Here is a 72089-nt window from a genome sequence, read left to right on the forward strand (position 1 = left end):
CCACACCCAGCCTCCAACTGTGAGATATCCACACCCAGCCTTCACCTGTGAGACCTCCACACCCCAGCCTTCACCTGTGAGATCACCACACCCAGCCTTCACCTGTGAGACCTCCACACCCAGCCTCCAACTGTGAGATATCCATACCCAGCCTCCAACTGTGAGACCACCACTCCCAGCCTTCATTTGTGAGACCACCACACCCAGCCTTCACCTGCGAGACCACCACACTCAGCCTTCACCTGTGAGACCAGCACCCCCAGCCTTCATCTGTGAGACCACCACACCCAGCTTCCAACTGTGAGATAACCACACCCAGCCTTCACCTGTGAGACCACCACACCCAGCCCTCACTTGTGAGACCACCACACCCAGCCTGCAACTGTGAGACCACCACACCCAGCCTTCACCTGTGAGACCTCCACACCCAGCCTTCATTTGTGAAACCACCACACCCAGCCTGCAACTGTGAGATAACCACACCCAGCCTTCACCTCTCAGACCTCCACACCCAGCCTTCACCTGTGAGACCACCACATCCAGCCTTCATTTGTGAGACCACCACACCCAGCCTGCAACTGTGAGATAACCACACCCAGCCTTCACCTGTGAGACCACCACACCCAGCCTTCATTTGTGAGACCACCACACCCAGCCTTCACCTTTGAGACCACCACACCCAGCCTTCATTTGTGAGACCACCACACCCAGCCTTCACCTGTGAGACCTCCACACCCAGCCTTCATTTGTGAGACCACCACACCCAGCCTTCACCTTTGAGACCACCACACCCAGCCTTCATTTGTGAGACCACCACACCCAGCCTTCACCTGTGAGACCACCACACCCAGCCTTCATTTGTGAGACCACCACACCCAGCCTTCACCTGTGAGACCACCACACCCAGCCTTCACCTATGAGACCATCACACTCAGCCTTCACCAGAAAGACCATCACACCCAGCCTTCACCTGTGAAACCACCACGCCTAGCCTTCAACTGTGAGACCACCACACCCAGCTTTCATCTATGAGACCATCACACTCGCTTTCACCTGTGAGACCAAGATACCGAGCCTTCACCTGTGAGACAACCACACCCAGCCTTCACCTGTGAGACCACCACACCCAGCCTTCACCTCTGAGACCACAACACCCAGCTTTCACTTGGGAGACCACCATACCCAGCCTTCGCCTTTGAGACCACAACACCCAGCCTTCAACTATGAGACCACCACACATAGCCTTCACTTCTTAGACCACCACACCCAGCCTTCACCCGTGAGACCACCACACCCAGCCTTCACCTGTGAGACCACAACACCCAGCCTTCATCTATGAGATCACAACACCCAGCCTTCACCTCTGAGACCACCACGCCCAGACTCCACCTGTGAGACCACCTCACCCAGCCTTCACCTTTGACATCACAACACCCAGCCTTCACCTCTGAGACCACCACACCCAGACTCCACCTGTGAGACCACCACATCCAGCCTTCACCTGTGACACTATCACACCTAGCCTTCAACTTTGCGATCATCACACCCAGCCTTCACCTATGAGACCCACATTCTCAGTTTTCTCCTGTGAAACCCCCACACCCAGTCTTCACATACGAGACCCCCACACCCAGCCTTCACCTGTGAGTCCAACACATCCTGCCTTCACCCGTGAGGCGACCAAACCCAGCCTTTACCTGTGAGTCCATCATTCTCAGCCTTCTTCTGTGAGACCACCACTCCCGGCCTTCACCTGTGAGACCACCACACCCAGCCTTCACATGTGATACCATAACACCCAGCCTTCATCTGTGAGTTCACCACACCCAGTCTTCTCCTCTGAGACCACCTCAGTCACCCTTTACATCTTTGGACCATCCCACCTACTCTTCACGTTTGAGGCCTCTATTCCTAGCTTTCAACTATAAGACCTCCACACCCAGCCTTCACCTGTGAGACCACTACTCATGGCCTTCACCAGTGAGACCACCACTCCCTACCTCCACCTGTGAGACCACCACACCCAGCCTTCACCTGCGAGACCACCACACCCAGCCTTCACTTGTGAGACCACCACACCCAGCCTTCACCTGTGAGACCACCACAACCAGCCTTCACCCGTGAGACCACAACACTCAGCCTTCACTTGTGAGACCACCACACCAAGCCTCTACCTGAGAGATAACCACACCCAGCCTTCACCTAGGAGACCTCCACACCCAGCCTTCACTTGTGTGATCAGCACACCAAGCCTTCACCTAGGAGACCACCACTCTAAGCCTTCACCTACGTTACCATCATACCCAAGCTTCACCTGTGAGACCACTACACCCAGCCTTCAACTAAGAGACCATCACTATCAGCCTTCACCAGAAAGACCACCACACCTAGCCTTCAACTGTGAGACCACAACACCCAGCTTTCTCCTATGAGACCACCACACCCAGCCTTCACCTGTTAGAATTACACCCAGCCTTCACCTGTAAAACCAACACACTCATCCTTCACTTATGAGAGCACAACACCTAGCCTTCACCTGTGAGACCACCACACCTTGCCCTCCCCTAGGAGACCACCACTCTCATCCTTCACGATACCATCATACCCAGCCTTCACCAGAAAGACCACCACACCTAGCATTCAACAATGAGACCACCACACCTAGCCTTCACCTGTTAGAATTACACCCAGCCTTCGCCTGTGAGACCACAACTCCCAGTCTTCACATGTGACACCATCATACTCAGCCTTCACCTTTGAGACCACCACACCCAGCCTTCACCTTTGAGACCACCACACCCAGCCTTCACCTTTGAGACCACCACACCCAGTCTTCTCCTCTGAGACCACCTAAGTCACCCTTCACTTGTAGAACCATCCCACCCACTCTTCACTTTTGAGGCCTCTATTCCTAGCTTTCACCTCTAAAACCTCCACACCCAGCCTTCAGCTGTGAGACCACTACTCACGGTCTTCACCTGTGAGATCACCACTCCCGGCCTCCACCTGTGAGACCACCACACCCAGCCTTCATCTGTGAGACCACCACACCCAGCCTCCAACTGTGAGATAACCACACCCAGCCTTCACCTGTGAGACCACCACACCCAGCCTTCACCTGTGAGACCACCACACCCAGCCTTCATCTGTGAGACCACCACACCCAGCCTCCAACTGTGAGATAACCACACCCAGCCTTCACCTGTGAGACCACCACACCCAGCCTTCACCTGTGAGACCACCACACCCAGCCTTCACCTGTGAGACCACCACACCCAGCCTTCACCTGTGAGACCACCACACCCAGCCTGCAACTGTGAGATAACCACACCCAGCCTTCACCTGTGAGACCACCACACCCAGCTTTCACCTGTGAGACCACCACACCCAGTCTTCATTTGTGAGACCACCACACCCAGCCTGCAACTGTGAGATAACCACACCCAGCCTTCACTTATTAGACCACAACACCAAGCCTTCACCTGTGAGACCACCACACCCAGCCTTCACCTGTGAGACCACCACTCTCAGCCTTCACCTACGATACCATCACACTCAGCCTTCACCAGGAAAGACCACCACACACAGCCTTCACCTGTGAGACCACCACACCCAGCCTTCACTTGTGAAACCTCCACACCCAGCCTCCATCTGTGAGATATCCACACCCAGCCTTCACCTGTGAGACCTCCACACCCCAGCCTTCACCTGTGAGATCACCACACCCAGCCTTCACCTGTGAGACCTCCACACCCAGCCTCCAACTGTGAGATATCCATACCCAGCCTCCAACTGTGAGACCACCACTCCCAGCCTTCATTTGTGAGACCACCACACCCAGCCTTCACCTGCGAGACCACCACACTCAGCCTTCACCTGTGAGACCAGCACCCCCAGCCTTCATCTGTGAGACCACCACACCCAGCTTCCAACTGTGAGATAACCACACCCAGCCTTCACCTGTGAGACCACCACACCCAGCCCTCACTTGTGAGACCACCACACCCAGCCTGCAACTGTGAGACCACCACACCCAGCCTTCACCTGTGAGACCTCCACACCCAGCCTTCATTTGTGAAACCACCACACCCAGCCTGCAACTGTGAGATAACCACACCCAGCCTTCACCTCTCAGACCTCCACACCCAGCCTTCACCTGTGAGACCACCACATCCAGCCTTCATTTGTGAGACCACCACACCCAGCCTGCAACTGTGAGATAACCACACCCAGCCTTCACCTGTGAGACCACCACACCCAGCCTTCATTTGTGAGACCACCACACCCAGCCTTCACCTTTGAGACCACCACACCCAGCCTTCATTTGTGAGACCACCACACCCAGCCTTCACCTGTGAGACCTCCACACCCAGCCTTCATTTGTGAGACCACCACACCCAGCCTTCACCTTTGAGACCACCACACCCAGCCTTCATTTGTGAGACCACCACACCCAGCCTTCACCTGTGAGACCACCACACCCAGCCTTCATTTGTGAGACCACCACACCCAGCCTTCACCTGTGAGACCACCACACCCAGCCTTCACCTATGAGACCATCACACTCAGCCTTCACCAGAAAGACCATCACACCCAGCCTTCACCTATGAGACCACAACACCCAGCCTTCATTTATGAGACCACAACACCAAGCCTTCACCTGTGAGACCACCACACCCAGCCTACACCTGTGAGACCTCGACACCCAGCCTTCATTTGTGACACCACCACACCCAGCCTTCATTTGTGAGACCACCACACCCAGCCTTCACCTGTGAGACCACCACACCCAGCCTTCACCTATGAGACCACCACACCCAGCCTCCAACTGTGAGATAACCACACCCAGCCTTCATTTGTGAGACTACCACACCCACCTTTCACTTGTGAGACCGCCAGACCCAGCCTTCACCTACGAGACCATCATACTCAGCCTTCACCTGTGAGACCACCACACCCAGCCTTCACCTAGGAGACCACCACTCTCAGTCTTCACCTACGAGACCATCATACTCAGCCTTCACCTGTGAGACCACCACACCCAGCCTTTACCTATGAGACCATCACACTCAGCCTTAACCAGAAAGACCACCACACCTAGCCTTCAACTGTGAGACCACAACACCCAGCTTTCACCTGTTAGAATTACACCCAGCCTTTACCTGTAAAACCAACACACTCATCCTTCACTTATGAGACCACCACACTCAGCCTTCACCTTTGAGACCCTTACATCCAGCCTTCACCTGTGAGATAACCACACCCAGCCTTCACTTGTGTGACCACAACACCCAGCCTTCACCTGTGAGACCACCACACCCAGCTTTCACCTGCGAGAATACCACACCCACCCTTCACTTGCGTGACTATCACAACCAGCCTTCACCTGTGAGACCACAACACCTATCCTCCACCTGTGAGACTATCATACTCGGCCTTTACCTGTGAAGGCCGAGTTGTTGAGCCCCTGGTGTTGTTGAGACAGTGTGTGTGGGTGTCAGCCCGTCACCTGCACTATGTGTAGTGCTGGATATTCCAGTGGAGGTCTATGTCCCGCCCCTGCCTGCGGATGTGTATTATAGTGTAGGTTGGTGGTGTTGTCGTGTTGTTGATCCTTCTTTACGGACATCCCAACACACAACTCGGTGGAGTGCTTATACTTTACTAGGAGATCACCCTGGGCGCTTCTGGCTCTTGGAGAGGGGCTCAACGTCACACGTTTCGGGTATGCGGCTCCAATACTTAGCCTCGTTTTCACGTGCACACACCCACTCGAGCCGCTGTGACTCCCCACTCTCTCCTTATGTGATATGATCTCCTCAATCCTCTTTAACTTACTAGTTTTCCGTCCTACCCTGTCCACAGCGGTGGTTCTTGGTTCTTTCTCTCTCTCTCTCCTTCTGTACTATTTCATGGGAAGCCTCACTAGGACAAGGTCAAACACCAGCAAATTTGAATACATTTACTGGACAGAGCACATACACAATACATATACACATATAATAATAATGAATCCTACACTCTATACTATTTCAGTCAGGTTGCACTCCAACACCATCAGAACTCTATTATCAGCTTATCAAGTGGTATCCTATCTTCTGATTCATCACCTGATATTACCAACCTCCTCAAGTAGGTCAAGTCTTACAATACAATGTTGCACTATCAGCAAGGGAATATATATCTATAAACATGTACAAGGAAAATCAGCGTATGAATGCAATAACATATATATATATCAGTAAAAATGTTCATTGATACACAACAATGATCAATCGATCACTCTATCAGTCCTAGAACACATACATCTGTAGGTAATCCAGCCTACGACTGTAACTCTACACTTCAGTATGAACACTCCTCGGCACAAGAATGGCAATCACTCACCTTTCACTGCATCTTGCACGCTAATGACAACCAAACACTCTATCATCTCCCTACAAGTAATCAACCAGAACTTCCCTTCCACACGTTCGGAAGCTCACTACCCTGATCTCTTCAGGTTCTTCCGGGTTTAACTACCAGGATCCTCTGCAGCTCCTCCAGGCAGCTACCATGAAGTTTTCCTTGAGCAACTACGGTGCTTCACTACTTCTGCTAGGGTCCTCCACAGCTCTCCTGGCTGCTACACCATGAAGTTTCCTCGAACAACTATGGTGCTTCACCACCTCTACAGAAGCACGTGACACTCCTCTTCACTGCTTCTCCTCACAGCTCGAGGTCCTCTGCTCCACTACCTTGAAGTCTCATCAACTACTCCCTCTGTGCTGGCTTCGAAGTTCTCAACAACTTCTTCCCCAAAGATAAACCTGCAACCCATTGGCACTTCAATAAAAATGTTTCCTTATAAACACATAGACGAAATAATCCACCCAATATGTTTGCCTCCAACATCTATCTGCTCTCTAAATACTGTGAGAGTGGACTCCCCCATTTTGGGCTGGTCCATGCTCCACCTCGCTCGGCGGGCGGTTCCTCAACCCTGGGAGGGTCCTCCGCCAGTCCAGGGATGCCAGATTGGGCTATAAGTAGCGAATTGAGCTACTTTTCAGAGCCCCGCGTTCTGAAAAAATCAAAATCAAAAATTAAAAAATCAAAATTAAAAATCAAATTTTTAATTTCGCTATTTGCGACTTTTTGGGCTACTTTAAAAACAAGTTGGGCTACTTTGGGCTATTAATGTTCAGAAACTCAATGATGATAATTTTTATGCTTTTTATAATGTCATGTGTACAAATCACAGCCGCGTCCAACAGCTTGATTGAATAGAACACTTACCGCAGGAGGCCAGGTCAGAGACCGACCCCCTGGGGACGTTGATCCTAGGAACTTCCCAAAGAAAAAGTAACCACAAGGCAAGATAATCCTCCTCAGGGGCTATAGATTTCCCAACCTTAATTGCCATTAATACTTCATCCCGGGTACTGTCTATGTTAAGTGACCTCCCACTGTTGCCTACTGTAAATATTAGGTTTCTCTTTAGGTGTTTCCAAGAATCAAATGACTGTCGTTAGAGCGGATTAGCATACAGTGAACTTGGCAGCTTCATCTGAGCTTTCATTGTTAGTGTGGCTTTGACCTCCAGAAGGATAGTTCGACACAAGTTACCGCATATAGAAACGAAGTTACCGCTGTTACTTTTAGAATTTGCTTAAGTGTTAAGATAAAGAAGTGTAAAATGGGGAAGTGGTCTAAATACCAGGAAGCGTGTCAGATGTCCTGGCTTAAGGATCCCGTGTTTGAAAAGTGGTTGGCTGAAGTGAAAGAAGATGGAAATAAGGCATATTGTAAAGTTTGTAGAACTGAGATAAGAGCTCATAGAAGTGGTTTAAAGAAACACAGTGAAACATTAAAACACAGACAAAATATATCGGAGGTAAGTCATCAGCAGATGAACATCAAGTCTGTTCTATCAAAGAAGGAACATAAACTTACTAAATTTGAATGTCGTCTGTCTGTATGTACTGTCGCTATCTAGAAATCAAACATTATTTAAATTTTTAAATTTTGCCCCGAGGGGCGAGTTTATTGGGCAGCGCCACTCATCTTGTGAGTGAACATACCGCCATAGCAGAATGTACAACACTCCCTAATAGGAAGAAACCCCGCTGGGTTGTTCATCCTGTCACTTGTACCCAGACACAGCTGGGACTTGCTTAACTGTCTCAAGTGAACAGCTCCTCAAACAAGAAGATTAACATTTATCAACCCTTAAAAGCTTACGTTATCTTGCGGGTGCAAAATGGGGAAATCTTTTAAGAACAGTATCAATATTTGACAAATAGTGTTTTCCTAACTCAAACAATGTGGGGTTCATTATTCTACAGTTATTCCTAATGTCTCTCAGGTGTTCACATTCACGTAGATAGTAGGTCAAGGCGGTGTCCATCACTCTCACCACAGATTCTGCAACTTCGCTGATCAACTGTTGTTTCCATTCCAAATCTCCATGGATATTTGTATCCAAGACGGATTCTCGCTATTACTGATTCTCTCCCTCGTCGTCCTCCTCTTCGGCCATAATGATTGGGATTGCCAGCTGCAACCATGTTGTACCATCGTACAGATTCACTGGTTTGTGCTTCTATCCTCCTTTCGTCAGTTACCTTGTCACGGTGATGTTGCCTGATAATACCTCTAATTTGTAGTTGAGTCTTGGGTATGAAGTATTCAATATGGTCTCCTTCAGTGCCTTCAGCAGCCAGCACATCTGCTCGTTCATTTCCACATATTCCAACATGGGAGGGGATCCACAGAAACTTGATGACTCTTCCCTGATTGGTAAGTACTCTCACAGCTCTCTTGATTTCAGCGACTATTGCAAGATTTTCTGCCTGATTTTTACTTAGGCTTTGCAGTGCTGCTTTTGAATCGGTGCAAATCACTGCACCATTAGTGTTCCGTTCAAGAAACCTTAACGCCATAACAATGGCAGTTAGCTCTGCTTGCGTTGAAGAGGCATAGTTCTCAATACGTACTTTTTCATCATTTCTGCGTTGGAAGGTATTATCCTTGATTACCGTGTATGCTGCACCAGCCCTGCCATTGATAGGATTAGATGACCCGTCAGTGTAGATTTGATCTAGTTCATCTCCGGCTTCTTTATAATTTCCTCGAGATACTTGTGCCTCATTTCTTGTGGTATCATGTTGGATTTTTTCATTGCCATTTCATTGATGATGATCTTGCATGAGTCATCCTCCCAGGGAGGTAACCTCTCTACAGGCAGGAGCTCACGGGCTTGCTCAAGCAGGTGAAGCTCTTCAAGGTAGCAGACTGCTCTGTGATGCCATTTTTTGCTTCTCCTGTTTCCCCCTGAAAGTAGCACAGAGCTCAGTTTTTTCTTGGACAATATCATTGTAATGGGGATCTCTGGCTATCCTAATTGCAAGCTTAGCATTCAGCTCCTGAATTCTGCTTTACACACTGGGAAGGGACAACTCCTCTCGTAGATTAGACGTTTTGGCAGTTCTTGGAACTCCAAGAATGATTGTCATGGCTTCATTTTGAATGCTTTCAAGCCTTTTCATATCGCTTTGGGAGTAGGTGCACAGTACCGGTGCGGCATAGTCTATGACGGAGCGCACAAAGGCTGTGTACATCATTTTAAGCACGGCAATAGAGGCTCCATGTCCATTCCAGGTCATAGCTTTCAGTACCCTGAGTCGACTTTTGCATGTTCCTATGAGTTGATTGAGCTCAAACATTATGTTTGTAACTCATCTTGTATGTATGTACTTCTACCTGAATAAACATTTGATTTGATTCGATTTGACTAAACAAAAAATTGGGATACTCTACTTGCAAATTCGCTACTTTTTGACCGTCAGCTCGCTACTTTTAGCAATTTGGATCTGGCAACCCTGCACCAGTCAGTTGGCTTCAGGCGGTCGACGGTAGAGGACGTGCTGCTCGTCCCTCCAGCTGTCTCTCTCATCTCCTGTCCTCTCATTTAGGCTTCCTGCCTTACCAAAACATTTCTAACTTATCAATAAACATTCGCTACTGTTGCTGGGCACACGACCAACTACAAGTAATCACTATAAACTGGCTTATATCGGGCTTACCACAAATTGTCTAGTAGAGGGCGCTATCCCTCTGACAGTGTCTGGTCAGGGCGCTCCCACAGCCCACGAAAATGTCTCTGGGTGGCTTAATACTCTCTCCTCGCCGTTCAGGACTTGAGACCACAACGTTCCCAGCTCGATTCTACAGCTGGCACATCTGCACACTTTTCCTCTCTTGGAGATATATCACTAGGGGTTCCTTTCTGACGGGAGCTCAGACGGAGCACGGCTTCCCCTGGCGGTGTCTGGCACTCAAGTGATGTCAAAGCCCTCCAGAAACGAGCCTCACACCTCCAGCAAAATATCTACATCTCCTAACCAGTCATTTATCTATTTTCTTATTCACTGCCCATAATCTCAAATTGCTCATTAAATCCAACAAACTATTTTACATCTGTGTTATCGCCTCTATATTTACTAGACCTTCTGGTCAGGTCAGGCTTGATAGAATAATTCTCAAAGGGAGACTCGTTTTTCGGTTACCTAGGGATCATAACACTCAATCCCCCTTGTTTTTGAGAATTATTCTAGTGGCTAGGCTCGAGATAACGCATCAGCCACTACGTTGTCTTGCCCTCTTATGTGCGTTATCACCAGGTCATACTCTTGGAGCAATAAAAACCATCTGGTCAACCTCTGGTTTGCATGCTTCATTGTCTTCAGGAAAACTAAGGGATTATGGTCTGTATACACCGTCACTGGGTGTCCTCCCCCACTCACATACACTTCAAAATGTTTCAATGACATCACCAGGGCCAAAGTCTCTTTCTCGACCGTACTGTACGACCTTAACGTACAGTACGGTCAGTACTGTACAGGTACAGTAACGTGGTGCTTAACGAACTTCTTTCGAGAAGAAGGACACGGGGCGGTAAATTCCATCATTCTGCTGCGTCAGTACAGCTCCAGCCCCTATATCACTGGCATCTACAAATAACGTAAACGGCGCTCCAAAATCTGGCGACACTTATACAGGCGCCTCAGTCAACAGTCTTTTGATCTTTTCAAACGCTTCTTGTGCTGTTCCATTCCACTCCCACTTCTTGCTATTTGATAGGAAACTCGTCATAGGAGCGGCTATGGTGGAGAAATTTTCACAGAACTTCCGGTAATATCCAATCATACCGAGGTATCTCAAAAATTATTTCTTACTCCTGGGCACAAACGATCTGACTTCTCTGGCACCTTCTTGGCTAGCTGTCCTCCTTGAGACGCCCACACTCCATCGGTCCACTCTGCTTATTGTTTCCACCCTCCGTTTCCTCGTCTTCTTCTCTTCACGTCCAGAGTCAGACATCTACTGTATGTACCTCCTCTGTCGTCTTCACACTTCCATCTACTGCCATTATACTTCCGTCTCCTGTCATCATACTTCACTCCCTCGTCTTCACCGACGATTCCTCCCTTTCGTTTCATTTATCCGAGACCTCATCCTGTTCGACTTCCATTGAATCCTCGGCTTTCTTCTACTCCTCCATGCTTGTATCGTCATCCTCTTCCCGCACTTCTCACCTCTATACCACTCCCTTTCTTCTCCTTCAACTCTTCTTCGTTCCCTAAAAGTTCCTTCGAGCACTGTATTACACCCAACAGCACTCGACCGTACATGTCGCTTTATCTTTTCTAGAGTGCTTGTAAGCATCTCTCCACACATACTGTCTCTTCTCCTTTCATTTTCTCGGCTATCACTTTTCTTCACTATCTTTCCTCCCCGTTTTCTGTGAAACATGTCAACTCCTGGCACCTCAAACAACTTAACTCTACTATCCAAATGCCTCTGTGCTCGTGGGCAACTTGACGCTCTACTTCCACCCTCAGTATGTCCACATCCTTTCTCATTTCTACTCAGCACAGTTGCATTCACCTTCTGACTCTTAATTTCAGCGGTCTGGGCTCTACTCAGGTCTGCTCTCTTCCACATGATTCTTCTTCGGCTGGGCCATCTTCACTTTTGACCTCACCGAGACTTCATTTTCCTGGGCTGGACCTTCATCAAACAGCCATGCTATATCTACGTCGATATCCTCTACCGGTTGAATCGACATTGTCTCGTCTTCTCCAGCGTCTTCCTCGTCGGCCACCTCTGCCTTCATCACTACCGAGACAGGGTACTCAATGGCTTGGCGGTCTCCTGACACATCTCCTCGGATGTCAGTCAGGTTCACACTCTCAGGTGTCCCACCTGTGCTGAGGCCTTCTGGGCACTCCTCTGGCACAGTCTCCGCTATGACTCTTGGCAACACCTTTGTCCCGCACAAGTCATTCCTAAGGATCACTTGGACTCCTGGAATAGGTATGTCAGGGCACACTCCGAACATCATCTCTGCCGACACATATTCCGACCTTAGCTGGACAGTACAAACGGGCATGTCACTCTCAGACAATAACCCATATACTTTCATCTTACTCCTGCCAGCTAACCGTCGATCATTCCCAATCAGGCTTCTCGTAATCAAGCTCTGATTAGTTCCGGTATCTCTTAAGATACCAACTTCTACCTCAGGTTGGCCTCCTATACTGATCCAACCTTTGCTCAAGAACGGCCTATACCTCTCGTTCACTAAGTTCACCTTCTGTGGTTTATCTTGGAACACATTAGTATATTTACTTCGGGGGTCACACACGGCCAGGGTCACAACTCTTTTGCCCTGCCGACAATCTCACATCACGTGACCCAATCCATTACAATTGTAACACCTCACCTGGGAAAAGTTTCTTCTATATGTACCAGAGCGACTCTGACTTTGTCCACTCGCATGAGAGTTCCTCGGGCCAGGTACACTACCTGCACTCTGTGGGGCTTTACTGGACTCTTGATTTCCTGGATAACGATTAGTTTCTCGTTTAGCTCCTCCATCTTCACTTTCAAACGAAGTGCGCAACTTATTCTTCTGAGTTTTAGGATACTTACGTTTATCTGCTCATTTATCAAAATTCTTCTCACCCCAGACTCTTCTGGGTCTTTCATAATTTCTTCCTCCCCAGACTCCACTGGGTCTGCCATTGCTGCGTCTCACCTCATTCTTCACTCTGTTCTCCCTCAAGCTCTTATATGCTTCCGTAATCACATCTGCCCTTTCTGCGGCATCTTTCACCTCCTTTACCCCCGCTTCTTGGATCTTGAACTTTGTTTCGGGATACATCATTTCTAAGAACTTTTCCATGACCATCAATTGTTTCAGGTCAGCATAAGATCCAACTCCAGCAGCCTCAATCCACTTCTGGAATCGTCTTTCTAGATCCCTTGCTGTCTCAGCAAAGGCACATGCTCCAACTTTGATCATCTCTCTGAAACGCTTCCTATAAGCTTCTGGGGTTAGCTGAAACGAGCGCAATATGCTGCTCTTTACTGTGCCATAATCCTGGCACTCTTCCAGTGACAATTGGGTGTATACCTCCCTGGCTACAACGGTCAATCTTAACTGGACCAGCTGGGCCCATTCCTCCTGTGGCCACTCCTTGATGCTGGCTACTTTTTCAAAATGCTCGAAGGAGCTCTCTGCCTCTTCGGGAACAAACAAGGGAATGTCCTTCTCCCTAACCCTAACATCTGGTGAGTGTGATACCTGGGTGGTGCTCTCTGGCAACCCATGTTCAATCCTTTGTTCAGCCAAGGTTCTGTTCGCTTCTATCTGCATTTCTTTTGTTCTCTCTTTTTCTTTTTCGACCTGGGCTTTTTCTTTTTCTTTCTCCTGTTCCAACTCCAGTTCGCTTATTCTGGTTTTCTCCTTTTCTACTTCCAGCCTGGTTTTCTCTTTTCCTTCTCAGCTTCATTTTTCATCTGGAGTTCTAATTTCATCTTTTCCAGCTGGAACTGTCTCTCCTCTTGGTGCATCTGGAGTTCTAACTGGAATCTCTCCAAGCTCCTATTTCGGCTACTCCTGCTACTGTGGCTACTCTTGCTGCTCCTACTCGATCCCTGGGATCTCACTTCATCCTGCCCATCATCCTCCTTTCCACTTTCAGCTCCTTTCTGGGCTCCCTGCTCTACCGCTTCACTTTTGGCTCTTAACTGCCTCAGGATCTCATCCTTCATCTCAGCTACTTTAGATGCTTTCAACCTAATGCCACATTTTTCTGCTATTTGTTTTAATTGATCCCTTGTGCAACCTTCCAGGTCCTCAGGCTTGCCTGACTCCACAAACGCTTGAACCTTATCCATCTTGTCCTGTGAGTCTTCCCAAGAGAGAGAATATACACCTCCGGTCACACAGTTTGTCTATTTCAACAAGGGGTGTACAAATCTACTCTTGGACAGGATGTGGGTGTGTCAGTTCACAGTCTCCCGGACGGGCCCCCAATTTATTGTAGATGTGGGTTGGTAGTGTTGTCGTGTTGTTGATCCTTCTTTACGGACAACCCAACCCACAACTCAGTGGAGTGCTTATACTTTACCAGGAGATCACCCTGGGTGCTTCTGGCTCTTGGAGAGGGGCTCAACGTCACACATTTAGGGGGTGCGGCTCCAACACTTAGCCTCGTTGTCACGTGCACACACCCACTCCAGCTGCTGTGACTCCCCACTCTCTCCTTATGTGATATGATCTCCTCAATCCCCTTTAACTTACTAGTTTTCCGTCCAACCCTGTCCACAGCGGTGGTTCTTGGTTCTTTCTCTCTATCTCTCCTTCTGTACTATTTCATGGAAAGCCTCACTAGGACAAGGTCAAACACCAGCAAATTTGAATACATTTACTGGACAGAGCACATACACAATACATATACACATATAATAATAATGAATCCTACACTCTATACTATTTCGGTCAGGTTGCACTCCAACACCATCAGAACTCTATCATCAGCTTATCAAGTGGTATCCTATCTTCTGATTCGCCACCTGATATTACCAACCTCCTCAAGTAGGTCATGTCTTACAATACAATGTTGCACTATCAGCAAGGGAATATATATCTATAAACATGTACAAGGAAAATCAGCCTATGAATGCAATAACATATATATATCAGTAAAAATGTTCCTTGATACACAACAATGATCAATCGATCACCTTATCAGTCCTAGAACACATACATCTGTAGGTAATCCAGCCTACGACTGTAATTCTACACTTCAGTATGAACACTCCTCGGCACAAGAATGGCAAACAATCACTCACCTTTCACTGCGTCTTGCAAGCTAATGAAAGTGTTTGGTTGGTGTTTGGTTGCACGCAACCAAACACTCTATCATCTCCCAACAGGTAATCAACCAGAACTTCCCTTCCACACGTTCGAAAGCTCACCACCCTGATCTCTTCAGGTTCTTCTGGGTTTAACTACCAGGATCCTCTGCAGCTCCTCCAGGCTGCTACCATGAAGTTTTCCTTGAGCAACTACGGTGCTTCACTACTTCTACTAGGGTCCTCCACAGCTCTCCTGGCTGCTACACCATGAAGTTTCCTCGAACAACTATGGTGCTTCACCACCTCTACAGAAGCACGTGACACTCCTCTTCACTGCTTCTCCTCACAGCTCGAGGTCCTCTGCACCACTACCTTGAAGTCTCATCAACTACTCCCTCTGTGCTGGCTTCAAAGTTCTCAGCAACTTCTTCCCCAAAGACAAATCTGCAACCCATTGGCACTCCAACAAAAATGTTTCCTTATAAACACATAGACGAAATAATCCACACAATATGTTTGCCTCCAACATCTATCTGCTCTCTACATACTGTTAGAGTGGACTCCCCCATTTCGGGCTGGCCCATGCTCCACTTCGCTCGGCGGGCGGCTCCTCAACTCTGGGAGGGTCCTCCGTCAGTCAGTTGGCTTCAGGTGGTCGACTGGAGAGGACGTGCTGCTCGTCCCTCCAGCTGTGTCTCTCATCTCCGTCGTCTCATTTAGGCTTCCTGCCTTACCAAAACATTTCTAACTTTTCAATAAACATTCGCTACTGTCGCTGGGAACACGACCAACTAAAAGTAATCACTATAAACTGGCTTATATCGGGCTTACCACAGATTGTCTAGTCGAGGGCGCTATCCCTCTGACGGCGTCTGGTCAGGGCGCTCCCACAGCCCACGAAAATGTCTCTGGGCGGCTTAATACTCTCTCCTCGCCGTCCAGGACTTGAGACCACAACGTTCCCAGCTCGATTCTACAGCTGGCACGTCGGCACACTTCTCCTCTCTTGGAGATATATCACTAGGGGTTCCTTTCTGACAGGAGCTCAGACGGAGCACGGCTTCCCCTGGCGGTGTCTGGCACTCAAGTGATGTCAAAGCCCTCCAGAAACGAGCCTCACACCTCCAGCAAAATATCTACATCTCCTAACCAGTCATTTATCTATTTTCTTATTCACTGCCCATAATCTCAAATTGTTCATTAAATCCATCAAACCATTTTACATCTGTGTTATCGCCTCTATATTTACTAGACCTTCTGGTCAGGTCAGGGTTGATAGAATAATTCTCAAAGGGAGACTTGTTTTTCAGCTACCTGGGATCATAACATGTGGCACCGGCTCCAGGGGACACGGTTTCTGCTATTTTGGAGGGGGTGCTTCGGCAGGGGAAGGTGCCAGCCGTGCCTGTGTGTGTTGGCAACTGTAGTTCTGCTACTTCCACCCCTTTGCAGTAGCGTGTGCGTCAGTGTTCTGTGGTTGTTTCTCCCGGATGATGTGGCCTCAGTGGACTCTTCGGGCGGTGCGGGTGTAGCCTGTGTGGATGTGAAGATGGTGACCATGCCTGCGGAGGGGCCTGGTGGGCGTGGTGTGGTGCGGCCTGTCTCGAAGCGTTCGCGGCAGGCCTGGATTGTGTCTTCCCTTAGTGGTGTGCCTTGGGAGATGGTGGGGGAGTATGGTGCTCTGGCGTCCCCTGCCATGGATGATGGTGCTGTGAGGGGCTCCAAGATGCTACCTGTGCCCACCCCTGCGTCTCCTGTTGTTGGATCCCCGCAGTGGGGGGTTGCCCTTGATGATTGGGATCTCGTTGTGGTGTTGCTGAAAGATGTGGGCCGGGAGGCCTCGGCTCCTGTGCCCAGTGGCGGGGTCGATGCCGCGCCTGTATACCCTGCGGTTCCCCCTCCTTCGTTGCCTCGGTCTGGGGGAAGCCTAGTCCCGGCTGCCGGGGTCGAGACCTGTGAGGATCAGGTGTTGGGCCCTTATCGGGATGCCCGGGTGCTTCCGATCCTGTGATGCTCATCCACTGTCTGGGTGTCGCGGGTGAATGAGTTTGTTTATAGGGTGCCGGATAAGATGTCTCAGCCGAAGGCACCACCTGGTGGCGTCCGGGTGTCCCCTGACACGTGGGTGATCTTGGGCACGTACTGCTGGCGCTTTCTGACATACAAGTTCCTGGAGAAATATTAGTAGACGTCTTGCACACAACACTATGCCATGCGTGGATCAGCTGCCGCCATGAACTCAACATCCCGCCTTATGGTGCGGCGAGTCTCCCTCTAACGTCCACCTCTGTTTTCGTCACACTCCTCTATCTACAGCCCGACGCAATTAACACTTTTGACTTTCTACTCCTCCTCAACGTCTACGTGTCTCCCAACATCTGTCCTGGTACAGTCATTGAAAGGGTAAACCCTTCATGCAAACTGCACCTACTCTCAAGAAGAAGAACACGTGTCCGTCAGAGTCTTACACAGTTCCTTCCTTTCTCCTTGGTACAAAATCACGCAAATTGGATCAAAACACGATCCACGATAGCAGGATCACTTTGGTGAATAGGAAATGGGAGTAATTCGGCGAGACAGGGGTAGTGGAGGTGACAACGTGCCACCTCCACCGCCTGGGCGTCCAGCCTACTCGATCGCTGCCTCAAGACTCACTTTTTGGCGGGCTACGGGACTCAAAAGATGCCCGCCTACCTCCCCCCTTGTCTTGGCCGATCAGATTAAAGCCGGCACAGCCTATCATGCCGCTCCAAATCACAGCTTTTCGCGCCCAAAACGTCACCCGAGGCCGAGATGCCTAAACGAATCACAGACGCCCTCGCCATGAGGTGTCCCGTGACGTCATAAGGCGGGGAGGCCTAGGTGGGGGAGGCGACGTTCACCCCTCTGTCCCCCCACCCCCCATGAAACCGTTGGCTCACGAGTTCAAGTACCCCCTCCTACCATACTTACTCTTCCAAGTCCCATTTCTCAGAAAACAGGATCAATTCTATACCTCTCCCCACAGAGCAGTCACAGACTCCTGGCTAGTCTAAAAAGACAGATCTAAGCATAAGTTTTTACCCAACATCACACAAGTGCATGTAGTGTGAAAACTTTTTGTCTAGAACGCACTAGAGCGACTCTAGCCTAATCTAGAAAACTAGAAAAACTAGCTGAGGGAATTTCCATTCCCTCACACACACTACATCACCGAATCGGGCATTCGGTGATGTAGTGTGTGAGATCAAATCCCAGTTCCTGCTCACAGAGTTTGCACCTGGAGTGCTCAGGACTGGGAGATCTGTCACCTGTAGCCACCTACCACAGGTAACGGTAACCCAACCTGATCCTGGCAACCACTGTGTCGCACAGTCTGGTGGACGTTTTGTGCTGCCTATTTAAACATAGGTTTCAGATCTGAACAAATCATGTCTTTTTATACTGGTGCTTTCAGGTCGGTGGGAGTCAGTAATTTGTCTCATATCACACCTGATTTTTTTGGAACAGTAGTTTTGACAGCAGAGATGGTGTGAGATTTTTTTCTATGCTTACCTCCCTTAGGAGGTGGACCTCAAGCATAAGGAACTGCACACTGCAGATATTTATACTCTAAATCATGAGACCAATAGTAATAGGAAAAGCGGGAGCAAACTGCCAGGCTTCCACCACAAGGGTGAAAACCTATTCACTTGGGCCGCTGGTTCCTCCTAGTTAAATAGGACGTTAAAACCAATAAAGAGTAATCGACGGGTTCTCACACCATATTTTATTTTGATGTGTGGCGCTATGAATTGGAATTCGAATTTCCCAAGAACAGCCGTCATTAAAAAAGATCACATTCGCAGACAATCGTATAAAGCAGAACGTGGGTGGAAAAGGATGGTTGAAGGATTAACATCAAAGACCGTTTTCTATAACAATTTAACAATTTATTAACACGAGACTAAAATACTAAAACATCGAATTTATGTTACGTTAATATCCATCAAGTGGCACTATAACAACAGCTAAGTAGCAACGACTCCGGTCCATTGCTGTGCGGCTGCATACTGAACTAACCTGAACACAGGTGTGCCCCACTGACGACGCAATATTGCAAACAAATCATTCACAAGCCTAAGTTTACACAACAGTGAGTGATTCGTTACGTTACTGTCCATCCAGTGGCACTTGCAAGACAGCTATTCAACAGCCCCTCGCACTGCAGGCTGATTAAATGAACTAACTGAACAATGGTGCCAACTGATGACACAAGCTTGCAATCAATATTGTCACGGCTTCACGGTGACCAGATACTATAATCACAATCTTACGGGTCCTCCAGCCCTCCAGGCTAGATTCCCTAGTAACTAGGCGGGTAGTAAAACACTGACTCCTCCTATCACAACTTAATGTGAACACTCTTGCAGCTCCATGTAAGAAGTTGCAAATGTAAACAAAACCGGGCAAGGTGGGATTCTGAGACACTTCTCATTGTTTGGAATGGCAGTGACCCTTCCCCTGAACATTACACCTTCTTTGGACATTTTATCCCATGAAGTCCCATAAGACCTTGGGTATCCCCCCCCACTGTTGTTTGTTACAAGTGCCACGGTACTCATCATATCTCTACGTACTGTTAACATGACCCTGTGTGTGGGCTCTGTGCTCAACAGTACAATACAATGAGGTGTCCTCAAAGGGACCACCCTACCCTTGAGGACGGGGAGGAAGCCTCTCCTCGGTCCGGAAGTGTCCCAGGTGTTTGCATGAAGGCGTAGATGTTTGGTATCGTGGCTGCCTTCGACCCCCCGTCCTCTCTAACACGAGCAGGAAGCCAGTGGCGTCTGGTCCAGCTGCAGGAGGCACCCAGCAGGAAGCTCTTGATGTCACCTCTAGTACGCAGTTTCCAACCATCGACGGACTAAAGCAAACAAGCCAAGATACAGAAGAAATTGACTGGTTAAAAAAGATTACTGAATTGGAAATTAAAATACAAACATTAGAGACGAATCTGCCCGGTGATAGCTGTAAAGTGAATCATGCTAGCGATAGTGATCAAGTAAATTCTCCCAGCACCAGTAGTGATGCGAGTGATATTTTTTTTTTTTTTTTTTTTTTTTGCAGGGATATTCCTGCGCGGGTCCTAAGCCTCTGGCTGGCCCACTAAGTGTTGCTTGTTTCTGTTTTACTAGGGCGGAGTATGAATATTTATGACTCGGAGTGATAATGTTGCAGCTGTTGAGGCTACTCCACCTATCTCTACGGAACGTGAGTGTCAAATCTCCATGGGGAATGGTGTTAGAGTAGTCATTGATTCCTCACTGACACCCCCCACTAGATCATAATAAAACCCTTGAGTTGATTACAGATAAAGAGTTTAAGAAAACACCAACTGCTCCTCTGGTTAAACGCATCCTACGCAAAAGTGACATTACTCAGGACACACGGGACAAAGTTGCTTATGTTGTTGAAGTGTTTAACGAGCTTAAATGTTACCTTAATTCCCTTGATACTTAACCATGGCTCATCAAACAAAACCAATTAAGTATCTTTCTTGGAACATTCGAAGTGTTTATCTTCGGATAAATGACGTAATCTTGAATGTTAAAATGAGAGACGTGGATGTGATCTGTTTACAGGAACTGGAAACTGACCTGTGAGATTTATATATATTTACTTTACGTGAATTTATATAGAATTTATATTTACATTAACTTATATATTTCAATAGCAATTTGTATGATGTTAAGTGGACTGTATTTCTGCAATAATCACACAAATCGATCCTCTACACATTAGGGGGGGGGGGTTTATATTGAATTTATATATATGCAGCCAATTAAACTACAGTATTAAACTACATATATTAGTATACATTGTGGAGGTTACTTATCTAATTATACAGCAGGCTTTGTTCACCAGATATAACTAGGATGTAGACACCAAATTTCCTCGTGCGAGGTAGCTTCCATCACCCAGTAACTGGTACACAACGTTTGCTTCCTCTTCTTGACCTGTCAAAGGCACTAGCTGTAAAGCCAGAATCCTAATATATGACAGCTATATCAGAGAAAACACTGTACAATGAATCAGATAAGGACCAAGGCTTAATTACCTTTTTATTAAGAGGCTGTTCGCATTCTAATCGGTCCACCCTATCTACTGACATTAATGGTCAAAAATGATTAGATAAATGGGTTTCGGCAGAACACTTTCCTTGTATTTGTTGACAGCGTGTTGATGATGGAAGACCTTTGGTTTCCAAAGCACTTCGTCCAAGAGAAATTAACAGGAGCCGTTTACTCCCGTGCACCTCTGGTCTCAACAATGGCTGACCACTCCCTCACCACTACTGGCCTACATTGTCCAGATATCAGAAAGTGATAGAAGGGTCATATTTACTCTATTTTAATACTGATAATTAAATTAATTCAAATGAGATGTTTTTATGATGGTAAAGTCCAAAGACTAATGTATTTAAGAATAATTCCCAGCAGAATAGCTGATGAAATTATAATAGTATGTGGCAATGATATCCCGTTTTCTATAGACGGAAAGTTCCACTACAAATTACATTTTCTATGGGTAACTTGTGTATACAATGGCAGCAATATTATCTGCAATTGCTTGTAATGCTATTAAATGGTGTCGGATTTTCTGACATAATTCTCCCGGGGGCTGCTCACGGGTCGAAGTCCTATTTAGAACAGATGAACACCGATACTCCTCCTTTGAATTATTAGATTAATTTGATGTTAGTAATCACACATTTGTGCGTCTGTTCGTACAGGACGGATGTCCTGTATTAGAGTTGCAGGGGTTAGAAGTCTAATGCGATTTCATTTCCCTGTTAACTCTTGAAAGGCTAAAATTCAAGCCTAATTACATATTATTTAGCTCGGAAGACTTAATGTGATCAAGTACTACAGTCAAGTATGATTCAGGGACTGCAGTGAGATCAGTGACATTAGATATAACTTGAAGCTTGTTCAGGTAACTGGTCACTGATATATAAACACTGAGGCCCATGGAATACATCTTGATTAAATAATAAATGAAATCAGTCATCAGATTTATTGGGGTTTAATTTAGTTAATTGATTCAGAGGATTGAATAGCCCATCATTAAAGTAAAGAATGGTTCTGAGACTGCAGTGGGTTCAGTGACATTAGTCTCAGTGACTTGTAGCTGTTTTAGGCTACTGTTCACTGATTTGCCACTGAGGCCTCATGAACTCATCTTCAGCTTTAAATGATGATATTAACATCAACCTCTGTTGGTATAGTCAGCTGTAATCTCCTGTAATCTTGGGTATCACAATAGTCTATGTTGTGTTACTTGAGACACCTTGCACATCTCCCTAATTCCTGGAGTCGTTCAATACGAGTGTCTCTGGTTGGATAATTAGCACCACAGTATGTTGAATGTTTCTTTTTGCAGAACATACATGTCCCCCAGCCTACTGCACGTTTGGAAGTTACCGGTTTGGGTGAACTAGTAACAGTAGGCTTGGAGGATTCTGCTGCATTGCCAGATTTTCAGCAACTTGATGTTAGAGTAATTGGTTGATGTTTATTTGGGGTAGTTGTTTTACCCTTTAATTGACTCTTATTTTCTATTTCTGAAGGCTTGCATGAGGCTTTAACTACCTCATTTGCACGTCGTTTATGATGGAAAGTAAACCTTCAGTGATGTCCTGTACTGTCAGGATGGTGTTATGTTGATGTGCATATAATTCATCTAGTATATCGCTGGACAATTTTCGTTGAAGGACTACTTTAGTCATCAATTCACTAGTAGTTATATCAACCTTAAAACTGAATGTTCTTAGTAGCGACTCAAACTCCATGCTGAAGGATTGTAATGAGTCAGCAGTCTGATCAGGTTGAGGTAAATCCAGCAATTGTAGTACTAGATGTATGACAGTTTTCTCATTGCCAGCATTATTCATATTGGCTAGTTGGTTAAGCCTTGTGGGGCTTGTACTTGGGCTGCTCATAATACTGAACAAGTACTGATGGTAGCCTAGGGTAAAATTCTGCACTCACTAGGCGATAATCCTACCTCTACTAGAGGTTAGCACTTAAAATTAATACACATTATATATATACAATCATACACACTAATGATTTGAGTGATAAACCAGACTCACTGGAAGTACCTTTAGGTTAGCTCTTCTATATCACCCTAGGATGGTATAGACACTAATTAATCACTCAAAGGTGTAATGATCATAAGTAAATTATTATGCACACACAACTCAACTCGAGCTGGTAACAATTATACCCAAAATAGGGTCTGCACCATTCATTAATGGCGCTAGGTTGTTCAATATAGTACAACTAGACTATGGTAATAATGGGACTAGGATGAACAATAAATTGTTCAACTAGTCAATGTTAATATGGGACTAGGTTATATATAAACACTAGTCAATGTACATCCTACCCTGTTGTGGGTTGGCAATTGGTAAATATTATATTGTGAACACTAGTGCAATATATATTAAATAATTCTCAATTTTGGAGAAATAATATACACAATTATTGCTGATAGCCTCTTAATTAGCCTCTATGAAACTTCTAATATTATCAAGAAGTATTAAATATTATTAGTGACCTCGCGAAATTAACTCCACAAAATTCGTGGATAATTTAACGCCACGAAATCCGTGAACAATCTTGCGAGGACACAGCCACTAATTTGGCTGGCTTCAATATTAGCGCCTGTCATCTCACGGAATAACACGCAACCAAATATCTGTGGGTGACCCTGAAACCGCTGACTGAAGCTGGACTGAGGGGCTCTTGAGCTCGGTCGAGGCTACGCTGCTGTCTTTGACTGCCTTTGTATAAATCACACAGCACTAGTATATTTAATGAATCCACTGGTTAACTGGTTCATCCAGTACTAAGATGACCAAATAATCTGTCATCCGACTCGAAGATGACCAATAATGTGGGTTCAAAGGACCAAATAATCTGGTTCCGAAGTTCCAAATAATGTGGGAACCGACCAGTGAGATTTATATATATTTAATTTATATGAATTTATATAGAATTTATATTTACATTAATTTATATATTTCGATAGCAATTTGTATGATGTTAAGTGGACTGTATTTCTGCAATAATCTCACAAATCGATCCAGTACACATTAGGGGGGGTTTATATTGAATTTATATATATGCAGCCAATCAAACTACAGTATTAAACTACATATATTAGTATACATTGAGGAGGCTCTTTATCTTATTATACAGCAGGCTTGGTTCACCAGATATAACTAGGATGTAGACACCAAATTTCCTCGTGTGAGGCAGCTTCCATCACCCAGTAACTGATACACAAAGTTTGCTTCCTCTTCTTGACCTGTCAAAGACACTAGCTGTAAAGCCAGAATCCTAATATATGACAGCTATATCAGAGAAAACACTGTACAATGAATCAGATAAGGACCAAGGCTTAATTACCTTTTATTAAGCGGATTTTTATTGTGTCGGATTTTCCGACAGGAACCATATACGTCCACAATTATCAAGAAGGTCCCACCCAGGATACCTGGGTATATAGCATACAACAATGATATTGGAACAGGTTTACTCACGTATATTAAGAGTGGATTAATCTGTAAACTAATTAAAAATCACAGGAGTGATAGTATACATTATCAAAAATTCAAATTACAAACTGCAAATAGCCATTTCCTACTGTATAACATATATGGACGATATAGTGTACTTAATGCAGACCTGCTACCGAAACCTACAGGTAACACAGCTATGTTATGTATGAGTGACTTTAATGCTCGCCACACTGCTTTTGGTGATGTTCAGTGTAACAATAATGACAGGGTCTTCTTAAAATACCTTACTGATCATAATGTGGAGGGAACCACATTCAAAGTGCCTGCGAAAGGAGACATTTTACAGTATAGGCAGGGCTGTGCCCTGATTGGTGGACGGCGATGGCGCACAGCCTACCCGCGCAGGTGGGGAGAGCCAGATTTGAACTACATGTGACCCCGTGCGGACGACGCCTACCCGACACCACTGGCACTTAGGATATGTGCCCATAGAACCCCTAAAGAGGCCTTGACTCCCTCTATCCTATCCTTCCTGAGGAGCCTAGACTTGCTCCACCTGCCCTACCAGACCTACCTCCCCCTACGACGACAGTTCAAGGTGAAATATTACTGTACTATTGTTGTAACACGTGGGGTCACCTCCACATTGGCGCAGTGAGTAAACGTTCCCACGCGGTGATCAAGAGGACCTCGCCAAGATATCTGCATCATCGTTCTGCCGACTTCCGTCAAGATGTCTTAGTGTTCAACGTTTCCAGTCTTGAATTACTGTGCTTTGGTTGCACCATAGATGTTCTTCGGCTTGTTGTTCAATAGCGGTGCCCAAGATATTTCAGTCCCTGTTTTTTTGCGCATGTACTTTATTCCACATCTCGTGCAATCCCCAAGATTCTCCATAAGTTCCAGTTATCAGTGTTTTATACGGATTACTTCCCTGGATTTTTTGGATTTTATTGTCTTGTCCCCCAAGCACCGATTCCCGCGGTCCCTAAGTTCTTTGAAGAAGGGGAGACAAGTACCACCATTCACACGGAATACGGGCCACCGTTCATGAGCATATCCGACCTGTATTGTTTACGAATCCGCTCGCGGAGGATTTCAGGCTGTCGTTCCCGAGCGCATCCGTCTCCAGTGTGTTTATTACAGCGACGCCGGTTCCAGCTCTGCAGGGTGCTTGCTACAGGTCTGTTACTTTCTCATTTCTACTGTTAGCTAGACGTAACCTGTTCTAGGCTTTCTACAGAAGTAACGGCTCAAGGGGAACAAATACATTAAGTAAGCCAGTGAGTTTGTGTTCATGCCAGATTTAAGGTGGATGGAGATCCGCCCTGCACACAGTTCCCCACGTTCACCTGAAAAAAGTGTTTTTGAGAACCCTCAGCCCAGTGCTTATGAAAATCAGGCACGTTGCTAGTTAAAGTTCCTCAAAGTGTCTGCCATATCAGATTTTCCAGTTTTGCAAGTGCAGTAAGTGTCCAGTTTTTGTCTAAGCCTCAAGTGATTTAGGTACCAATTAAGTGTGCAGTGTTTTATGTTGCTTGAAATCCACCTGGCCCCATCATTTACATTATTGACTGTGCAGTGCTTATTTTTCCTTGTGGAACATTTATCTCTATCTCTGAACATTGGAACCTTAAGTGTGGCCATTGGTGTCTGTGTTTTTTTGTTGTTGTTTGTTTTTTGTTTGGTGTGATATACATGTGAGGTGCCTGGCCCCAGATCTAAGGCTTATTACCAGGCGTGGCACGATATATTTGAGCTTTAGTTTTCGACACCAGAACAATGGCTCCAATCAAGATAAACTCTGCTTCGGCTGCTGAGCTGCAGCTGCTACCGGGTGTAGGAGATACATTGGCCGCTCGCATTATCAAGTTTCGGTATCGCCACGTGATTACGGAGGACAACATCTACAATATCAACCGCCTTCGGGCCACACCCGATTTGATGGCTGCTATATCGTTTGAGGTGGACCCGTCCCAACAGGGCCCCGGGCCCTCAGGTCAGGGGGCAGGAAGTCGTTCATCGTCCTCGACCAGCAAAACGGGTACCCGCCGTTCCTCTAGGGGTGCCGCCAGCGGCGGACAGCATGGACACCGACCTCAGTCACCGGCCTACTCCAGGGCTAGTGGCCTGCAAGGTACTCAGCAGGGGAGCCCCTCCCACCATCGATCGGCTCGATCAAAGAGACGGCCAGCTCGACACTCGTCACACAGCTCTCGGACTTCCGATTCGGATGCCTCTCTATCCCGCAGCAGGTGGACAGGTTATCACCAACAGAAAGAAACCTTCCGCACACCACCTCGGGCGTTGGATTATGACGGGAAGTCAGATTGGGCCACCTTCTACCCCCGTTTCACGTCTTATGCCTCGGAAAAGGACTGGAGCGGGCCTACGTTATTGACACAGTTAGGGTGGTGTCTCAAGGGTAAGGCGAGTGATTTTTACAATCACTTACTGGACAGAGAACCGTCGATTGATTATAGTCGCATGATGCATAAGATGATCAAGCGATTTGGCGATAGGGAAGTTTTGGATGTAGCCATGATGAAGTTTAACCAGGCTCAGCAGGAACCAGAAGAGGATATCGCTGATTGGGCAGATAGGGCCCATCACGTGGCTCATCGGGCCTACAAACACGTGCCATGATGGGAAGTGGAACAAATTGCAGAAATGAGATTTGGCCAGGGATTACAGGACAAGACCCCTGGCGGAATACATTGCCAATGCAAGGAATTCGTCAATGGAGGAGGCTATTGACCGGGCCCAAGCCTTCCAGCACAATGCCGTAGCAATCCACGGCTCCGCAGGTTCAAGCAGGCACGACTCCCATCTCCGCGGGTCCCAGGGGCCAGCAGTAAGAGTGAATGCAGTAGGCAGGTACTCCCGGTATGAGCAACCACCCAGGAGTAAGGACGCTTCTCGGCGCTCGACACCGGGCGCCTCACCGGCTACCAATCCCGCAGGCCGTGGAACCGGCACTCACCACCCGTCGAGTGCAGGCTTGTGTCATTCATCTTCCATGGACACAGAGACGAAACTGGACGTCTTGGTAGCAGGCTTCTCAGAACTCAGCAGGAGATTGGACCAGGTGTGTGAGGGTTTGAGGCGTCTCACGACGGCCATCCTATCGCCGCATAATCGTCGTCCCCCATCTCCCAGGCGACCGCTGCAGTGTTTCAGATGTAGGAAAGAGGGTCACGTGGCTCGGGATTGTCCGGAATCTGGAAGTGACGGGGAGGAAAGCCGCCGGCTCAGGGACCCCCTGGGCAACAAGCTGCGCGTTTCATTTGAGGACGAGAAAGAGTCTTTAAACGCGGCCGGGTCAGCCCAGTCGGCCTAACTCCGACCCAATGTACAACAGGCCTAGAAACTGAGAACACGATAGGGGCGGGCCAAGGGACGTCGGACACGGAAGAGCAGGATTGATTGATTGATGAAGATTAAGCCACCCAAGAGGTGGCACGGGCATGAATAGCCCGTAAGTGGTGGCCCTTTCGAGCCATTACCAGTATCAAAAGATGGTACTGGAGATCTGTGGAGGCGCAACTGCACCCTGCGTGACGGGAGATGTCTCCCGGACCAAGTGGTGACCAAATGGTGGAAGAGCAGGATGGGGGAAGAGATCATATAACCATCAGACAGCTCAGATCCGGCTCTATGTTTTGGATCCCAGTCCAGATCGGGGACGTGAAGGTCAAGGCGTTTGTGGATACAGCGGCCGAGGTCATAATTATCTCCCAGGAGATCCATCAACGGTTGAACCCACCACCCCAGGTGATACAACACATAACCTTAAGCACGGCGGGGAAACGAATGCACCTTACGGGAACACTGGTGGGCCCCATCCCCTTGCTGGTTGTGGGACGGGAATACACTGTGGGAGTGTATGTGGCGCCTATTGCAGACGACATGTTGCTAGGGCTCGATTTCATGAAAAGATACGGTGTCAGTATAGTCCTGGACAAGTCCCAAATGATATTACAGGGACAGGTGACTCCTATGAAGTTAGAGACGAAAGATGAGCCTAACCCTAACCTAGCTCCGTGCATCGCTAAGGTAGCAGTGTCCCAATACACTGTTATCCCACCACATTCAGTGGCCAGGGTCAAATGTGAAATGGACAAAAGTATGCCCCAGTGTATAGTGGAGCCCCTGGAGGATGGGCAGGTGCCAGTGGTTCACACACTCCATCAGGATGGAGGAATCCTGAAGGTATGTGTACTCAACGTAACAGGACAGAATATTACATTAAAGAGGCGGATGCATGTGGCCAATGCAGAGGCAGTATGGGAAATTCTACCGGGGCCGGGTCCAGCGGTAGCAGCAAGGGTAGTGGGGAGGGTACCGAGTGAAACTCAAGTCAAACTACCTGCCCATATGATGACCATGGTACAGGACGTCGAAGAAACGCTGACAGCAGAGCAGGCAAGCCAACTGACCCACCTGCTATGGACCTTCCAGGACATCTTTGCCGCAAGTGAATTTGACCTGGGATCGTTCAAGGAGGTATCTCACCGCATCGACACGGGTAATGCAAGACCCGTGAAGTAAAAAATACGACGAACGCCCGCATGCTTCGCACAGGAGGAGAAAGGACACCTTCAGTGCATGCTCGACGCGGGCATCATCCAACCGTCAGTATCTGAGTGAGCATCGGCACCAGTTCTGGTAAGGAAAAGGGATGCGTCAGTTCGGTGGTGTGTAGACTATCGAGGGTTGAACTCTCGCACCATAAAGGACGTGTACCCACTCCCTCTAGTCGATGAGTGCCTGGACACCTTGGCGGGAAACGAATGGTTTAGCAAGCTAGATGCCAACTCGGCCTATTATCAGATCAACATAGCAGAAGAAGACCGGAAGAAGACGGCATTCATAACAAAGTACGGACTGTTTGAATTTAAGAAAATGGCCTTTGGTCTCTGTAATGCTCCGGCTACCTACGCCAGGGTCATGAACTTGGTGTTGCGGGAGGTAAATTGGGAAACTGTGCTAGCATTCTTGGATGACATCCTGGTGCTGGGCGATTCATTACAAAGCCACCTCTCCAGCCTAGCACAGGTATTTGAGAGATTCAGAACCTATGGTTTACGCCTGAAACCACAAAAATGCGCCCTCTTTAAGAAGCGGGTTGAGTTCTTAGGCAGGATGGTTAGCAGCGCGGGACTAGAACTGGGAAAAGAAGCGATAGATACAGTGGTGAAATGGCAGAAGCCTGGGTCATCCAAAGACCTGGAAAGATTTCTGGGACTGGCCAACTACCATCGGGCCTTCATAAAGGGATTTGCAGAGTTAGCCGCACCCCTATACGCACTGACCGGCGGAAACAGATTCGAATGGGGAGACAAGCATCAGGAGGCCTTTGCAGCTATCAAAATGGCCTTAACTACAGCTCCGGTGCTGGGATTACCTAATGGACATGACCCCTTCATCCTGGACACCGATGCCTCCGACTGGGCAATAGGAGCGGAGCTGCTACAGGTTCAAGGGAAGAAAGAAAAGGTAATTGCTTATGCCAGCTTCGCATTGACCACAGAACAGAGAAGGTATTGCACCACGAGGAAAGAGTTATTGGCAGTAGTCAGGTTTACCAGGCTTTTCCGGCACTATCTCTTGGGGCGGCCTTTTACCATACGCACTGACCACGGCAGCCTGGTCTGGCTGATTAGGTTTAAGAACCCCCAGGACCAACTAGCACGTTGGCTGGAGGAGCTGAGCCAATTTGATCTAAAAATCCAACATAGAGCAGGTAAAAAACACAACAATGCAGACTCTTTATCCAGGGAGGGAGGCGCTCAACAGGCATGTACCCACTTTCGCCAGGACGTGCCAGTGCAGGACCTGCCGTGTGGAGGATGCCCATATTGTCGCAGGGCACATCAGAACTGGGCGACCTTCCAGGAGACGGTAGATGACGTCGTCCCACTGGCTACGGGGTCGTTCAGATGTGCATGCAATGTTCAGATCCGGGGGACGATTAGACAAGTGAGCACTATAGCCCCTATTGAAGACTGGTGGTCGGAGGATTCCAACTTGGCTGTCTTCCCATGGGACCCTGGTGAAGATGGCCGAAGAAAGCCTGCGGAGACGCTGGATAAGGAGGAAGACGCAGTGGCCCCAGAAGTAGTAGGCATTAGGATCATCACCAGAACAACGGCGGACAGGCTAGGTTTGCATTTACTCGAGTTACAGGAGCAGACGGAGACCCGGACATGAGAATGGTAAGAGAATGGGTGGGAGGCCGTCAGCCAACAGATGGGGACCTGTTCGGAGCCAGTCCTGCAACAAAATACTACTGGTTGAACAAAGAGGCATTTCTCATGGAAAATGGGCTTTGGTGGTGGCACAAAGTAGATCAGGAGGGGGGGCCGCCCAGAAGCTTTTGTATGTACCCACCAGCCTGAGGCAGGAGGTACTGAATCTGTGCCATGATATACCTGATATGGGCCACCAGGGCCGAAACCGAACAATGGAGCGGGTCAAATCAAGGTACTTCTGGTACGGGCTATCAACGGATGTTGCAAACTACATGGCATCATGCCACTACTGTAGTATGAACAAAAAAGCATCCAAGACCAGCAGGCACGAGCTGCTTAAGTACCATGCGGGTGCACTAATGGAAAGGGTACACTTGGACATTTTGGGACCATTGCCTAAGACTCCGAAAGGCAACGAATATCTCCTGGTGATGGTAGATCAGTTCACTAAATGGATTGAGTGTGTGCCACTACCGTCCCAGACGGCAGAGGACACCGCCCGAGCAGCACTCGATGGGTTCTTCACCAGGTTCGGGTATCCGTTTGAGATCTTCACCGACCAGGGCAGGAATTTTGAAAGTGACTTGTTTACGAAGCTCTGTGAATTGATGCACATCCACAATGCCCGTACTACCGCCTACAGGCCGTCGGCGAATGGGCAGGTGGAAAGGTATAACAGAACCATCATGGATGCATTGCGGTGTTATGCCAGTTCCCAACATGACAGCTGGGACACCTATATTCAACACATAGCAGGGGCCATCAGGTCTAGTGTGAACCGACAGACTGGGTTCACGCCCAACAAGTTAATGCTCGGTTGGGAAACCAACCAGCCAATAGACTTAATGTACCCCCGGGAGGTGCAACTTCAATCAGATGCAGTACCTTACTTAGCAAATTTGCAGAAGGAAATTGAGAAGGCGCATGGATTGGCACGGAAGTCTCTATCAACAAACCAGGAACGAATGAAGAGAGATTATGACCTACGGGCACGGCTACAGGTCTATGAGAAAGGGGACCTGGTTTACCTGCTAGACACGGCACAGGTGAAGGGGCAGTGCCGGAAGCTCTCACCGCAGTGGAAGGGCCCAGGCGTCATCATCCACAAGTTCAGGGTCAAGCTCCAGAATGACAATATCACAGCAAATCATGATAAACTAAAGAAGTGCAAGGACCGTACATGCCCCGGCTGGATTGAGAAGTTTAAACGTCATATGTCACAGGTTCAGGACCCAGTGGGAGTGCCGTACAAGAACCTTTACTGTGTGTGTCGGCAACCATACGATGGAAAGTTTATGGTACAATGTGATATGTGCGCGAAGTGGTTCCATGGGGTCTGCATGGAAGTGACTCTGGCGAGTGTACAGTCTAAACCAGAGTATGCATGTCCTCGGTGCGAGCCATAAGGGCAAAAGAAAAAAAAAAAAAAGAAGAAAAAAAAAGGAAAGGGAATAGTGTAGTGTATGCATTGTTGAAACAGTTCGTGTATAGTGCAAAGATAATACGGGTAATAATTGTAATGTTCGTGTACAGTGCAAAGATAATACGGGTAATAATTGTAATAGGACCCATTCATGAAACCAGACTTTTTACAAAAAGACATGTTATATATAATGAAACATTTCCCCTCCAGTATACCCATTGTTCTATAGAGACGGGAGGAGTGTGGAGGGAACCACATTCAAAGTGCCTGCCAAAGGAGACATTTTACAGTATAGGCAGGGCTGTGCCCTGATTGGTGGACGGCGACGGCGCACAGCCTACCCGCGCAGGTGGGGAGAGCCAGATTTGAACTACATGTGACCCCGTGCGGACGACGCCTACCCGGCACCACTGGCACTTAGGATATGTGCCCATAGAACCCCTAAAGAGGCCTTGACTCCCTCTATCCTATCCTTCCTGAGGAGCCTAGACTTGCTCCACCTGCCCTACCAGACCTACCACCCACTACGACGACAGTTCAAGGTGAAATATTACTGTACTATTGTTGTAACATGTGGGGTCACCTCCACAATAATATTACTGTGTGTGATACTGATAAACAGACCCATTTATTGGGAGGTAGGCTGGATTATGTGATTGGGTACAGCCTAGCAGATAGCAACGTCAACGTTAAGCTCATCCCAGAACTAGTAAGTGATAATTTTGCAATATATTGTGAATACAATGTGGCGGATATTAGGTCCAATCTTCATCCTAGAGTTAAAATTAACATTCCAGACAATCTTAAACAGCATTTTAAGGCTTATGTACATAAGTGGTACACTGGGTATACACCTGTATCAGTGGACCACTTGTACAATGATCTTGTCAGTATCATTACCAGTTATTATGATACCTGGGTTAAATCAAAGAAAAAAAAGAACACTCGTTCTTCCTCATGGACAGAGGATCCTATTATTATTGCAGAGCGAGCTAAAGTGCTTTAGCTTGCTGACTCTTATTAACGAGACAAAACAGCTGACAATTTACTTGCATTCCTTAATGCCAACAGAGATTTTCGCGAGCTTAAGGGTCAAGTTAAGGACACATATTGGGAACAATTCCTACAAGGTATCAATAGAACTAAAACATTATCGGAAATGTGGAACAAAATTAAAAACATTACCAAACCTTCAGCCCCAGTCCAGCTTCATCATACTCCTGCAGAATATGCTGACATGCTCCTAGCTCAATGGTCTAGTGTCTCACAAATTTCTTCCTTACCCCCAGATATACACCAGCATTTAAATCACACAAACATTAAGAGAAACTTTAATATTGAAATAGCACGCTCCTCACCAGATTTAACAGATCAGTTTGCTATAACCCCTTTTGAATTAACATCAGCATTAGGAAAACCTAAACAAACTGCCCGTGGTGAGGATGGTATAACTTACAACACCTTGAGCTTACTGAATGATGTCCCGAGCCACCCTCTGCTTGACCTCTATCAAATGAGTCTCACAAGGTATCTTGCCAAAGAAATGGACACAAAGTCTCATAATACCAATTCCTAAACCTAACTCTAAAAAATTCAGACCTATTTCCCTTACATCTTGCATGTGTAAAGTCTTGGAGAGAATTGTTCTCAATCGTGTCATGTTTCAGGTCAAAGAAAAACTGGCCCCAAACCTATATAGGTTTATGCCCAAGTGTAACACACAAACATGCTTTGCTGAATATTTTGTAAACTCCCAGGATGGGAGACAGGCAGCCTTTATTGACCTACAGTCAGCTTTCGATGTAGCGAATGGCGAAATAATATTAGAGCAACTTGCTGAATTTGGAATCAAAGGTAATCTTCTGAGTTGGATAAAGAGCTACCTATCCAACAGGCGTGCTAGTGTCCTATTTAAAGGAGCTAAAAGTACAAGAACAGATGCATTCGAACTAGGCACACCTCAAGGCGGTGTCCTGAGCCCTATGCTCTTCAATATACTTATGCACAAACTTATCTATGACATACCTGTACAACCTACTGCAAATGTTATATGTTATGCTGTTGATATTTGTATTATGGCACACAGTAAACCAAGGCTACAAGTGTTACTTGATGCATTCTCCAAGAAAGTAGTAGAATGTGGCCTCATAATCTCTGTTGATAAAACAAGGGTTCTTATTCCCAATTCTCTTCATGTTAACTATACTATTAATGGAGTGCCCGTGGAGACTTGTGAGTCTTATCACGCCTCGCACTTGGAGTCGAGGTTAATGATACAAATCTCGTCAGCAACCTGCGCAAAAAACTTGTTGGGCGTCTTAAACCTCTCAAAACTCATGTTGGCAAAGGATTTGGCATAAACATAAAATATGCTCGGAGTTTTTATATTGCCTTTATACGATCTGTTGTTGATTATTATGCCTTGCATCTTCTTAATTTTTCTCCTAAACAATTACAAGGCCTAGATGTAGTACAGAATGATGCCATGCGCATCATCCTGGGTTGTCCTAGAACTGTCAGAATTGTTAACATGAGAAAGGAACTAAACTTACCTTCAATTTACGAAAGAATAGTTCTACTTAGTACGATGTTTTGCGCCAAAACTTTGAAAAATAATGGTCACCCAGCTCTATTCAAATTAAATTGAGATCCATTCTAAACAATTCTGACTGCTCCCTCAATCCGCTGCAAAAACCTTCTTACAGTGTGTGTGGCTCAGTTGTTGTGCCTATAATCTTCTGAAACTGAATGTGTCTCTTAACCCTGATAAAACTGTTCACTATGTTCCCCCCTTTGGAAAGATGTGGAGGTCTCTCTGCATTATACCCCCATCAGTATAAAACAAATGTATAACACTGACATTTTGAGATGTATAACATTAGAAGCTATTGACAGTCATCTTCAAATTCTCAAACCGACTGAATCCTATGCCTTTACTGATGGTTCTGTGCAGTTAGGCACCGGTAGAACAGGTTGTGCATGTGCAGTATATAAAGGGAGTGAAATGATCATGTCTAGTACACTGAGATTGAACAACTGGGCAAGCACGACATAGACCGAGCTATTGGGCATTTATCTAGCCACTGAATACCTTAAGCTCAATGGTGGTGGAGTTATTTTCTGTGACTCTAAAAGTGATCGCAATCCTTAAAAAACCCATCACAATGTATGTCGGAAGTAGCTTTTAATATTAAATGGAATGTAATTTTTGCCAATGATAATAACTTGTATAAAATTTGTGTGGATCCCATCCCATGTGTGAGTTGGAAAACATGACTTTGTAGATCGATTGGTCAATGAGGCTTGCAGGAAAAAAACATTGATTATGACTGGACTATCTAATGCAATTGTTAGAAACACAAATTAAAGAAATTAATTCAGATTTAGAAGAACTAAGAAATGTCCAGAGACCTGAAAGCTGCAGTATTAAAGGTTATGACAAGTTTTGTAATAACAGGTATTTGTATGGTTAGCACAGTAACTGAACCAGGCAATGTGCTATAGTCATTGCGCGAATTCGCCTTGGCTATAGACACATCTGGCAGGTTAGTGAGGCTGAGCCACTACCAGAATTCTCAGATTGTAAACTCTGTGATAAACCTTTAATGCATTCACTAGAACACTGTATTGTTGAATGTGAAACTTTAAAGGACTTTAGACCTCCTGGCCTCTCGTACCACCTACTGTGTAACTATTTTATTGACTCAAGTGTTCTGGACGACATCCTAACAATTTATCCAAAATTTGCTTGTCCATTTTAAAGAATGAAGAACAATTTTTATTTATATTACTTCTAAGCTGCATCACTTATGAACCCATCCCTGCCCTTGTGTGGCAGTGCACAATAGAAAGTTGTTTTCACATATCCATACATTAAAATATTGATTGTAACCATGATTTATATGTACTTCCACCTACAGTTTAGACCTATTGTCTTATGTATGACCCTCTGCGCTGCGTGACAGTGAATACCAGTATTATCCTCACTTTAATAAGAATTAATCGAAATCCTCAGATTAGGCAAAATTGTAATTAATTTTGTCAATAAAGATGTTAATAATAATAATAATAAGTTAATTAACTCTCACTGAATCCTTAAGTCCTCAACACAACTTAAAGAACATAAAGTAACCCCAGGTTACATAGGTCACACTTACAGTGGCATAACAAAATAAATGCACAGCCCACATACGGTTGCAGCTTTCTACAACACGTTAACTACTGTACCCTCATAGTAATGACACACGGTTTTGCAACACAAAAGTATAGCTACATTTTTGCCCCCTCTAATCTTGCAACAGTTGCAAGGAACTACTGTGCGGAATCACTACTTCAACAAAACAATTTTGCATTAACTCAAGACACCTTCACTACACTGACAGCTGGCACTAATTCTCAAAATTAGGCAGATTAACCAAACAATTGCTTGCTCTCTCATTACGTACTGTGAATTCCCCTGAATAATTAAAGGTGGACCTCCTTCAATCAACAACACAGCTCCTAGGGCAGTAATATAAGGTATACCAAACAACAACACTGCCCAAACACACAACATACTGATGCTGTGAGCATACCCCACATGCTAATGACATCACTATGCAATCAGTCAGCAATCTCAACTGACTCACCACACAACACCATAATAATATACATGCAAATGAAACACTTGGAAATGGCACACACTAGTCAATGATCATAAATCAAATAGCTACCCATCATGCCTCATAACAACATAAAATTACACATATATGTATTATATATATCACTAGAGTAATTAATACATTATTATACAGACCTAAGGGTGTCCTCTGATCAACCCTAAATACACTGGCCTGCCGACCTTTGAAATAATATAATAACATGCGGCAACATGGCATTAATCTTGACTCTGAACGATATATATTGAATCGACAGATCAACAATCACTTATATGGGAAATAATCTCTACACTGACCAGGTTACATACTTGAGTCAGTCTACGCACAAAATATATCCATATACATCTATATATGTGGTTCTGTGTATAACATACACCCTCACGTCACATCACAGTCAGTCACCTTGACGTCAGTACAGACAGCTGCCTCTCAGCTGCTACCCTCACCTGGCAGGCGCTATGGGACAACACAGCTGGTACCGGAATTAACATCAGTCCTGAGACTCTGTATACATTAAATAATAATGAGTACTCACGTTACCACTCTCTTTACATTCATTCCCCCGGTCACAACCTCATTTGCTGAAGCACGGAAGCTGGAGAACCCCCTAACTCGCTCCCACGTGCGTCGACTAGGTGTGGCCTTAGGGAGTGTGGCCAAGGCATGTGTGGCCACCCCATGGCCCTAAAGGGTGGCCATGAGGAGCGCGAGGCGGTCGTGGCGCCTCGCCCTGGAGGAGGGGGCGTGCGGTGTGGCTCACAGGCGTGTGGCCAGGGTGTGGCCATCGGGTGGCCCCACGGTGTCTGGCCACGGAGCAGTGCGTCGGCACATGGGGTTGCCTCATGCTGGCTGGAGGCCTCAGGCGTACCCAACGTGTGTGGAAGATTCACTCACACGTCCACACACACCACGAGCAGGCTTGCTTGTACACCGAGTGTGATAATGGCGGGCAACACAACATGGCACACATAGCAAGGTGGAATTTCAAAGTTCAACAGGTCCTGTAATTTCCCAAAAATTACGCTCCCAGTAACACTAGGTAGCCCAGCCCAATTCCACCACTTGCCAGTTATCATAGAGCAGATAACTCATCAGATGTTAGCAACAACATCTGATACACCACGAGACTTGCCAAGGGACCTCATGGGTGAATACTGTCCTCTAGTCTTACACAGTTCCTGCCTTACTCCTTGGCAAGAAATTGGATCCAGACACGATCCACGATGGCAGGATTACCGTGCGCGATGAGTAATAAGGATGACAGCGATTAACGGTGGTGGAGGTAGCAGACATGCCACCCCCACCCGGGGACTCATTGTCCAAACGATCGCCTGTCCTAGACTGAAGATTTGGCGGGCCAAGGAAACTCAAAATGCCTGTCTTTCCCTCCCCCCCCCCCCCCCCTTGTCTTGACAAATCAGAACAAAGCTGGCACAGCCTATCGTGCTGCTACGAATCACAGCCTTTTGCGCCTAAACATCACCTCGAGGCTGAGGTGCCTAGACGAATCACAGACGAGACGTCTCGAGGCGTCCCGTGACGTCACAAGGCGGGGGAGGCCTTGGCCTTGTCCCCCGAACAAGGAGACACAGGTGGAAACTGAGTACCCGAATGAGCCACAGAGACATTAGAAAGAATTTTTTCAGTGTCAGAGTAGTTAGTAAATGGAATGTATTAGGAAGTGATGTGGTGGAGGCTGACTCCATACACAGTTTCCAATGTAGATATGATATAGCCCAGTAGGCTCGAGAATCTGCACACCAGTTGATTGACAGTTGAGAGGCGGGACCAAAGAGACAAAGCTCAACCCCCGCAAGCACAAATAAGTGAATAGGGGAGTACTGTCTTATGGGTCGCGTATATGTGTCGTGGAGACCCCGGGTCCCTCTCCAGCAGTTGCCACTTGTGGTTAACTCCGCCTCTCCTCTTGCCCAAACTCACTAACAAAAGTATATTTGTATAGAATACGTCACAATGCAACTTTTGTTTAAAGTTTCTAATAATGTAGTCTAAACATACTTATTACTGACCAGTTATAATAAATATTAACTAGCAATTAGCTACGGCAGCAAGAGGGAAGTTCTCGGAGAAATCTACACAAAAACTTTCCTGGATGGTGAGAGGAACCTGGCAACTCATTTACTGGTGTGGGCGCTGGGTGACGCACAAACCAAACATGCCTCCAGTTTTTGTTTTAAAGTTCCCTTATTATACACTCCATACCCATCTTGTTGGCGGTAGTAGCAAGGGGCACATATTGGGCTTAGGGACTGAACGCTATAAAATCTATTTACATATACAAGTTGCAGTCTTGTTAAGATAGTTACAAAATATAATGAATATTGTTTTTCGTCAACAATGGGTTCTAGGGTTAAACGCAATTAAGGATGATAAAGAATCACTTATAATGATTGTATCAAGTTTGGAGACATGTACAAACTAGAGTCCAAGAAATAAGGCAAATAGTTCGGTCTGAATGATAGAGCCCCAATTGTACATACTAATTCTCCACTCAAAATATTAGCCATCACCCATAGTCAAGACAACTACACTTCCAGCTGGACCCGTGGGGCAGTGTAGCGAACCATCTGTGTAATGGTTAGGCGCAGAGCATCGTGGAGAACCAGCTCCTTGACACTCCAGTTCACGGAGAACCACCACCACACTCCAGCATCACGGAGCCACCACCACTACACTCCAGCATCACGGAGAACCAGCACCACCACACTCCAGCATCACGGAGAACCAGCACCACACTCCAGCATCACGGAGAACCACCACCACCACACTCCAGCATCACGGAGAACCAGCACCACCACACTCCAGCATCACGGAGAACCACCACCACCACACTCCAGCATCACGGTGAACCAGCACCACCACACTCCAGCATCACGGAGAACCACCACCACCACACTCTAGCATCACGGAGAACCAGCACCACCACACTCCAGCATCACGGAGAACCAGCACCACCACACTCCAGCATCACGGAGAACCACCACCACCACACTCCAGCATCACAGAGAACCACCACCACCACACTCCAGCATCACGGAGAACCACCACCACCACACTCCAGCATCACAGAGAACCACCACCACCACACTCCAGCATCACGGAGAACCACCACCACCACACTCCAGCATCACAGAGAACCAGCATCACTATATTACAACGACACGGAGGATCAGTGCCCTGTCCGGGAAGTTCCAGTAAGTGCGTCATCGACCTACGGCCTTGACCTCCTCTCTCTCCAACTCGGAAAGTTATGTTGATTTATCCAAGTATTTTCCCTCTTTGCTGCTACAATCAATGATTTTTATTAACTTTTATAATACGTCAGCATTCAGTATCGCTGAGCTGTACTTCTTGTAAGATGTACATCAATTGTCGCCAAGCCGTAAGTACATGTTAACTTTATTTATATCAGTAAGTATGGCCAAGAGTCGGAGTTAATCATAAGTGGCAACTGCAGGTGAGAGGACCCGGGGTGTGACCGGCACATATAAGCGCCCAGTAAGATGGTCTGGCATCAGTCTTCACACTGAGGAAGAACAGTTAAGTTCACTGTAAAGCACCGCATTATGTCCGCTCTACGCTCTCTTGTGAGTACAACTGTATTTATTCCTGTTTTATGAGATAATAACAATGGCAACGGATGTTTTGGTAATAGGTTTAAATCGTCCATGTTGAACATATCTGTAAATCTTTATATAGTGTTATTCATATGTAAATTACAATGTGCTGTGGGGGCCCACAATACCCAAGGTCTTCCTGGGTTATGCTAACAAATTATTGTTCTCCATCTTGAGAGCTGATGTCTCAAGAAATGCAAGAGGAACTTCTAAAATGTCTTCAACAACAGCGCTGCCGATAATATTTTTAGCCAGACGACAGCCACAACTCGTGTCACTAACCCTTCCTCTTCCTCAGCTGGTGGTGGTGGTGGCACTCCTGTCTCTGGTGTACGTGGCAGTGGCACTACCCTATCTTACTAACGGACATGGTGGCAGATTAGGACACGACGGAGGATACGGGATTGGACACGGCCCTCTCGGTAATCTGTAAGTATTATTATATCTCCAAAACTTTTATGTCTTGTTTAGTAAATTAATGTTTGACTTAAATTGTGCTATAATTTAAATGTTGCTGTTGAACTAACTTTAAGAGTAATTCATCTTGGCTATCTTTACAGGGTCAATGGGCCAGTTTACCGACCATCAGATAATACCATCACCCATCACTATGGATCGACATAGTGACATGATTAAAGACATAGTGACATGGTTAAAGACATGATGCTGTCTTTAACCTGACAGTGGATTTTGGTGCATATTGGGTGCCGGAGGGCGAATGATTGTCCACCTTCAACTCTTCTCATGTTCAACTCATTCCTACTATTCCTCAAGACGAGGAATTGAGACTGTGATTATAAATATATTTTTGTAATAAAGATTTTGTTGTTAACTTGCATTTTTACTGATCAGTTGGCGGCGGCAATTGTCCGTAGAATATTGATGTTGGAAAACTTGGATTAATATCGAAAGCTTTTCTAAGTATGAGGAAGAAATTACAATGTTTTCAATAAAATTATTGGAGTATGTAAATGAATGGGTTTGAGCTCATGGCTTAACTTCAGGTTCTCAAAACAATTCTAAAGGCTGGAACATAGGTAAAAACATTTATGTGGAAATACAGCTGTGTTTTAAAGAAAATCAAACATATTTTAAACAATTCTGTAAACTCTACTTTCTTTAGCAGCACAAACAAAAGAAGTTCCTACAAAGTATAAACAAGCAAACTTCACTTGTTGAAGTTTGGGAAAAGATTAAAAAAATCTCTAGAAGCAACCCAACCAAACCACTGCACTACTGTCGGAAATCTGACGCATAACATATTAATATACTAACATAGTAATTGTTTCTATTTTTTGTGTACTTACATTTATTGTTGTGTTTTGCTATAATTACTTTCTATTTACAGCAGATTTAGTATTTAACTGTTCCTGTAATTGCTTGTCTTACTGTATCGTGATCCCATTGCACCTACATGCATACTGATATTGAACCCGATCGAAATCTTCTGTCTCATATCCACACTAATTAGCACATTGACCATCATTATTGCAGGTATAACACAGCAAATCTTGCAAAAAAACAAACTCTTAAATAGCACCTGCTTATCAGTTTACAACCAAAATTTTAGATCACTTGGTAAACATTTTGATGATATAAATGCACAACTCACAGCACTAGGTAATAAATTATCTTTCATTATTTTAACAGTAACCTGGCTAAGTAAAGGCTATACCCAACTCTACAACTTAGCTGGTTATAAAGCCATTCACAACTGCATGCCTAATAAAAAAGGTGGTGGCACAGCAATATATTACAAAGATACCTTCATCTGCAATAGTGTCATTAGTGATAGAGACGACTACTGTGAATATACATACCTTTGCCAAGTTCTCCAGTAATTCCCTTAAATCCTCCTTGACTATCGGTGACATCTATAGATTCCCAATACCAACATAGCTTCATTCTCCGGTAACGTAAAGAATCTTATCATAAATAACAATCTCAACAAAAATCACATCATTCTAGGAGGTGATTTCAATATTGACCTGGGTCTACAGAATAACCCTCTAGTTGACTATTTCCATAACAGCATGAACTCCTGTATGCTAATCCCCACAATCACCAAGCCCACCCGAGTCACTCAAACATTTGCCACTACCTTGGATCACCTATGGATTAATATAACAGCTCCCCTTACTTCTGGTATAATCTATGACAGAACAACTGATCACTATCCTACCTTCCTCATGGCAAACATGGACATGTTGAACCGGAGCAAGTGAGATAAAGAAAGAGGGAGAACTTGCTAAGCAAGACAGTCTTTAAGAAGCCTGAGCTCTTTCTTTCGATGCTTGGCGGCAAGAAGGGAAGATTCAAAGGCGCGAAAAGGCTGTTTAAAAGAAGGAAGATCATCGAAGAAATTAAACAGAGTAAGACGCTTACGTGTGGTAACCATATGCAGGCGATGAGTCACAATAACGTAGCTAAAGTATGTTGACCAGACAACACACTAGAAGGTGAAGGAACGACGACGTTTCGGTCCGTCCTGGACCATTCTCAAGTCGATTGTGATGAGGAAGATTGATTGATTGATGAAGATTAAGCCATCCAAAAGGGGGCACGGGCATGAATAGCCCGTAAGTGGTGGCCTTTTTGAGCCATAACCAGTATCAAGAGCTGATTCTGGAGATCTGTGGAGGTGCGAGGGCACCCTGCGTGACTGGAGATGCCTCCCGTGTGATGAGGAAGTAGATGCAGGCAATAAATAGGCTAGAGAGAGCTGAGGAGCAAAGTGTAGTAGAGGAGATAGTAGTAGGAACTGCAGAGGGCCTATTGGCCCATACGAGGCAGCTTCTGTTATAATCACCGAATGAGAATGAAATAGTAATAGGAATAAGAAGAGGATAGTAAGGGAACGTAAAGAAAACCAAAGAACAGAAAAGAGAGAAGAGAGAGAAAGAAAAGGAAAGAGAAAGAAAAGGAAAGAGAAAGAAAAGGAAAGAGAAAGAAAAGGAAAGAGAAAGAAAAGGAAAGAGAAAGAAAGATAAATGGAAGGGTAATATGTTAGGTGACGTTTGTTAGAAAGATTAGAGTATTTAAGTATATGCTGTGAAAGGGAAGAGTCCACAGCAACAAAGCCAGGACTCAAGTTCATGTTGGGTACATTGTGTATTAGAGCCGATTCTACAAGACAGCGTCTATGTAGAGTAGAGGCAGGAAAGATAATTTTGGAGGAAGACCAATCAATGGGATGATTGGAATCCCTCACATGACAGAAGAGAGCATTGTTAGTGTCTGCAGACTTAACACTTCTCTTGTGTTCTTCAAGTCTGTCATTCAGTGTACGGCTAGTTTCGCCAAAGTATTGGAGAAGACAAGACGAACAGGAAATAGAGTAGACACCAGCAGCATTAGAAGTATGAGGAGCAGTGTGATCTAGATTGCTACGAAGTGTGTTAGTTTGTCGAAAGGCGAGTTTAATGTCAAGAGGACAAAAGGTATTGGTAAAAGTTTTGAGTTCAGATATGAAGGAAAGGCATAGTACAATGCTACTAGTGTTGGAAGCAGGTTTAGGAAGAAAGAAATTGCGTTTTGCTTGAGAGTAGGCCCAGTTGATGAAATGCAAAGGGTAACCAAGGCGAGAGAATGATTTGTAGATATGGGCAATTTCAGAATCAAGAAACTGAGGGTCGCTGAGCCATAGAGCGCGGAGGAAGTGAGAGACGAGGACACTTTTCTTAACAGAAGGAGGATGGTAGGAAAGGAAGTGAATGTACATGCCACTATGCATGGGTTTGCGGTAGACAGAGAAAGAGAACCATACACAGACCTGTGAACGTGAACGTCAAGAAAAGGAAGGAGGGAATTAGATTCCCACTCAACTTTGAAATGGATAAAAGGAGCAAGATTGTTAAGAGAGGAGAGGAAAGGCTGGAAAAGACTAAGGTCATGAGGCCATAAATAAAAAATGTCATCAACATAGCGAAACCAGAGAGAGGGACGAGTATCAACAGCTTTCACACTGACAAAACAGAGTATATCAATATAAAACAGCTGAGAACACATTTAACATTTATCTATACTCACATATGTTTACAATATAATACACTGTAGAACTAACATTATACTGTAGTTTATTAATATCCACCATATGTGGTATAAACTGTGTAACATTAACAGTAAATGTATATAGCTTATTTATAACCACCAATTGCGGTTGAAGCTATGTACATCTAAACACCCCCAACTATGTGTTCAGGTAAAACCTGGCAGGTTAAATCTTAAAATATAGTCCACTTAGAATTCTAATTCAATACTGAAGAAAGTACAATAAACTATGAAGATATTAAATAAAATTTAAAATAAACACAATATAACAAAATTCCATATTCAAGAATAAAAAGCACATTACTGCCTGCTAGGAATTACCCGACAACCACAGCCCACTAGAACAAACAAACGTTCTCACTGATCAATGGCCACTAACATCAAGTCGCAACTCACTCCCAATTAACATACAAAACAAATTTAATGACGCCCCAACAGACAACTAACCATCAATCATGTTTGTACAACTGTTGACGTATCGGATCTTAATGATGTAACTGAATGGGAATTAAATCATGCACAAAAGATGGGCAAATCAACTGCACCTGGAGAGGACAGTATTACTTATAGTTTGTTGAGATTAGTCTCACAAGTACCAGGTAATCCACTTATAGTGTTATGCAGAATGAGTTTAAGTGAAGGAGTATTGCCTGATGCTTGGACAAAGAGTGTCACTGTTCCCATCCCCAAACCACATTCAGATAATTATAGAACCATATCTCCTACATCGTGTCTTTGTAAAGTGCTTGAACGCACTGTCCTTAACCGATTTATGTATCCTATACAGGGCACCTGTCACCCAAAACGTTTGGATTTATCTCTGGGCTCAGTACACAACACTGTTTTGCTGAATACTTCTCTCATACTGAAGCTTCCCTTAAAGCAGTCTTCATCGACCTAGCAGCAGCTTTTGATACAGTAAACAGGGAATCATACTACAATAGCTTGCTGAGCTTGGAAAACAAGGGAAATTACTAGGAAACTAGATTGTTTCCTTCAAGGAGTGCAGGACCAACCAGGCTGTGGTGGGTATGTGGGCCTGCGGGCCGTTCCAAGCAACAGCCTGGTGGACCAAACTCTCACAAGTCAAGTCTGGCCTCGGGCCGGGCTTGGGGAGTAGAAGAACTCCCAGAACCCCATAAACCAGGTATCAACCAGGTAATCAGGTACTATTTCTAATTACTGGAATATGGATAAAAGGGCTATTTGTCTCATCGAACAGCATATATTTTGTTTAATGGTGTTAAAAGCACAGACAAGAAACACTTTGAACTGGGGACTCCACAAGGAGAGGTCCTCAGGTCCTTGTTGTTCAACGCTCTAAAACATTAACTTATTAAAGATCTTCCAACTAATAATGAAGACACGGTCATCTGTTATGCTGATGATATATGTTTACAGGCTGCCTCTAAGCCTAGAATGCAAGTTCTGCTCGATGCTTTTGCTACCAGAGCTGAGGAATGTGGACTCCTTATGAGGGCACGAAAATGAAAAGTGCCTTCATTGTACTATTCCACCACACAATTATCATATAGATGGGCGTGCACTTGGGAACTGCGAGTCTTTCAGATACCTTGGTGTCCCATTAACGTCCCGGGAAACTTTCTTCTCTCAAGAGGAAACTCTGGGAGAGATTAAACCCCTTGCAGATCTTTGTTTGTGTCAATCATGGAATTAACGTGAGACTTGCTAGAATTTTCTATGTATCATTTATACGCTCTGTGAGTGACTACAATGCTCTACATCTTAAAGAAATTTAGCTCCGACAAAGAGCTAAAATCTCTTGAAACCTTGCAAACTGAAGCTATGCGTCTCATCCTTGGGGCTCCAAAGTCCACGATAATAGTTAATATGAGAGCAGAGTTAAAATTACCTACCATAAGTAAGAGAATTGTGTCTATTTCAACATCGACGGTGAAGGCGTTGAGTAGATCTCGGCAACACATGAAATTTCAAGCTAAAGTTTCTAATATGCTACACTTACCTGAGGTCTATAGAAAAAAAGCAAAATCTGAGTATGTATTTTGGTTTTAAAAGGCAGCCAACTCCATCAAAATATTAAATATATACCCAACTCAATTAATAAATAATCAACCAATTAATCCATGGGATAACTGGGATCTATCAGATGAGTTTGTAATTGCATCCAAGAAAGATAGTGTACATGCTGCATTATTGAAACATTTAACACTGAAAAAATCACTGAGAGTAGCTAGGTTATGGGTACCGATGTGTATCAGTGCTATACCGACGGTCCTGTAGAAGAAGTTGGAAGATGTACCGGATGTGCATGCAATATAGTAAAACAATCTTTTCTCGTTCATTCAGCAATGAAGCGTGTCAATGATTGAGCAAGTACAACTCGAACTTGCAGACATATATCTTACCACTGAATTTTTAAAAGACAAAGGCAGTCGACTTATATACTGTGACTCACAGAGTGCACTCCTGGCATTGAACGCACATAGTAGTAACACCCAGAAAGTATTCAGTAATATATGAGTGAATGTTTTAGCTGCTAAGGAAAACAGACCTGAAATTAAATTCCTTTGGATACCATCACATACTGGCATCTCAAGGCATGACACTGTTGATATGTTTGCACAGACAGCCTGAAGAAAACCAGTTGTAGAAATTGATACGGGTGTATCATTAGCAATGACAAAGAGAATACTTAAACAAATATCTAATGAAAATCTCGCTGGCCCAACAAATTCACAAAGGCCTGAAAGTTGTAGCATTAAACATTATGATAAATATCATGATGAGGCATTTATATATGGAACTAATAGAGGCAATACTAGGCAATGTGATGTTATAGTGGCCAGAATACGCCTGGGATATAGACGTATCTGGCAATTTTCTCAAAACCCAAATGTCGAGAACACAATTTGTCAACTTTGTGAAAGAGAAAACCTACACTCCCGTTAACTTTATTTTGTAGAATGTTCCATATTGAATGACATTCGCCCTCCCGTGATGAGATATGCTGAACTCTGTATATACTATTTGAATATTGGAACACTTGATGATATATTGTACTTGTACCCAAGATTGCCTATGTAATACATCTATTATACAATGTATTGTACCTGTACAATATGTAATACATCTGTTATATAATGTATTGTACCTATACAATATGTAATACATCTGTTATACAATGTATGTATCTATAACACACAGTCTCCGTGGTGTAGTGGTAAGACACTCTCCTGGCGTTCCGCGAGCGCTATGTCATGGGTTCGTATCCTGGCCGGGGAGGATTTACTGGGCGTAATTCCTGAACTGTAGCCTCTGTTTAACGCAACAGTAAAATGTGTACTTGGATGAAAAAACGATTCTTCGCGGCGGGGATCGTATTTCAGGGACCTGCCCGAAACGCTACGCGTACCAGTGGCTGTACAAGAATGTAACAACTCTTGTATATATCTCAAAAAAAAAAAATAATAACGTGAGCTTGTGAAAACATCTTAATCACCTTCAGTGGTTAAGTGTTAAATATCACACTAATTTCTGTAGAAGTTATCTTACCCCTGTCAAAGTAGGAGATACGTAGGTGTATGTATATATATGTGGATATGTGCTGGTATATGTGTGTATATATGTGTATGTGAGTGTATTTGTACATAGGGTATGTGGAAGCTGGTCAGAAATGCATTCCTCCTGTGTTCCCAACCTTCACTGTGTAAACAGTGAATATATGTTGGATATACATAAATCTGTGTATTTATGTTTGTAGGTTAGCATAGCATTTTAAAAACACTACAACCACCTTCTGTGGTTGATTGTTCAATAAATGTCTGATATATGTTTAACATATCTCTAACACTATCCAAGAAGGACAGAAGAAAATGTATATATGCTGATTAGAATTGTAAATGTGTGGCAAACTTTGTCGTAGAAAAATAATAATAAAAAACATTAAGCCTTCACCTGTCAGCCCCTCAGTACCAGCCTTCACCTGTGAGACCACCACTGCAAGCCTTCACCTATGAGACCACCACACCCAGCCTTCACCTATGAGACCACCACACCCAGCCTTCACCTATCAGACCACCACACCTAGACATCCCTTGTGAGATCACCACACCCAGACTTCACATGTGAGACCACCACACCCAGCCTTCACCTATCAGACCACCACACCTAGCCATCCCTTGTGAGATCACCACACCCAGACTTCACATGTGAGACCACCACACCCAGCCTTCACCTATCAGACCACCACACCTAGCCATCCCTTGTGAGACCACCACACCCAGACTTCACTTGTGAGACCACCACACCCAGCCTTCACCTGTGAGACCACCACACCCAGCCTTCACCTGTGAGACCACCACTCAAAGCCTTCACCTGTGAGACCACCACACCCAGCATTCACGTGTGAGACCACCACACCCAGCCTTCACCTAAGAGACCACCACTGCCAGCCTTCTCCTATAAGACCACCACACCCAGCCTTCACTTGCGAGACCACCACACCCAGCCATCACCTGAGAGACGACCACTCCCAGCCTTCACCTGTGAGACCACCACTCCCAGCCTTCACCTGTGAGACCACCACACCCAGCCTTCACCTGTGACATCACCACACGTAGCCTTCACCTGTGAGACCACTGCACTCAGCCTTCACCTGTGAGACCACCAATCGCAGCCTTCACCTGTGGTACCACCACTCCAAGTCTTCACCTGTGAGACCACCACACCCAGCCTTCACCTGAAAGACCACCACTCCTAGCCCTCACTTGTGACACCAGAACACCCAGCCTTTACCTGTGAGACCACCAGTCCCAGCCTTCACCTGAGACCACAATAAACAGCCTTCACCACTGAGACCACCACACCCAGCCTTCACCTGTGGGACCACCACTCCCAGCCTTCAACTGAGACCACCACACCCAGCCTTCACCTGTGGGACCACCACATCCAGCCTTCACCTGTGAAACCACCACACCCAGCCTTCACCTTAGAGACAACCACACCCAGCCTTCACCTTAGAGACCACCACATCCAGCCTTCACCTTAGAGACCACAACACCCAGCCTTCACCTTAAAGACCACCACACCCAGCCTTCACCTTAAAGACCACCACACCCAGCCTTCACCTGAGAGACCACCATTCCCAGCCTTCACCTGTGAGACCACCATTCCCAGCCTACACCTGTGAGACCACCACACCCAGCCTTCCCCTGTGAGACCATCATTCCCAGCCTTCACCTGTGAGACCATCATTCCCAGCCTTCACTTGTGAGACCACCATTCCCAGCCTTCACCTGTGAGACCACCATTCTCAGCCTTCTCTTGTGATACCACTGGTCCCAGCCTTCACCTGTGAGACTACCATTCCCAGCCTTCACCTGTGAGACCACCATTCCCAGCCTTCACCTGTGAGACCACCATTCCCAGCCTTCACCTGTGAGACCACCATTCCCAGCCTTCACCTGTGAGACCACCATTCTCTGCCTTAACCTATGAGACCACCACACCCAGCCTTCACCTATGAGACTACCATTCCCAGCCTTCACCTATGAGACTACCATTCCCAGCCTTCACCTGTGAGACCACTACTTCAAGCCATCACCTATGAGACCACCACACCCAGCCTTCACCTGAGAGATCACCATTCCCAGCCTTCACCTATGAGACTACCATTCCCAGCTTTCACCTGTGAACCCACCACACCCAGCCTCCACCAGTGAAACCAACACACCCAGCCTTCACCAGTGAGACAACAGCACCCAGCCTTCACCAGTGAGACCACCACACCCAGCCTTCACCTCTGAGACCACCACACCTAGCCTTCACCTGTGAGACCACCATATTCAGCATTCACCTGTGAGACCACCATTCCCAGCCATCACCTCTGAAACCACGATTCCAAGCCTTCACTTGTGAGACCACCACACCCACCCATCACCTGTGAGACCACCATTACCAGCCTTTACCTGTGAGGCCACCATTCCCAGCCTTCACCTGTGAGGCCACCATTGCCAGCCTTCACCTGTGAGATCACCACACCCAGTCTTCACCTGTGAGACCACCATTCCCAGCCTTCACCTGTCAGACAACCACACCCTACCTTCAGCTGTGAGACCACCACACTCAGCCTTCACATGTGAGACCACTTCACCCAGCCTTCACCTGTGAGACCACCACACACAGCTCTCACGTGTGAGACCACCACACCAAGCCTTCACCTGTGAGACCACCCCTCCAAGCCTTCACCTGTGAGACCACCACTCCCAGCCTTCACCTGTGAGACCACCACTCCCAGCCTTCACCTGTGAGACCACTGCTCCCAGTCTTCAGCTGTGAGACCACCCCTCCAAGCCTTCACCTGTGAGACCTTTATTCCCAGCCTTCACCTGTGAGGCCACCATTGCCAGCCTTCACCTCTGAGACCACCACACCCAGCCTTCACCTGTGAGACCACCATTCCCAGCCTTCACCTGTGAGACCACCACTCCCAGCCTTCACCTGTGAGACCACCACACCCAGCCTTCACCTGAGAGACCATCCCTCCAAGCTTTCACCATGAGACCACCATTCGCTGCCTTCACCTGTGAGACAACCACACCAAGAATTCCCCTGTGAGACCACCATTCCCAGCCTTCACCTGTGAGACCACCACACCCAGCCATCCCCTGTGAGACCACCACACCCAGCCTTCACCTGTGAGACCACCATTCCCAGCCTTCTCCTGAGAGACCACTGCTCCCAGCCTTCTCCTGTGAGACCACTACACCCAGCTTTCGCGTGTGAGACCACCACACCCAGCCTTCACTTGTGAGATCACCATTCCCAGCCTTCACCTGTGAGACCACCATTCCCTGCCTTCACCTATGAGACTACCATTCCCAGCCTTCACCTGTGAGACCACTACTCCAGGCCATCACCTCTGAGACCACCACACCCAGCTTTCATCTGTGAGATCACCATTCCCAGCTTTCACCTGTGAAACCACCACACCCAGCCTTCACCAGTGAGACCACCACACCCAGCCTTCACCAGTGAGACCACCACACCCAGCCTTCACCTGTGTGACCACCACACCCAAACTTCATCTGTGAGACCACCACACCCAGCCTTCACCTGAGACGACCACTCCCAGAATTCACTTGTGAGACCACCACTCCCAGCCTTCGCCTGTGAGACCACCCCTCCAAGCCTTCACCTGTGAGACCACCACACCCAGCTTTCACCTGTGAGACCACCATTCCCAGCCTTCACTTGTGAAACGACCACACCCAGCCTTCACCTTAGAGACCACCACACCCAGCCTTCACCTTAGAGACCACCACACCCAGCTTTCATCTGTGAGATCACCATTCCCAGCTTTCACCTGTGAAACCACCACACCCAGCCTTCACCAGTGAGACCACCACACCCAGTCTTCACCAGTGAGACCACCACACCCAGCCTTCACCAGTGAGACCACCACACCCAGCCTTCACCTGTGAGACAACAACACCCAGCCTTCACCTGTGAGACCACCACTCCAAGCCTTCACCAGTGAGACCACCAAACCCAGCCTTCACTTGTGAGACCACCACACCCAGCCTTCGCCGGAGACACCACCACCTCCAGCCTTCACCTGTGAGACCACCACACCCAGCCTTCACCTGTGAGACCACCACACCCAGCCTTCACCTGTGAGACCACCACACCCAGCCTTCACCTGTGAGACCACCACACCTAGCCTTCACCTGTGTGACCACCACACCCAGCCTTCACCTGTGAGACCACCACACCCAGCCTTCACCTGTGAGACCACCACACCCAGCCTTCACCTGAGAGACGACCACTCCAAGTCTTCACCTGTGAGACCACCACACCCAGCCTCCACCTGTGAGATCACAACACCCAAACTTATCCAGTGAGACCATAACACCCAGCCTTCAGCTGTGTGACCACCACACCCAGCCTTCACCTGTTATAACACCACACCCAGCCTTCACTTGCGAGACCACCACTTCCAGCCACCACCTGTGAGACCACTACTCCAAGCCATCATCTATGAGACCACCACACCCAGCCTTCTCCTGTGTGACCACCTTACCCAGCCTTCACCTGTGAGACCACCACACCCAGCCTTCACCTGTGAGACCACCACACCCAGCTTTCACCTGTGAGACCACCACACCCAGCCTTCACCTGTGAGACCACCACACCTAGCCTTCACCTGTGAGACCACCACACCCAGCCTTCACCTGTGAGACCACCACACCCAGCCTTCACCTGTGAGACCACCACACCCAGCCTTCACCTGAGAGACGACCACTCCAAGTCTTCACCTGTGAGACCACCACACCCAGCCTCCACCTGTGAGATCACAACACCCAAACTTATCCAGTGAGACCATAACACCCAGCCTTCAGCTGTGTGACCACCACACCCAGCCTTCACCTGTTATAACACCACACCCAGCCTTCACTTGCGAGACCACCACTTCCAGCCACCACCTGTGAGACCACTACTCCAAGCCATCATCTATGAGACCACCACACCCAGCCTTCACCTGTGTGACCACCTTACCCAGCCTTCACCTGTGAGACCACCACACCCAGCCTTCACTTGTGAGACCACCACACCCAGCTTTCACCTGTGAGACCACCACTCCCAGCCTTCACCTGTCAGACCACCACACCCAGCCTTCACCTTTGACACCACATCACACAGCCTTCAACTGTGAGACCACCACACCCAGCCTTCACCTGTAAGATCACCACACCCAGCCTTCACCTTAGAGACCACATCACACAGCCTTCAACTGTGAGACCACCACACCCAGCCTTCACTTGCGAGACCACCACTCCCAGCCTTGAACACTGAGACCACTACACCCAGCCTTCATCTGTGAAATCACCACACCCAGCCTTCACCTATGAAACCACCACTTCCACCTTTCACATGTGAGACCACCACACCCAGCCTTCACCTGTGAGACCACGACACCCAGCTTTCACCTGTAAGACCACTACACCCAGCTTTCACATGAGAGACCACCTCACCCAGCCTTCACCTGTAAGACCACCATTCCCAGCCATCACCTGTGAGACCATCATTCCCAGCCTTCCCCTGTGAGACCACCACACCCAGCCTTCCCCTGTGAGACCATCACACAAAACCTTCACCTGTGAGACCACCACACCCAGCCTTCACCTGTGAGACCACCACACCCAGCCTTCACCTTAGAGACCACTACACCCAGCCTTCAATTGTGAGACCACCATTCCCAGACGTCAACTGTGAGACCACCATTCCCAGCCCTCACCTCTGAGACCACCATTCCCAGCTTTCACCTGTGAGACCACCATTCCCAGCCTTCACCTTAGACCGCCATTCCCAGCCTTCACCTGTGAGGCCACCATTCCAAGCCATCACCTATGAGACCACCACACCCAGCTTTCATCTGTGAGATCACCATTCCCAGCTTTCACCTGTGAAACCACCACACCCAGCCTTCACCTGTGAGACCACCATTCCCAGCCTTCACCTGTGAGATCACCATTCCCAGCCTTCACCTGTGAGGCCACCATTCCCAGACCTCAACTGTGAGTCCACTACTCCAAGCCATCTCCTGTTAGACCACCACACCCAGCTTTCATCTGTGAGATCACCATTCCCAGCCTTCACCTGTGAGGCCACCATTCCCAGACTTCAACTGTGAGTCCACTACTCCAAGCCATCTCCTGTTAGACCACCACACCCAGCCTTCACCTGTGAAACCACCACTCCCAGCCTTCACCAGTGAGACAACAACACCCAGCCTTCACTTGTGAGACCACCACTCCAAGCCTTCACCAGTGAGACCACCATTCCCAGCCTTCACCAGTGAGACCACCAAACCCAGCCTTCACTTGTGAGACCACCACACCCAGCCTTCGCCGGAGACACCACCACCTCCAGCCTTCACCTGTGAGACCACCACACCGAGCCTTCACCTGTGAGACCACCACACCCAGCCTTCACCTGTGAGACCACCACAGCCAGCCTTCACCTGTGAGACCACCACACCTAGCCTTCACCTGTGGGACCACCACACCAAGCCTTCACCTGTGAGACCACCACTCCCAGCCTTCACCTGTGAGACCACCACACCCAGCCTCCACCTGTGAGATCACAACACCCAAACTTAACCAGTGAGACCATAACACCCAGCCTTCACCTGTAAGACCACTACACCCAGCCTTCACATGAGAGACCACCTCACCCAGCCTTCACCTGTAAGACCACCATTCCCAGCCATCACCTGTGAGACCACCACACCAAGCCTTCCCCTGTAAGACCACTACACCCAGCCTTCACCTGTGAGACAACAACACCCAGCCTTCACCTGTGAGACCACCACTCCAAGCCTTCACCAGTGAGACCACGACACCCAGCTTTCACCTTTGAGACCACCACACTCAGTTTTCACCTGTGAGACTACCACACCAAGCCTTCCCCTGTGAGACTACAACACGCAGCCATCACCACTGAGACCACCACACCCAGCCTGCCCCTGTGAGACCACCACACCCAGCCTTCACCTGTGAGACCACCATTCAGAGTCTTCACTTGTGAGACCACCATTCCCAGCCTTCACCTGTGAGACCACTACTCCAAGCCTTCACCTGTGAGACCACCACACCCAGCTTTCACCAGTGAGACCACCACACCCAGCCTTCACCTGTGAGACCACCATTCCCAGCCTTCCCCTGTGAGACCACAACACGCAGCCTTCACCTGTGAGACCTCCACACCCAGCCTTCACTTGCGAGACCACCACTCCAAGCCTTCACCTGTGAGACCACCACACCCAGCCTTCCCCTGTGAGACCACCACACCCATCCTTCACCTGTGAGACCACCACATCCAGCCTTCACCTGTGAGACCACCACACCCAGCCTTCACCTGTGAGACCATAACACGCAGCCTTCACCTGTGAGACCACCACACCCAGCCGTCACCAGTGAGACGACCACTCCAAGCTTTCACCTGTCAGACCACTACACCCAGCCTTCACCTTAGAGACCACCACACCCGGCCTTCACTTGCGAGACCACCACACCCAGCCTTCAACTGTGAGAAAACCATTCCTAGCTTTCACCTGTCAGACCACAACACCCAGCCTTCACTTGCGAAACCACCACTTCCAGCCTTCACCTGTGAGACCACCACACCCAGCCTTCACCTTAGAGACCACCACACCCAGCCTTCATCTGTGAGACCACTACACCCAGCCTTCACCTGTAAGACCACCATTCCCAGCCTTCACCTGTGAGACCACCATTCCCAGCCTTCACCTGTGAGATCATCATTCCCAGCCTTCCCCTGTGAGACCACCACACAAAACCTTCACCTATGAGACCACCACACCTAGCCTTCACCTGTGAGACCACCATTCCCAGCCTTCACCTGTGAGACCACCACTCCCAGCCTTCACCTGTGAGACCACCATTCCCAGCCTTCACCTGTGAAACCACCATTTCCAGCCTTCACCTGTGAGACCACCATACCCAGCCTTCACCTGTGAGAGAACTGGTCCCAGCTTTCACTTGTGAGACCACCACACTCAGCTTTCACCAGTGAGACACCAACCCCCAGCCTTCACCAGTGCGACGACCACACTCAGCCTTCCCCCTGTGAGACCACCACACCCAGCCTTCACCAGTGCGACGACCACACTCAGCCATCACCACTGAGACCACCACACCCAGCCTTCACATGTGAGACCACCTCACCCAGCCTTCACATGTGAGACCACCACTCCCAGCCTTCACCTATGAGACCACTGCTCCCAGCCTTCACCTGTGAGACCACCACTCCCAGCCTTCACCTGTGAGACCACCATTCAGAGTCTTCACCTGTGAGACCACCATTCCCAGCCTTCACCTGTGAGATAACCATTCCCAGCCTTCATCTGAGACCACCATTCCCAGCCTTAACCTGTGAGGCACTATTCCCAGCTTTCACCTGTGAGACCACTACTCCAAGCCTTCACCTGTGAGACCACCACACCCAGCTTTCACCTGAGAAACTAACATCCCCATCCTTCATCTGTGAGACCACCACACCCAGCCTTCACCTGTGAGACCACCACTCCCAGCCTTCCCCTGTGAGACCACAACACGCAGCCTTCACCTGTGAGACCTCCACACCCAGCCTTCACTTGCGAGACCACCACTCCAAGCCTTCACCTGTGGGACCACCACACCCAGCCTTCCCCTGTGAGACCACCACACCCATCCTTCACCTGTGAGACCACCACATCCAGCCTTTACCTGTGAGACCACCACACCCAGCCTTCACTTGCAAGACCACCACACCCAGCCTTAACCTGAGAGAAGACCACTCCCAGCCTTCACCTGTGGGACCACCACTCCCAGCCTTCACCTGTGATACCACGACTCCCAGCCTTCACCTGTGAGACCACCACACCAGCCTTCACCAGTTAGATCACCACACCCAGCCTTCACCTGTGAGACGACCACTCCAAGCTTTCACCTGTCAGACCACTACACCCAGCCTTCACCTTTGAGACCACCACACCCGGCCTTCACTTGCCAGACCACCACACCCAGCCTTCACCTGTGAGACCACCACTCCCACCCTTCACCTTAGAGACCACCACACCCAGCCTTAACCTGTGAGAAAACCATTCCTAGCTTTCACCTGTCAGACCACAACACCCAGCCTTCACTTGCGAGACCACCTCTTCTAGCCATCACCTGTGAGACCACCAAACCCAGCCTTCCCCTGAGAGACCACCAAACCCAGCCTTCCCCTGAGAGACCACCACACCCAGCCTTCACCTGAGAGATCACCACACCCAGCCTTCACCTGTGAGACCACCACACCCAGCCTTCACCTGAGAGACCACCACTACTTCCAGCCTTCACCTGTGAGACCACCACACCCAGCCTTCACCTCTGAGATCACCACACCCAGCCTTCACCTGTGAAACCACCACTCCCAGCCTTCACCTGAGAGATCACTACACCCAGCTTTCACCTGTGAAACCACCACACCCAGCCTTCACCTGAGAGCCGCCCACTCCAAGTCTTCACCTGTGAGACCACTATTCCCAGCCTTCACCTGTCAGACCACCGCACCCACCCTTCACCAGTGAGACCACCACACCCAGCCTTCACCAGAGAGATCACCACACCCAGCCTTCACCTGTGAGACCACCACTCCAAGCTTTCACCTGTGCGACCACCACTACCAGCCTTAACCTGTGAGACCACCACTTCCAGCCTTCACCTGTGAGACCACCACACCCAGCTTTCACTTGCGGGACCACCACACCCAGCCTTCACCTTAGAGACCACCACACCCGGCCTTCACTTGCGAGACCTCCACACCCAGCCTTCACCTGTGAGACCACCACTCCCAGCCTTCACCTGCGAGACCACCACTACCAGCTATCACCTGTGAGACCACCACACCCAGCCTTCACTTGCAAGACCACCACACCCAGCCTTCACCTGAGAGAAGACCACTCCCAGCCTTCACCTGTGATACCACCACTCCCAGCCTTCACCTGTGATACCACCACTCCCAGCCTTCACCTGTGAGACCAAAACACGCAGCCTTCACCTGTGAGACCACCACACCCAGCCTTCACCAGTTAGATCACCACACCCAGCCTTCACCTGTGAGACGACCACTCCAAGCTTTCACCTGTCAGACCACTACACCCAGCCTTCACCTTAGAGACCACCACACCCAGCCTTCACTTGCGAGACCACCACACCCAGCCTTCACCTGTGAGACCACCACTCCCAGCCTTCACCTTAGAGACCACCACACCCAGCCTTAACCTGTGAGAAAACCATTCCTAGCTTTCACCTCTCAGACCACAACACCCAGCCTTCACTTGCGAGACCACCAAACCCAGCCTTCCCCTGAGAGACCACCACACCCAGCCTTTCCCTGAGAGACCACCACACCCAGCCTTCACCTGAGAGATCACCACACCCAGCCTTCACCTGTGAGACCACCACTCCCAGCCTTCACCTTAGAGACCACCACACCCAGCCTTAACCTGTGAGATAACCATTCCTAGCTTTCACCTCTCAGACCACAACACCCAGCCTTCACTTGCGAGACCACCAAACCCAGCCTTCCCCTGAGAGACCACCACACCCAGCCTTCCCCTGAGAGACCACCACACCCAGCCTTCACCTGAGAGATCACCACACCCAGCCTTCACCTGAGAGACCACCACTACTTCCAGCCTTCACCTGTGAGACCACCACACCCAGCCTTCACCTGTGAGACCACTATTCCCAGCCTTCACCTGTCAGACCACCGCACCCACCCTTCACCAGTGAGACCATGTTACGGCCCTCTCGGGACGCAACGGGGTCCTTACTCTGATGTTGTTAGAGGAAGATATATGTATCCGTTCCCGAGCCAGTAGTGGCTATCAAGGGATGAGATCCGTGACGCAAGTAACTTAAAGGGAGTAGGGAAAGAAAGCTAAGAACTTAATATTATATAATGTCCGTCACCAATAAATAATATATAGTGCGGTTACACAAAGGGGGGGGGGTATTAACACTATACAAGAGGATTAATCCATAATCGTGGTCTTCTGCTGAAGACGCTGGTGCCACACCACTTGGTGCTGAGTCCGCGGTGCTTTCTTCGTGGCCTCAAGACGTGTCCTCTGAGAATGCCGAGCCTACCCTGGCCACAGGTCAGCCAAAACACAGGTCCACTGGGGGCACCGTCGTGGAGGCCGTCAACCACACGTCCAGCTGGTCTGCTGGCAGGTACTGAGCCACCAAGGCTGGTACGGCCACTCCACGAACGATATAAGGGGTACGCCCTAGACAGGAGTCTCGTGTGATATCACAAATCACCCTCCTGTCCTCAATACCCCAGTGGATGATCGTCTCCAACAGTCGGTCCCGGGTAAATCCTTTCACTGCCACTCCACTGGCAGGCTAACACACCACAGTGTTCTTCCGGGGGGGACGACGTCACAACAGCTGCAGCAAACTTCACAGTATGGAGACTGGCTGCCTCGGGTAGACTCACTCCACTTCCATCACAGTGGTCCCAAGTCGGCTCTGTAAGCAGACACGTCATCAATAACCGGGACACTAATACACCTCACTTACGGGCTCGGGCGCAAACACCTGACGTATCCAGTCCATAGATGGCGCTGTCGTCGGAGCACCACCTCACCAGAGGTCAGGAGCGGCTGTGTTGTGAGCTGCACAGGACTGGAAACTGGCCCTTGTGGCCGATATTCGCCGTCCTCATCCGGTGTCGTCGTTCGTTTGGCGGGGGTTTCGGGAGCTGACCCACAGATGGCGTTGTTGTTACTGCTCCTTGCTCGGACGCTGAATCCGGGTTCGTAACAGACCACCACTTCCAGCCTTCACCTGTGAGACCACCACACCCAGCCTTCACCTGTGAGACCACCACACCCAGCCTTCACCTGTGCGACCACCACACCCAGCCTTCACCTGTGAGACCACCACACCCAGCCTTCACCTGTGAGACCACCACACCTAGCCTTCACCTGTAAGACCACCTCACCTAGCCTTCACCTGTGAGACCACCACACCCAGCCTTCACCTGTGAGACCACCATACTCAGCCTTCACCTGTGAGACCACCATTCCAAGTCTTCACCTGTGAGACCACCACACCCAGCCTTCACCAGTGAGACCACCACACCCAGCCTTCACCTCTCAGACCACCACACCCAGCCTTCACCTGTGAGACCACCACACCCAGCATTCACCAGTGAGATCACCACACATAGCCTTCACCTCTAAGACCACCACACCCAGCCTTCACCTGTGAGACCACCACACCCAGCCTTCACCATTGAGATCACCACACCCAGCCTTCACCTGTGAGACCACCACACCCAGCCTTCACCTGTGAGACGACCACTCCAAGCTTTCACCTGTCAGACCACAACACCCAGCCTTCACTTGCTAGACCACCTCTTATAGCCTTCACCTGTGAGACCACCAAACCCAGCCTTCCCCTGAGAGACCACCAAACCCAGCCTTCCCCTGAGAGACCACCACACCCAGCCTTCACCTGAGAGATCACCACACCCAGCCTTCACCTGTGAGACCACCACACCCAGCCTTCACCTGAGAGACCACCACTACTTCCAGCCTTCACCTGTGAGACCACCACACCCAGCCTTCACCTCTGAGATCACCACACCCAGCCTTCACCTGTGAAACCACCACTCCCAGCCTTCACCTGAGAGATCACCACACCCAGCTTTCACCTGTGAAACCACCACACCCAGCCTTCACCTGAGAGCCGCCCACTCCAAGTCTTCACCTGTGAGACCACTATTCCCAGCCTTCACCTGTCAGACCACCGCACCCACCCTTCACCAGTGAGACCACCACACCCAGCCTTCACCTGTGAGACCACCACTCTAAGCTTTCACCTGTGCGACCACCACTACCAGCCTTAACCTGTGAGACCACCACTTCCAGCCTTCACCTGTGAGACCACCACACCCAGCTTTCACTTGCGGGACCACCACACCCAGCCTTCACCTTAGAGACCACCACACCCGGCCTTCACTTGCTAGACCTCCACACCCAGCCTTCACCTGTGAGACCACCACTCCCAGCCTTCACCTGCGAGACCACCACTACCAGCTATCACCTGTGAGACCACCACACCCAGCCCTCACTTGCAAGACCACCACACCCAGCCTTCACCTGAGAGACGACCACTCCAAGCTTTCACCTGTCAGACCACTACACCCAGCCTTCACCTTAGAGACCACCACACCCAGCCTTCACTTGCGAGACCACCACACCCAGCCTTCACCTGTGAGACCACCACTCCCAGCCTACACCTTAGAGACCACCACACCCAGCCTTAACCTGTGAGAAAACCATTCCTAGCTTTCACCTCTCAGACCACAACACTCAGCCTTCACTTGCGAGACCACCAAACCCAGCCTTCCCCTGAGAGACCACCACACCCAGCCTTCCCCTGAGAGACCACCACACCCAGCCTTCACCTGAGAGATCACCACACCCAGCCTTCACCTGAGAGACCACCACTACTTCCAGCCTTCACCTGTGAGACCACCACACCCAGCCTTCACCTGTGAGACCACTATTCCCAGCCTTCACCTGTGAGACCACCACACCCAGCCTTCACCTGTGCGACCACCACACCCAGCCTTCACCTGTGAGACCACCACACCCAGCCTTCACCTGTGAGACCACCACACCTAGCCTTCACCTGTAAGACCACCACACCTAGCCTTCACCTGTGAGACCACCACACCCAGCCTTCACCTGTGAGACCACCATACTCAGCCTTCACCTGTGAGACCACCATTCCAAGTCTTCACCTGTGAGACCACCACACCCAGCCTTCACCAGTGAGACCACCACACCCAGCCTTCACCTCTAAGACCACCACACCCAGCCTTCACCTGTGAGACCACCACACCCAGCCTTCACCAGTGAGATCACCACACATAGCCTTCACCTCTAAGACCACCACACCCAGCCTTCACCTGTGAGACCACCACACCCAGCCTTCACCATTGAGATCACCACACTCAGCCTTCACCTGTGAGACCACCACACCCAGCCTTCACCTGTGAGACGACCACTCCAAGCTTTCACCTGTCAGACCACCAAACCCAACCTTCCCCTGAGAGACCACCAAACCCAGCCTTCCCCTGAGAGACCACCACACCCAGCCTTCACCTGAGAGATCACCACACCCAGCCTTCACCTGTGAGACCACCACACCCAGTCTTCACCTGAGAGACCACCACTACTTCCAGCCTTCACCTGTGAGACCACCACACCCAGCCTTCACCTCTGAGATCACCACACCCAGCCTTCACCTGTGAAACCACCACTCCCAGCCTTCACCTGAGAGATCACCACACCCAGCTTTCACCTGTGAAACCACCACACCCAGCCTTCACCTGCGAGCCGCCCACTCCAAGTCTTCACCTGTGAGACCACTATTCCCAGCCTTCACCTGTCAGACCACCGCACCCACCCTTCACCTGTGAGACCACCACACCCAGCCTTCACCTGTGAGACCACCACTCCAAGCTTTCACCTGTGCGACCACCACTACCAGCCTTAACCTGTGAGACCACCACTTCCAGCCTTCACCTGTGAGACCACCACACCCAGCTTTCACTTGCGGGACCACCACACCCAGCCTTCACCTTAGAGACCACCACACCCGGCCTTCACTTGCTAGACCTCCACACCCAGCCTTCACCTGTGAGACCACCACTCCCAGCCTTCACCTGCGAGACCACCACTACCAGCTATCACCTGTGAGACCACCACACCCAGCCCTCACTTGCAAGACCACCACACCCAGCCTTCACCTGAGAGAAGACCACTCCCAGCCTTCACCTGTGATACCACCACTCCCAGCCTTCACCTGTGATACCACCACTCCCAGCCTTCACCTGTGAGAAAAAAACACCCAGCCTTCACCAGTTAGATCACCACACCCAGCCTTCACCTGTGAGACGACCACTCCAAGCTTTCACCTGTCAGACCACTACACCCAGCCTTCACCTTAGAGACCACCACACCCAGCCTTCACTTGCGAGACCACCACACCCAGCCTTCACCTGTGAGACCACCACTCCCAGCCTTCACCTTAGAGACCACCACACCCAGCCTTAACCTGTGAGAAAACCATTCCTAGCTTTCACCTCTCAGACCACAACACCCAGCCTTCACCTGTGAGACCACCAAACCCAGCCTTCCCCTGAGAGACCACCACACCCAGCCTTCACCTGAGAGATCACCACACCCAGCCTTCACTTGCGAGACCACCAAACCCAGCCTTCACCTGTGAGACCACCACTCCCAGCCTTCACCTTAGAGACCACCACACCCAGCCTTAACCTGTGAGAAAACCATTCCTAGCTTTCACCTCTCAGACCACAACACCCAGCCTTCACTTGCGAGACCACCAAACCCAGCCTTCCCCTGAGAGACCACCACACCCAGCCTTCCCCTGAGAGACCACCACACCCAACCTTCACCTGAGAGATCACCACACCCAGCCTTCACCTGAGAGACCACCACTACTTCCAACCTTCACCTGTGAGACCACCACACCCAGCCTTCACCTGTGAGACCACTATTCCCAGCCTTCACCTGTCAGACCACCGCACCCACCCTTCACCAGTGAGACCACCACTTCCAGCCTTCACCTGTGAGACCACCACACCCAGCCTTCACCTGTGAGACCACCACACCCAGCCTTCACCTGTGCGACCACCACACCCAGCCTTCACCTGTGAGACCACCACACCCAGCCTTCACCTGTGAGACCACCACACCTAGCCTTCACCTGTGAGACCAACACACCCAGCCTTCACTTGTGAGACCACCACACCCAGCCTTCACCTGTGAGACCACCATACTCAGCCTTCACCTGTTAGACCACCATTCCAAGTCTTCACCTGTGAGACCACCACAATCAGCCTTCACCAGTGAGACCACCACACCCAGCCTTCACCTCTAAGACCACCACACCCCGCCTTCACCTGTGAGACCACTACACCCAGCCTTCACCAGTGAGATCACCACACATAGCCTTCACCTCTAAGACCACCACACCCAGCCTTCACCAGTGAGACCACCACACCCAGCCTTCACCATTGAGATCACCACACCCAGCCTTCACCTGTGAGACACCACACCCAGCCTTCACCTGTGAGACCACCATACTCAGCCTTCACCTGTGAGACCACCATTCCAAGTCTTCACCTGTGAGACCACCACACCCAGCCTTCACCTGTGAGACCACCACACCCAGCCTTCACCTGTGAGACCACCATACTCAGCCTTCACCTGTGAAACCACCATTCCAAGTCTTCACCAGTGAGACCACCACACCCAGCCTTCACCTGTGAGACCACCACACCCAGCCATCACCTGTGAGACCACCATACTCAGCCTTCACCTGTGAGACCACCATTCCAAGTCTTCACCTGTGAGACCACCACACCCAGCCTTCACCTGAGAGACCACCACACCCAGCCTTCACCTGTGAGACCACCACACCCAGCCTTCACCTGAGAGTCCACCACACCCAGCCTTCACCTGTGAGACCACTACACCCAGCCTTCGCATGTGAGACCACCTCACCCAGCCTTCACCTGTGAGACCACCATTCCCAGCCTTCACCTGTGAGACCATGTTACGAACCCGGATCCAGCGTCCGAGCCCGGAGCAGTGACGACCGCGCCATCTGTGGGTCAGCTCCCGAAACCCCCACCAAATGGACGACGACACCTGGCGAGGACGGGATGTATTGGCCTCGAGGGCCAGTTTCTAGTCCTGTTCAGCGCTCAACACAGCCGCTGCTGACCTCTGGTGAGGTGGTGCTCAGACACCAGCGCCATCTATGGAATGGATAGGTGGGCGTTTGTGTCTGAGCCTGTAAGTGAGGTGCCTTAGTGTGTCCGAGTTATTGATGACGTGTCTGCTTACAGAGTCGACCTGGGACTGCTGTGATGGAAGTTGAGTCAGTCTACCCTAGGCAGCCGTCTCCATACCTTGTGCTTTGCTGCAGCAGCTGTGAAGTCGTCCCCCGGAAGAACACTGTGGTGTTACCCTGCCAGTGGAGTGGCAGTTGAAGGATTACCCGGGACCGACTGCTGGAGACGTTTATCCACTGGGGTATTGAGGGCAGGAGAGTGATTTGTGATATCACCCGAGACTCCTGTCTAGGGCGTTACCCTAATATCGCCCGTGGAGTGGCCTGACCAGCCTTGCTGATCCTGAACCTGCCAGCGAACCTGCTGGAAGTGTGGTTGACGGCCTCCACGGCGGTGCCCCCAGTGGACCGGTGTTTTTGGCTGACCTGTGGCCAGGGTAGGCTCAACTTCTCAGAGGATTCGTTGTGAGGCCACGAAAGCACCGAGGACTCAGCACCGAGAGAGTTGAACCAGAGTCTTCAGGAGAAGACGATTGTGCGATTCTTCAGTACGAAGACAATTGTGTATTTTATTGCAAATTCAACTTCAATAATAAACGGATAAACTGGGAGCAAATAAACCAGGACTTCACAGAAATAAACTGGGAAGAACAGCTAGGAAATGCAAACCTGAACCAGTGCCTGGAAAAAATAAGCTCAGTAGCACTAGAAATATGTTCAAACCGCATACCCCTAAGAAAAAAGAGAAAGAGATGCAGATTGGAACGGGAACGTCGTTCCCTATATAGGCGAAGAAAACGAATCGCGGAACAACTTGAGAGTCGCACCCTATCTCAAGAACGGCGAAGAAGGTTTGGTAGAGAAATAGAAACAATTGAACTCAAGCTACAAGAATCATACAAAACCCAGGAGAGGCAAAGAGAGCAAAAGGCCATCAGTGAAATAGAGAGAAATCCGAAATATTTTTTCTCCTATGCAAAATCAAGATAAAAAACCACATCTAGTATCGGGCCCCTGCGAAAGGGAGATGGAACTTTCACAGATGACAACAAAGAAATGAGCGAGTTACTGAGGAAGCAGTACGACTCTGTTTTCAGTGAGCCATTAAATGCACTAAAGATTGATAACCCAAATGAATTTTTCATGGATATGATACCAACATCAAATCACATATCAGACGTCGCCCTATCCCCACTAGATTTTGAAGAAGCCATAAACAGTATGCCTATGCACTCTGCACCAGGCCCGGATTCTTGGAACTCCATATTCATCAAGAACTGTAAAAAACCACTATCGCAGGCCCTTCACATTCTGTGGAGACAAAGCCTAGATACTGGCGTTATCCCTGACATACTAAAAACAGCAGAGATAGCACCACTCCATAAAGGAGGAAATAAGGCAGAGGCAAAAAATTACAGACCGATAGCACTAGCATCGCACATCATAAACATTTTTGAGAGAGTGCTAAGAAGTAAGATCACAAAATACATGGAATCACAGCATCTCCATAACCCCGGACAACATGGTTTCAGAACAGGGCGCTCTTGCCTGTCGCAGTTGCTGGACCACTATGATATGGCATTAGATGCTATGGAAGACAAACAAAACGCTGATGTAATTTACACAGATTTCGCAAAAGCTTTTGATAAATGTGACCATGGTGTTATCGCACATAAAATGCGTTCAAAAGGAATTACCGGGAAAATAGGCAGATGGATCTACAATTTCCTGACTGACAGAACCCAATGTGTAATAGTCAACAAAATAAAATCCAGCCCATCAACCGTGAAGAGCTCAGTCCCCCAGGGTACTGTGCTTGCTCCAGTACTTTTTCTCATCCTCATATCGGACATAGACCAGAACACAACCTATAGCACTGTATCATCCTTTGCAGATGACACTAGGATTTTCATGAGAGTTGGCAACATAGAGGACACGGCAAACCTCCAATCAGATGTAGATCAGGTCTTTCTATGGGCTACAGAAAATAATATGGTATTCAACGAGGATAAGTTTCAGCTCATGCGCTACGGAAAAATTGAAAATATAAAAACAGAAACCACGTACAAAACGCAGGCAAATCATAACATAGAACGAAAAGGCAATGTAAAGGACCTGGGTGTACTCATGTCGGAAGACCTTACCTTTAAAGAACACAATAAAGTAGCCGTCGCAACTGCAAGAAAAATGACAGGTTGGATAACAAGAACTTTTCACACTAGAGATGCTATACCGATGATGATACTTTTCAAAACGCTTGTGCTCTCTAGAGTGGAGTACTGCTGCACAATGACAGCCCCTTTCAAAGCTGGAGAAATTGCTGACCTAGAGAGCGTGCAGAGATCCTTTACTGCTAGAATCCACTCAGTAAAACATCTAAATTACTGGGACCGACTAAAGAGCCTAAATCTGTACTCCCTTGAGCGCAGGCGGGAGAGATACATAATAATTTACACGTGGAAAATAATTGAGGGGCTGGTCCCAAACCTGCACACAGAAATAACACCACATGAGACCAGAAGACATGGCAGGATGTGCAGAATACCCCCTTTGAAAAGCAGAGGTGCAACAGGTACTCTGAGAGAGAACTCTATCAACATCAGAGGCCCGAGACTGTTCAACACGCTTCCACTACACATAAGGGGCATAACTGGCAAACCCCTCACAGTGTTCAAGAGAGAACTGGATAAGCACCTCCAAAGGATACCTGATCAACCAGGCTGTGACTCATACGTCAGGCTGCGAGCAGCCCCGTCTAACAGCCTGGTTGATCAGTCCAGCAACCAGGAGGCCTGGTCGACGACCGGGCCGCGGGGACACTAAGCCCCGGAAGCACCTCAAGGTAGCCTCCCCTTGTACAGTGTTAATACCCCTCCCCCTGTGCACTTTTATATATTATTTATTTGGTGATGGGAACAATTATAATCTTAAGTTCTTAACTTTCTTTCCCTTCCCCCTTTAAGTTTCTTGCGTCACGGATCACATCCCTTGAAAGCCACTACTGGCTTGGGGTCGGATATAACTTCCTCTAACAACATCAGAGTAAGAACCCCGTTTGTGGGAACCGACCTGTGAGATTTATATTTATTTAATTTATATGAATTTATATTTACGTTAATTTATATACTTCGATAGCAATTTGTATAATGTTAAGTGGACTGTATTTCTGCAATAATCTCATAATCTCACAAATCGATCCTCTACACATTAGGGGGGGTTATTAAATTAATATATATGCAGCCAATCAAACTACAGTAATAGCTACATACATTGATGAGGTTCCTTATCTTATAGTACAGCAGGTTAGTCCACCAGGTATAACTAGGGTGTAGACACCAAATTATCCTCTTTGAGGTAGCTTCCATCACCCAGTAACTGGTGCACATAATCTTGCATCCTCGTCTTGACCTGTCAAAAGTGCGCTAGCTGTGAAGCCAGATACCTATATATGACAAACTATATCAGAGAAAACACTATACAGTACATGGAACATGAAGACCTGGCTTAATTACCTTTAGTTTGAGGCGATTTCGCGATCTAACCGGGTCACCCTATATCCTGACATTAATGGCCATAAATGAATGATAAACGGGTTTCGGATAGACTTAACTTGAATTGTAGACATCGTGTTGGAGATGGTACCTTTGGTTTCCATAACACTACGTCCAAGTAAAATTAACAGGAGCCGAATTTGCTCCCGTGTGAGCCTCTGGTCTCGTATATACACAATGGCTGTTTAACACTCCATACTATTGACGTTACTGGTCGACATTGTCCAGAATGATAGGAGCCGAATTTGCTCCACACGTCTCGGAGGTGACACAACAATGGCTGCCCTCCTTCCCCACTCTCTGACGCCTGGCCTACTTTGTCCAGATTTCAGAAAGTGATAGAAGGGTCACATTTACTCTACTTTAATATTGATAATTAAGTTAATTTATATAAGATGTTTTTATGATGGTAAAGTCCAAAGACTAATGTATTTAAGAATAATTCCCAGCAGAATAGCTGGTGAATTATAATGGTATGTGGTGATGATATCCCGTTTTCTTTAGACGGTAATTCCACTACAAGTTACGTTTTCTATGGGTAACTTGTTGGTAATACAGCAGCTATTATCTGTATGATATATTAAATGCTGTCGGATTTTCCGACATAATTCCCCAGGGGGCTGCTCACGGGTCGAAGTCCTATTTAGAACAGACGAACACCGATACTCCTCCTTTGGATTATTAGATTAATCACACATTTGTGCGTCTGTTCGTACAGGACGGATGTCCCGTACTAGAGTTGCAGGGGTTAGAAGTCTAATGCGATTTCATTTCCCTGTCAACTCTTGAAAGGCTAATATTCAAGCCTTATTACATATTATTTAACCCAGAAGACTGGATGTGATCAAGTACTACAGTCAAGTATGATTCAGGGACTGCAGTGAGATCAGTGACATTAGATATAACTTGAAGTTTCTTCAGGTAACTGGTCACTGATATATAAACACTGAGGCCCATGGAATACATCTTGATTAAATAATAAATGTATCAAATCAGTCATCAGATTTATTAGGGTTTAATTTAGTTAATTGATTCAGAAGATTGAATAGCTCATCATTAAAGTAAAGTATGGTTCTGAGACTGCAGTGGGTTCAGTGACATTGGTCGCAGTGACTTGTAGCTGTTTTAGGCTACTGTTCACTGATTTGCCACTGAAGCCTCATGAACTCATCTCCAGCTTTAAATGATGATACTAACATCAACCTCTGTTGGTATAGTCAGCTGTAATCTCCTTAGTATAATGCTACTGGAGAAATATAATCAGCTGACAAATTCAGATTTCTATTGGTATTGTTTATCTGCAGGCATAGGTCTCCTCAGGCTTGATACTGGGCCTGAGAGTAATTTACCTCCTGCAGAGTTTAACATGGTTATACCCTGATATTTAGTAGGGCTACCGATGAATCGATGGTAGTAGTCTGCCCCCACAAGGACAGCCATTTGGCATTTGATTTGCTCAAATTTACCTGCAGCTGCTTGATAATAGCTTTCCAGGTCAGCATAATCAACTTGAGATTGTTGTGACAAATCTTCACATTTCTTGATCTGTCTTGTTAAGTGGCCTTTAAGACCTGCAAGGGTTCTTTTCATTCTCCCTGCATTATTCATACTGGCTCGTTGGTGAAGCCTTGTGGGACTTGTACTTGGGCTGCTCATAATACTGAACAAGCTCTAATGGTAGCCTAGGGTTAAATTCTGCACTCACTAGGCAATAATCCTACCTCTACTAGAGGTTAGCACTTAAAATTAATACACATTATATATATACAATCATACACACTAATGATTTGAGTGATAAACCAGTGTCACTGGAAGTACCTTTAGGTTAGCTCTTCTATATCACCCTAGGATGGTAGAGACACTAATTAATCACTCAAAGGTGTAATGATCATAAGTAATTTATTATATATACAACTCAATTCGAGTTGATAAAAATTACACCCAAAATAGGGTCTGGACCATTCATTAATGGTGTTAGGCTAATCAATATAGTACAACTGACTATGGTAATAATGGGACTAGGATGAACAATAATAGTTCAACTAGTCAGTAGTAATATCCTACCCTGTTGTGGGTTGGCAATTAGTAAATATTATACTGTGATCACTAGTGCAATATATATTAAATAATTCTCTATTTTGGAGAAATAATATACACAATTATTGATAATAGCCTCTTAATTAGCCTCTATGAAACTTCTAATATTATCTAGAAGTATTAAATATTATTAGTGACCTCGCGAAATAAAGTCCACAAAATTCGTAGATAATCTCTCGCGAAATGTAACACCACGAAATCCGTGAACAATCTCGCGAAGACACAGTCACTAATTTGGCTGGATTCTATATTAGCGCTGTCATTTCACGAAATACCACGCCACCAAATATCTGTGGGTGTGCATGAAACCGCTGACGAAGCTGAACTCAGTTGAGGGAGGCTGAACTGAACTGAGGGAGGCTCCTGAGCTCCCTCGAGGCTACGCTTCCGTCTTTGACTGGCTGGCCTTTGTTTAAATAACACTGCACTAGTATATTTAATGAATCCACTGGTTAACTGGTTCATCCGGTACTAAGATGACCAAATGTGGGTTCATAGGACCGAATATTCCGGTTCCGAAGGTCCAAATAATGTGGGAACCGACCTGTGAGATTTATATTTATTTAATTTATATGAATTTATATTTACGTTAATTTATATACTTCGATAGCAATTTGTATAATGTTAAGTGGACTGTATTTCTGCAATAATCTCATAATCTCACAAATCGATCCTCTACACATTAGGGGGGGTTATTAAATTAATATATATGCAGCCAATCAAACTACAGTAATAGCTACATACATTGATGAGGTTCCTTATCTTATAGTACAGCAGGTTAGTCCACCAGGTATAACTAGGGGTGTAGACACCAAATTATCCTCTTTGAGGTAGCTTCCATCACCCAGTAACTGGTGCACATAATCTTGCATCCTCGTCTTGACCTGTCAAAAGTGCGCTAGCTGTGAAGCCAGATACCTATATATGACAAGCTATATCAGAGAAAACACTATACAGTACATGGAACATGAAGACCTGGCTTAATTACCTTTAGTTTGAGGCGATTTCGCGATCTAACCGGGTCACCCTATATCCTGACATTAATGGCCATAAATGAATGATAAACGGGTTTCGGATAGACTTAACTTGAATTGTAGACATCGTGTTGGAGATGGTACCTTTGGTTTCCATAACACTACGTCCAAGTAAAATTAACAGGAGCCGAATTTGCTCCCGTGTGAGCCTCTGGTCTCGTATATACACAATGGCTGTTTAACACTCCATACTATTGACGTTAC

The 72089-nt window shown here is 47.6% G+C and overlaps 1 protein-coding gene and 1 long non-coding RNA gene across 2 annotated transcripts; both read left to right on the forward strand.

Annotated features, from left to right (window-relative positions):
• Nucleotides 1–28309: 28309 nt before the first annotated feature.
• LOC138368588 (uncharacterized) lies at nt 28310–30955 on the forward strand. The gene is made up of 2 exons (XM_069331116.1): nt 28310–29270; nt 29502–30955. The coding sequence occupies exons 1-2, from the start codon at nt 28310–28312 to the stop codon at nt 30953–30955; spliced, it is 2415 nt and encodes an 804-aa protein (XP_069187217.1).
• A 9670-nt stretch (nt 30956–40625) lies between these two features.
• LOC138368412 (uncharacterized) lies at nt 40626–41503 on the forward strand. Its single transcript, XR_011229592.1, has 3 exons — nt 40626–40685; nt 41014–41144; nt 41276–41503. It is a non-coding gene; the product is annotated as an uncharacterized lncRNA (long non-coding RNA).
• Nucleotides 41504–72089: the final 30586 nt, after the last annotated feature.

This window comes from Procambarus clarkii, chromosome 25 (genome assembly GCF_040958095.1).
Source record: "Procambarus clarkii isolate CNS0578487 chromosome 25, FALCON_Pclarkii_2.0, whole genome shotgun sequence".
NCBI classification, from domain to species: domain Eukaryota; kingdom Metazoa; phylum Arthropoda; class Malacostraca; order Decapoda; family Cambaridae; genus Procambarus; species Procambarus clarkii.

Excerpts from the sequence above, each read along its gene's own strand:
- LOC138368588 (XM_069331116.1), top strand. The coding sequence starts at position 28,310 with ATGTCTCCCGGACCAAGTGGTGACCAAATGGTGGAAGAGCAGGATGGG. Across the intron at positions 29,271-29,501 it reads ATCTCACCGCATCGACACGG|TCGATGAGTGCCTGGACACC; the intron begins GTAATGCAAGAC and ends CACTCCCTCTAG.